At 44.2% G+C, this 71,501-nt stretch overlaps 3 protein-coding genes across 4 annotated transcripts; 2 read left to right on the top strand and 1 right to left on the bottom strand.

The window, feature by feature from the left end:
* Positions 1-31,172: 31,172 nt before the first annotated feature.
* On the top strand, positions 31,173-36,987 carry LOC125513479 (protein arginine N-methyltransferase 5). Of its 2 annotated transcripts, none has more exons than XM_048678606.1 (22): positions 31,173-31,485; positions 31,582-31,788; positions 32,221-32,310; positions 32,417-32,473; positions 32,659-32,747; positions 32,879-32,954; positions 33,062-33,148; positions 33,327-33,408; positions 33,695-33,789; positions 33,885-33,920; positions 34,075-34,143; positions 34,614-34,682; positions 34,995-35,048; positions 35,199-35,273; positions 35,454-35,546; positions 35,640-35,743; positions 35,863-35,911; positions 35,985-36,071; positions 36,174-36,279; positions 36,368-36,455; positions 36,558-36,651; positions 36,716-36,987. In XM_048678606.1, the coding sequence occupies exons 1-22, from the start codon at positions 31,342-31,344 to the stop codon at positions 36,797-36,799; spliced, it is 1,935 nt and encodes a 644-aa protein (XP_048534563.1). In that variant the 5' UTR covers positions 31,173-31,341; the 3' UTR covers positions 36,800-36,987. The 2 variants fall into 2 exon arrangements, with proteins under 2 accessions (XP_048534563.1, XP_048534562.1); XM_048678605.1 differs by having other exon boundaries at positions 31,174-31,485; positions 32,417-32,494.
* Positions 36,988-38,435: 1,448 nt separating this feature from the next.
* On the top strand, positions 38,436-41,565 carry LOC125513590. Its single transcript, XM_048678728.1, has 6 exons — positions 38,436-38,837; positions 40,425-40,478; positions 40,588-40,668; positions 40,805-40,874; positions 40,971-41,059; positions 41,153-41,565. Exons 1-6 carry the CDS (start codon positions 38,634-38,636, stop codon positions 41,279-41,281), a joined length of 627 nt encoding a protein of 208 aa, XP_048534685.1. The 5' UTR covers positions 38,436-38,633; the 3' UTR covers positions 41,282-41,565.
* A 1,411-nt stretch (positions 41,566-42,976) lies between these two features.
* On the bottom strand, positions 42,977-46,924 carry LOC125514021 (IQ domain-containing protein IQM3-like). Its single transcript, XM_048679267.1, has 9 exons — positions 46,491-46,924; positions 46,125-46,239; positions 45,908-45,973; positions 45,610-45,698; positions 45,369-45,456; positions 44,266-44,412; positions 44,066-44,158; positions 43,813-43,914; positions 42,977-43,718 (listed from the first exon to the last, which is right to left on the bottom strand). Exons 1-9 carry the CDS (start codon positions 46,703-46,705, stop codon positions 43,179-43,181), a joined length of 1,455 nt encoding a protein of 484 aa, XP_048535224.1. The 5' UTR covers positions 46,706-46,924; the 3' UTR covers positions 42,977-43,178.
* Positions 46,925-71,501: the final 24,577 nt, after the last annotated feature.

Genomic DNA, 71,501 nt, shown 5'->3' with positions numbered 1-71,501 from the left:
AGGAGCCTCGGGAGGCTCCGGGGGAACAGGTGGGTTTCCGAGGGCCATCTCCATCTCCGACAGGACCGCACAATGCCTGACCTTCTGAGCCTCCAGAATGCTCCTCAGCAGGCGCTGATGAGCGGCGACCGCGTTCGGCAGGCTGAAAGGCATGCGAACGTAGCTGTGAGGTGGACCCTCGCAATGCCCCACGCGCGAAGGCCAGAGGCGCTCCTGAGACGTGGCTCGGTTGAGCCCTGGCACGTCGATGCAGGCGCGCTGCCCACCATCCACGCCTGGGTGTGGGGCTACGGTGGGCAAGCGGCGGCTGCCGCGCATGACTCTTGACTCCTGTAGCTCCTGGGTGTTCCTTGCGATGAACTCCTGTGGGTTTGGTCTTCCTTGCCTTGTACCTTCCTGAGGGAAACGTGCCTAGAAGCACCCCTCCAAGTGGTGCCCGAGCGCCTCCCTCGCGACCTTGGCAAAGTCGGTGGCTCTCCAAGAAAGAGCCCCCGAGCCCCGCCTAAGGAGGGCATCGGGCGCGCCTTCCTATGTGAGAGAGGGTGGCGCTCCCTGATTGGGTGCAGACCCTGGCGCAACACCTCCGGAGGCGACTGCCTCCTTATGGCTTGGGCCAGGCGAAACCTTCTTCTTCTTAAGGGTCGCCTCGGGAAGTCTTCCGTTCCTGTGGTCCGGGTCTTCGATTGCTGCGGCTTGGAACGCGCGCTCAAGTGAACACACTGCGTCCCTTTCTTCACAGGGTACGGTGATGACTCCACCGCTTCCTGGCATCTTGAGGACATTGTATCCATGGTGAGTCACTTCCATGAACTTGGCCAGGGCTGGGTACCCGAGGATGGCGTTGTATGGCAGACGGATGTGGGCGACGTCGAAGTCGATGAGCTCGGTGCGGTAGTTGTTGTGTTGCCCGAAGGTGACTGGAAGGCGAACCTGCCCTATTGGAACAGTGGAACCGTCAGTGACTCCTGAGAAGGGATTGGTCGGTTGAAGCTGATCGTACGACACTTGGAGATTGTCGAACGTCTTGATGGACAGGACGTTGAGTCCTGCTCCGCTGTCAATGAGGGTCCTGGTAACCTGCACGTTGCTGATGACTGGGGAGCAAAGCATCGGGAGGACTCCGGCCGTTGCCGCGCACTTGAGCTGATCCGCTGAGCTGAACGTGATAATGCACGCAGACCACCTGAGAGGGCGCGTGGCCTCAAGCTTGGGGAGGACTACATTCACCTTGCGAGCAAACTGCTTGAAGATGCGCTGTGAGGCTGGGGCCTGCGCTCCACCCAAGATGCAAGCGATTGCGCGCGGCTCCTGGAAGCCCCCAGCCTCCTCGTCTTGATGCTGGCCTTCGTTCCTCCTTGGCGGCAGCGGCAGAGGAGGAAGGCATGTGTTGCCGTGCGGGCGATCCTCACGAGGCTGATCTCTCCAGCCTCCCTCGCGAGGCTGGTCCTGCCAGCGATCCTCGCGAGGTCGGTCACGCCACCCTTGGCGAGGGCCATGGTCTTCCCATCGTCCTCCACCTCTTCCTCCTCCTCGGCCATAGCCCTTGTCGTTGCGCTCGGGGTGTCGGCTGACACGTCCATCTCTCACGGCCCTGAGCTCTTGACATTCGTTGGTGTTGTGGGTGTGTAGGTCGTGGTACACGCAGTACCGGCTGCCCTTGGATGACTCAGGCTGATCCCTGCCTCGCTTGGTGTCTGGTTCCACTACAAGCACGGCAGCCCCCTTGCGCTTCACGTCCTTGGCCTTGGGCTTCTTCTCTTCTGGGTCGGCAGCCGGGAGTTCGAGGAGGGAAAGGCGCCCTTCCTCAGCCCTGGCGCATTTGGTCGCCAGGTTGAATAGCTCCAGGGATGTGCACATGTCTTCATGGATTGCTAGCTCCTCCTTCATCTTGATGTCACGTACGCCATTGGAGAAGGCCGAGATGATGGCTTCTTCAGTCACCTTGGGGATCTTGAGGCGAGCGTTGTTGAAGCGCTGGATGTATTTCTGCAGGGTTTCCCCTTGCTGTTGCTTGATGCGGCGCAGATCGCTCACGGCCGGGGGCCAGTCGTGGGTGCCCTGGAAGTTGGCGATGAAGCGAGTGCGCATCTCGTCCCAGGAGGAGATTGTGCCAGGAGCCAGGTGCGGGCCCCGTTCTTGAGCGCCATGGGAAACCAGTTCGCCATGACCCTTTCGTCTCTGTTGGCGGCTTCGATGCATAGCTCGTAGAGCTATAGGAACTCCGCGGGGTCCGCCGTACCATCGTAGCGAGGGGGCAGGTCAGACTTGAACTTGCCTGGCCATGCGACGCTGTGTATCTCGGGGGTGAGGGCACGGCAGCCTGCCGTGGCCACCGGCGCCTTTTGCTGGTGCTGGGCTTGTTCCTGGGGATTACCGCGCGCCGCCGCTTGGAGCAGCGCAGGGTCTTGGCATGGAGGTGCAGGGACACGATCTTGGCGCGCCGGCGCTGGGAGCGCGCGAGCACCTTCTTGGGGACGAGGGATCTCTTGGCAGCTCCTTTCTTGCTGCGCAGGCGCCAGACGCGGAGGGTCTCGCCCTGGGGCTGCGTGCCTTGGAGCCAGGGCGCCTTCTTGGGGAGGAGGTGGTGGAGGCACCTCCTGATCCTCGCCTCCTGCATGGAATGGAGGGCGAGGTAGCGAGAGCGACAGCAAGGGGGAGCCCCCTGCGGCATTGACGAGGTCGGTGATGCAGGTGAGCTAGTCCTCGTAGAGGTCGTCGACGGGGCGGTAGTGCAGGAGCTCTCTTGCCAGGAGCAACGCGGCGTGCGCGTCCGTGGGGGCACGACGGGCGTGGGACGACGAAGCAGCTGGAGTTAGCGATGGTGTGGCGGTGCGGCCCTCCCGCCATACCGAAGGATGCTGGGATGAGGCCTGCTGCTCGTTCCCCGCCGGGCCGGTGGCAGCGTTGGCGGCAGGCGACGGGGAACGACGAGGGCGTCCGCCGACGGGCGCCGTCTGGGCGACGCGGGTGGCGAGAGCAGCTCGGCGCTTGGCGCGAGCCTGACGAGCGTCAGCCATGGACACGACGGAAGATCATACACGAACAATGGAAGAAAGATTCCGGCGCACCCCTACCGGCGCGCCAAATGTCGGATTTCGGGTTCCGGCAGACCCTTGAGGTTCGAACACTGGGTGCGCGCGGAGATCTCTCCCCTACCGATCTACGTCCAATCTCCTCGCGTGATCTAAGATGAAAACAACGAACGACACAAGGGACACGAGGTTTATACTGGTTCGGGCCACCGTTGTGGTGTAATACCCTACTCCAGTGTGTGGTGTGGTGGATTGCCTCAGGGGCTGATGATGAACAGTACAAGGGAAGAACAACCTCGCGAGAGGTGTTCTTGAGCTGGTGCGATGAACTGCTTGGGTTAGTTTAGTCGCCCCTCTCTCTCTCTGCTAGGGCTCTATCAGATCTCTAGATGTCTAGGTGTGTCGATCTCTCGATGTCTCTCCTTCCCTTTTTCTCTTTCTGCCTCCCCCTCTTCCCCCTCTGCTCTGTGGTGGCTAGCTCTATTTATAGAGGCCCCAGGCCTCTCCCCAAATAATGAGCGGGAAGGGCGCCAACAATTGGCCATTTTGAAGGGGAACATCTAGTACAAGTTATCCTGACCAAAGGTGGTCTTCGGCTGCCAAAAAGTACTAGTGATGACGCCGTCTTGGGCTCCACGGTGACCTCTGTCCTGCCGCTCTGCTGGTATTGGTCTCGTTGCACCGGAATGGCAACCTTTGCCCGGTGCCTTGGCCTGTGCTTGCCCCCTTTGCACCAAAGGGGAAACAAGGACACTGCGCAGGCCAGCGCCCACATGGTCTCGATCGTCATGGCTTGCGTCATGGGCTCCTCGCGAGGTATCCCTGCCTTGATCTCTCTGCCTCCTCGCGAGCCTGCCTGATGAGGCTGCCTCTGAGGAAGCTTTCTATCGTCCGCCCCGCGAGGCTTGGCCCCTCGCGAGGGTCTTGAGCTTGAGCTGATGAAGATGGGTCGCGCTGGCCCCCCACTTGAGCCACGCCGCAGGCCGCAGGCAGGCAAGTCTGGGGACCCCCGTTCCCAGAACACCGACACCGTTGTAGATAGAGGGGGGAAAGTGATGGAGATGTTGGTGAAGATGGCGGAGGTATTGGTGTAGATCGTGGTGATGATGATGGCCCTCGGTGGCACTCCGGTGCCACCAGAAGCGAGGGGGAGAGAGCTCCCCTCCTTCTTATTCTTCCTTGACCTCCTCCCTAGATGGGAGAAGGGTTTCCCCTCTGGTCCATGGCCTTTGATAACCCACAAGTATAGGGGATCGCAACAGTTTTTGATAAGTAAGAGTGTCGAACCCAACGAGGAGCTAAACGTAGAACAAATATTCCCTCAAGTTCTATCGACCACCGATACAACTCTACGCACGCTTGACGTTCGCTTTACCTAGAACAAGTATGAAACTAGAAGTACTTTGTAGGTGTTGTTGGATAGGTTTGCAAGATAATAAAGATTACGTAAATAAAAAGTAGGGGCTGTTTATAACTTTAGATAAGGAAACAATAAAGTAAATATAGCGAGTGCGGAAAAGTGGTGGTAGGAGTTGCGAAATTGCCCCTTAAGCAATTGACTACTTTACTAGACCGATGGCAAGTATTATGTGGGAGAGGCCACTGCTAGCATGTCATCCCTGACTTGGAATTCTATGCACTTATTATTGGAATTATTAGCAAGCATCCGCAACTACTAACATTCATTAAGGTAAAACCCGACCATAGCATTAAGATATATTGGTCCCCCTTCAATCCCGTATGCATCAATTTCTATGCTAGGTTGAAGCTTCTGTCACTCTTGCCCTCCAATACATAGTCGTGTCAACATACAACTAACCCTATGGTGTGATCCACACACGCGCTCATATGATGGGCACCAAAGGACAGCAACATAACCACAAGCAAATTAAATCAATCATAGCAATTCATCAACCACCGATAGGACAACGAAAATCTACTCAGACATCATAGGATGGCAACACATCATTGGATAATAATATGAAGCATAAAGCACCATGTTCAAGTAGAGGGTACAACGGGTTGCGGGAGAGTGGACCGCTGTAGATAGAGGGGGGAAGGTGATGGAGATGTTGGTGAAGATGGCGGAGGTGTTGGTGAAGATCGCGGTGATGATGATGGTGGCCACGGCGGCGTTCCGGCGCCACCGGAGGAGAGGGGGAGAGGGGCCCCCTTCTTCCTCTTCTTCCTTGACCTCCTCCCTAGATGGGAGAAGGATTTCCCCTCTGGTCCTTGGCCTCCATGGCATGGGAGGGGCGAGAGCCCCTCCGAGATTGGTTCTATCTCTCTGTTTCTCTCTGGTTCTACGTTCTGTTCTGGCTTTGTTTCACCGTTTCGTATATATATGGAGATCCGTAACTCCGATTGGCCTGAAACCTTCGCCGTGATTTTTTTCCCCGAATATTAGCTTTCTTGCGGCAAAAGAAGAGCGTCAACCGCCTTACAGTGGGCTCACGAGGGTAGGGGGCGCGCCCTAGGGGGGGCGCCCCCCTGCCTCGTGACCACCTCGGGCACTGGTTTGCTTTGATTTTCCTTTCGAATTTTCCATATTTTCCAAAAATAAGCTCCGTCCGTTTTTATCCCGTTTGGACTCCGTTTGATATGGATATTCCGCGAAACCAAAAACAAGCAACAGACAAGAACTGGCACTGGGCACTGGATCAATATGTTAGTCCCAAAAATAATATAAAAAGTTGCCAAAAAGTATATGAAAGTTGAATAATATTGGCATGGAACAATCAAAAATTATAGATACGACGGAGACGTATCAGCATCCCCAAGCTTAATTCCTGCTCGTCCTCGAGTAGGTAAATGATAAAAAAGATAATTTTTGATGTGGAATGCTACCTAGCATAATCTTGATCATATGTCTAATCATGGCATGAATATTAAGACATGAGTGATTCAAAGCAATAATCTATCCTTTGACATAAAGACAATAATATTTCAAGCATACTAATAAAGCAATCATGTCTTTTCAAAATAACATGGCCAAAGAAAGCTATCCCTACAAAATCATATAGTCTGGCTATGCTCCATCTTCACCACACAAAATATTCACATCATGCACAACCCCGATGACAAGCCAAGCAATTGTTTCATACTTTTGACGTTCTCAAACCTTTTCAACTTTCACGCAATACATGAGTGTGAGCCATGGACATAGCACTATAGGTGGAATAGAATATGATGGTGGAGAGGACAAAAAGGAGAAGATAGTCTCACATCAACTAGGCGTATCAACGGGCTATGGAGATGCCCATCAATAGATATCAATGTGAGTGAGTAGGGATTGCCATGCAACGGATGCACTAGAGCTATAAGTTTATGAAGCTCAAACTGGAAACTAAGTGGGTGTGCATCCAACTTGCTTGCTCATGAAGACCTCGGGCATTTGAGGAAGCCCGTCATCGGAATATACAAGCCAAGTTCTATAATGAAAATTCCCACTAGTATATGAAAGTGATAACTTAAGAGACTCTCTATATGAAGAACATGGTGCTATTTTGAAGCACAAGTGTGGAAAAAGGATAGTAGCACTGCCCCTTCTCTCTTTTTCTCTCATTTTTTTGTTTTTTTATTATTTTTTGGGTGGGCTTCTTTGGCCTCTTTTTTTATTTGGGCTTCTTTGGCCTCTTTTATTTTTTTTGTAAAGTCCGAAGTCTCATCCCGACTTATGGGGGAATCATAGTCTCCGTCATCCTTTCCTCACTGGGGCAATGCTCTAATAATGATGATCATCACACTTTTATTTACTTACAACTCGATATGTAGAACAAAGTATGACTCTATATGGATGCCTCCGGCGGTGTACCAGGATGTGCAATGATCTAGCGTAGCAATGACATCAAAAAACGGGCAAGCCATGAAAACATCATGCTAGCTATCTTACGATCATGCAAAGCAATATGACAATGAATGCTCAAGTCATGTATATGATGATGATAGAAGTTGCATGGCAATATATCTCGGAATGGCTATGGAAATGCCATGATAGGTAGGTATGGTGGCTGTTTTGAGGAAGGTATATGGTGGGTTTATGGTACCGGCGAAAGTTGCGCAGTACTAGAGAGGCTAGCAATGGTGGAAGGGTGAGAGTGCGTATAATCCATGGACTCAACATTAGTCATAAAGAACTCGCATACTTATTGCAAAAATCTATTAGTTATCGAAACAAAGTACTACGCGCATGCTCCTAGGGGGATAGATTGGTAGGAAAAGACCATCGCTCGTCCCCGGCCGCCACTCATAAGGAAGACAATCAATAAATAAATCATGCTCCGACTTCGTTACATAACGATTCACCATACATGCATGCTACGGGAATCACAAACCTCAACACAAGTATTTCTACAATCCACAACTACCCACTAGCATGACTCTAATATCACCATCTTTATATCGCAAAACTATTGAAAGGAATCAAACATATCATATTCAGCGATCTACAAGTTTATGTAGGATTTTATGACTAACCATGTGAATGACCAGTTCCTGTCATCTCTCTAAATAGATATAAGTGAAGCAAGAGAGTTTTAATTCTTTCTACAAAAGATATGCCCAGGCTCTAAAAAATATAAGTGAAGCAAAAGAACATTCTGCAAATGGCGGTTGCTAAGTAAAGAGAAACAAGCAATCCAAACTTCAAATGGTATAAGTGAAGCACATGAAGCATTCTATAAAGCCATACTCAAAAAAATATAAGTGAAGTGCAAAGAGCATTCTATAAATCAACCAAGGACTATCTCATACCAGCATGGTGCATAAAAACAAAAAAGAAAAACCAAATGCAAAAGACGCTCCAAGATTGCACATATCGCATGAACGAAACGAATCCGAAAACATACCGATACTTGTTGAAGAAAGAGGGGATGCCTTCCCAGCATCCCCAAGCTTAGAAGCTTGAGTCTCCTTGAATATTTACTTGGGGTGCCTCGGGCATCCCCAAGCTTGAGCTCTTGCCTCTCTTCCTTCTTCTCACATCGAAACCTTCTCGATCATCGAACACTTCATCCACACAAAACTTCAACAGAAAACTCGGTAAGATCCGTTAGTATAATAAAGCAAATCACTAGTCTAAGTACTGTTGCAAACCAATTCATATTTTGTTTTTTCATTGTGTCTACTGTAATATAACTTTTTCATGGCTTAATCCACTGATATAAATTGATAGTTTCATCAAAACAAGCAAACTATGCATCAAAAAACAGAATCTGTCTAAAACAGAACAGTCTGTAATAATCTGAACATTCACCATACTTCTGATACTTGAAAAATTCTACCACAATTAGGAAAAATAAAAAATTTGTATAGGAAGACAGTGCAAAAAGAATCAGAACCATTTGACGTTCCAGCTAAAAATGTAAAATCGCGCACTACAGCCAAAGTTTCTGTCCTGCACCGTACAAACCATCAAGCAAATGTAAACATCCTAAAGGCAAACCTTGGCACATTATTTTTATAATACAATGGAATTATACAAGGGGATAATTATTTTTGTTGAAAAGTTTCTGTAATCAAGATTCACAAAGTTGCCGTGAGCATGAACAAAGTTCAAGGAGCTCTCCCACTTCAACAGTGCTTGTCTTTCTCACTTTCACTTTCCTTTTTGAAAAGTTTTGGGTTCCCCTCTTTATTTTTGTTGTTTTTAAACTATATGAAAGCACTCAACAGAAATAAATGACTCTCTAAAACTTGCGGGTTGTCTCCCTGGCAGCGCTTTCTTTAAAGCCATTAAGCTAGGCATATAGTGCTCAAGTATTGAATCCACCCGGATCCCAAGGTATATCAAAGCCAATTTTAATTAACAATGATTTGTAATTTAGTAGTAAGCACAAAGCAACATATATGAAGCAATAACAAAGTCTAACTCTCTTCCTATGCATCGGCATGTCATAAAAGAACAATTCATGCACACCTAGTAAAGGCCAATGCATAGTATAAACAGTTTCTTGCAATTTTATCATGTTGGAAACATAGAGAGGTGGAGATATAGTTCCTCTCTCATAATAATTGCAAGTAGGAGCAGCAAGCACATGCATATTATATTCATCAAAATCATCATGTGCAACGGTAAAAGGCAACCCATCAATATAATCCTTAATAAGTGCAAACTTCTCCGATATAGTATAATCGGGAGAATTCAAAAAGATAATAGGACTATCATGCGTGGGTGCAATAGCAACAATTTCATGTTTAACATAAGGAACTATAGCAAGTTCATCTCCATAAGCATAATTCATATTGGCATCTTGGCCATAAGCATAACAAGCATCATCAAAAAGGGATATTTCAAAAGAACCAAAGGGATCATAACAGTCATCATAGCAATCATCCTTCGGTAAGCACGAAGGGGAATTAAACAATGTATGAGTTGAAGAGTTACTCTCATTAGAAGGTGGGCACGGGTGATCAATCCGCTCTTCCTCTTTTTGTTCTTCGCTCTCCTTCTCATCTTTTTCATCCAATGAGCTCACAGTGTCATCAACTTCTTCTTCCATACACTCCTGTAAAATATTAGTCTCTTCTTGGACAGTGGAGTATTCCTCAATATATTGTTTAACATAGGTATTAGAAGCATAATTATCATAGCAATATTTAAGTATAGCAAATTTTTCAGATTTGTGAAAAGTAGCATCATACTTTTCAATCAAAGAAGCAATTCCATAAGCACCCTCAAAAGCAACAAATTCTTCAATTTGTTGAACATCATAGTAACTATAAACACCTTTAGTATAAGAAGATAAGATTCCATTATCAATAAACTCACATTGGTAGGGAAGGTGTTTCTTAGGGTTTTCAGAACAACAAGTAAAATCATATAATTCACATAAATTCCAAGCTTAGCATTACAAACGTTGAATTTGACTCCATAATAATTTCCCCTTCTCAGATATACGGTGTCGCACATAACAAGCATGCTCATCTAAAGATTTGCCCTCAACTAAGCTAGTTGGGGTTTCAGCACGAGCACATAGGGATCGAAGATGATCCAAGTAATAAGCTTCAGCAGTGTGATAGATTTTGATTGGTTCTTCAACCATTGGCAATAGGTACAACTAATTTTTTGGTATTTTGCGTTTCCTACCCATAACTAAAGATAGGAAACAACTAAGAACAGCAAATAAAAATTACTTAGTGATAAAGCAAACAAGCACACACGAGAAATATTCACCCCACGCTATTGCTCCCCGGCAACGGCGCCAGAAAAAGGTCTTGATAACCCACAAGTATAGGGGATCGCAACAGTTTTTGATAAGTAAGAGTGTCGAACCCAACGAGGAGCTAAACGTAGAACAAATATTCCCTCAAGTTCTATCGACCACCGATACAACTCTACACACGCTTGACGTTCGCCTTACCTAGAACAAGTATGGAACTAGAAGTACTTTGTAGGTGTTGTTGGATAGGTTTGCAAGATAATAAAGATTACGTAAATAAAAAGTAGGGGCTGTTTAGATAAGGAAACAATAAAGTAAATATAGCGAGTGTGGAAAAGTGGTGGTAGGAGTTGCGAAATTTCCCCTTAAGCAATTGACTACTTTACTAGACCGATGGCAAGTATTATGTGGGAGAGGCCACTGCTAGCATGTCATCCCTGACTTGGAATTCTATGCACTTATAATTGGAACTATTAGCAAGCATCCGCAACTACTAATGTTCATTAAGGTAAAACCCAACCATAGCATTAAGATATATTGGTCCCCCTTCAATCCCGTATGCATCAATTTCTATGCTAGGTTGAAGCTTCTGTCACTCTTGCCCTCCAATACATAGTCCTATCAACATACAACTAATCCTATGGTGTGATCCACACGCGCGCTCATATGACGGGCACCAAAGGACAGCAACATAACCACAAGCAAATTAAATCAATCATAGCAATTCATCAACCACCGATAGGACAACGAAAATCTACTCAGACATCATAGGATGGCAACACATCATTGGATAATAATATGAAGCATAAAGCACCATGTTCAAGTAGAGGGTATAGCGGGTTGCGGGAGAGTGGACCGCTGTAGATAGAGGGGGGGAGGTGATGGAGATGTTGGTGAAGATGGCGGAGGTGTTGGTGAAGATCGCGGTGATGATGATGATGGCCACGGCGGCGTTCCGGCGCCACCGGAGGAGAGGGGGAGAGGGGCCCCCTTCTTCCTTGACCTCCTCCCTAGATGGGAGAAGGGTTTCCCCTCTTGTCCTTGGCCTCCATGGCATGGGAGGGGCGAGAGCCCCTCCGAGATTGGATCTATCTCTTCGTTTCTCTCTGGTTCTGCGTTTTGTTCTGGCTTTGTTTCACTGTTTCGTATATATGTGGAGATCCGTAACTCCTATTGGCCTGAAACCTTCGCCGTGATTTTTTTCCGAATATTAGCTTTCTTGCGGCAAAAGAAGAGCGTCAACCGCCTTACGGTGGGCTCACGAGGGTAGGGGCGCGCCCTAGGGGGGCGCGCCCCCCTGCCTCGTGACCACCTCGGGCACTGGTTCGCGTTGATTTTCCTTCCGAATTTTCCATATTTTCCAAAAATAAGCTCCGTCTGTTTTTATCCCGTTTGGACTCCGTTTGATATGGATATTCTGCGAAACCAAAAACATGCAACAGACATGAACTGGCACTGGGCACTGGATCAATATGTTAGTCCCAAAAATAATATAAAAAGTTGCCAAAAAAGTATATGAAAGTTGAATAATATTGGCATGGAACATCAAAAATTATAGATACGACGGAGATGTATCAGCCTCCATGGCACGGGAGGGGCGAGTGCCCCTCCGAGATTGGATCTGTCTCTATGTCTCTCTCTGTTTCTGCGTTCTCCCATGGCTCTGTTTCACTGTTTCGTGTATATATGGAGATCCGTAACTCCGATTGGCCTGAAACCTTCGCTGTGATTTTTTTTCTTCCGAAAATTAGCTTTCTTGCGGCAAAAGAAGAGCGTCAACCGCCTTGCGGGTGGCTCACGAGGGTAGGGGGCGCGCCCCCCTGCCTCGTGACACCCTCGGGCACCGTCTCGCGTGGATTTTTCTTCCGGAATTTTCCAAATATTCCAAAAAGTATCTCCGTCCGTTTTTATCCCGTTTGGACTCCGTTTGATATGGATATTCTGCGAAACCAAAAACATGCAACAGACAGGAACTGGCACTGGGCACTGGATCAATATGTTAGTCCGAAAAATAGTATAAAAAGTTGCCAAAAGTATATGAAAGTTGTAGAATATTGGCATGGAACAATCAAAAATTATAGATACGACGGAGACGTATCAGAGAGCTTGTGAGGTTTACATGATTTTCTTCCAACATCCCATAATTGCTAGATAGCAACTCAAGTTGAGCCCTTAGCTCAACATTCTCCTTCAATATGGATGCTTCACAAGAAATAGAGTTAGTAGCACAAGCATCATCATTAACGACAAGAGGAGAAGGCAACTTGGCAAGCTCTTTTAAATAAGAAGCTTCAAGTTGAGCATGAGACTCGGTGAGTTTGATGAGCTCACCCTTGATGACCCTTGAGCCATTTTCGAGGTGCTCAAAATCCTCAAGGAGTCCAGCATGAGCAACTTCAAGCTTAGCATTTTTAGTTTCAAAATCATTGGCCACCTCAAGAGCTCTATCACGAGATTCCCTCACTCTAGATAATTCTAGAGAAAAAGTCTCCTCAAGAGATTCCTTGGTGGTTTGTTCAAGTTCAAGAGCTTGAGAGAGGTCCGCAATCTCATTAGCGTAATCACGCTCATGACCTTCCATTTGATCAATGGTGACCTCATGCTCCTCAAGACGAGATTCCAACTCATCAATATATTTCTTGCCCTTAATGGCAATGGACATGATTTCCATGAAGTTGGAACGAGCAATTTTATTTGTATTAAGAAAATTAAAAATCATTTCCCCCTTAATTTTTAAGGAGGCAATGTTATCATTCTCTTCATCATTATCCTCATCATCATTAGCATTAACATCATCATCAAGAGACATGTTGGGGTTCAAAGTAGGAGATACCTTTGAAGACTTAGCCATAAGGCATAAAGCAATAGATGATGATGTAGGATCCCTTGAAGCACCATTTGAGACCACATCTTGTTTCATGGAGTGTTGGGTTTCCTCTACATTGTTAGCACAACAACTTGAGGAAATACATGCATTTTTATCATGGCAACAAGATATAGCAAGCATATCATTATGAGATTTAGTCAAGCAACTTCTACATGATATGCACGGACTATCAACACAAGCATGTGAAACATGTAAGGTGCACGAAGTGTTAAAGTCCCAAGATGGAGCATTGCAACAAGATAGTGATGAAGAGTCATCAACGATAAGCACACTATCATCATTGCAATAACCAACACTAGTCACCATAACATTACCTTGTGGCAACCCACATGTAGGTGAAGTAGAAGAAGTTGAGAAGGCAACACGGCCGGAGGTGGAGGGAGAAAAATCATCCCCACAAATCTTGGACACACCATATTTATCTTGAAGCTTTGTCCGCAACTCATGAGCATCCCGGAACGGCATGAGTTGAAATATAACTACATTGCTCAAAGCATCGAAAAGCACATTATAAGCTTGAGCATTGAGATAAGAGTTTTTCTCATCCTCTAAAGATAATCTTTGGGGATCCTTTGGAGGAGAAAAACCCATATCTACAATTCGCTCTAAATTTGGGTCCATGACCCTAAAGAGATTAAGCATGCGAACTACCCAAACATCAAAATTTGTGCCATCGAAACTAAGAGTGTCAGATAATCCTAAACCCCTAGTAGACATCCTTACTCTCTAGGCGGTTAAGCCCTAAAAGGAGAGACGAGGCTCTGATACCAATTGAAAGATCGTGGATGTCGCCTAGAGGGGGGTGAATAGGCGCTTTACAATAATTACGGTTTAGGCTTGAACAAATGCGGAATAAACCTAGTGGTTAATTTGTTAAGCACAAAACCTACAACAACTAGGCTCACCTATGTGCACCAACAACTTATGCTAAGCAAGATAAACAACTAAGTGATAGCAAGATATATGACAAGAAACAATATGGCTATCACAAAGTAAAGTGCATAAGTAAAGGGCTCAGGTAAGAGATAACCGAGGCACGTGGAGACAATGATGTATCCCGAAGTTCACACCCTTGCAGATGCTAATCTCCGTTTGGAGCGGTGTGGAGGCACAATGCTCCCCAAGAAGCCACTAGGGCCACCGTAATCTCCTCACGCCCTCGCACAATGCAAGATGCCGTGATTCCACTAAAGGACCCTTGAGGGCGGTCACCGAACCCGTACACTTTGACAACCCTTGGGGGTGGTCACCGGTACCCGTCAAATTGCTCGGGGCGATCTCCACAACCTAATTGGAGACCCCGACGCTTGCCCGGAGCTTTACACCACAATGATTGAGCTCCAAACAACACCAGCCGTCTAGGGCGCCAAGGCACCCAAGAGGAACAAGCTCTAGGGTGCCCAAACACCCAAGAGTAATAAGCTTCTCAAACTTCACTTCCACGTATCACCGTGGAGAACTCAAACCGATGCACCAAATGCAATGGCAAGGGCACACAGAGTGCCCAAGTCCTTCTCTCTCAAATCCCACCGGGCAACTAATGCTAGGAGGAAAATGAGAGGAAGAACAAGACGGAGAACACCAAGAACTCCAAGATCTAGATCCAAGGGGTTCCCCTCACATAGAGGAGAAAGTGATTGGAGGAAATGTGGATCTAGATCTCCTTTCTCTTTTCCCTCAAAAACTAGCAAGAAACCATGGAGGGATTTGAGAGTTAGCAAGCTCAAAGAAGGTCAACAATGGGGGCAAAAATGAGCTCAAGAGATAGGGAACCATTGGGGAAGAAGACACCCTTAAATAGGTCCCCACGAATCTGCCCGTTATGTGCGGAAAAACATAGGAGCGGTACAACCGCTACGAGCACCGGTACAACCGGTAACAGGCAATAAGCGGTACAACCGGCCCACGGCCGCCCACGGCCGCCCAACAACCGCACCACAACAGAGACCAGTCCGGTGGTAGAGCGGTACATGACCGGTACAACCTCCGGACCAATTCTGGAGCGGTACAACCGCTCCGAACACCGATTGTACAACCTCTCTATGGGGCGGTACAACCTCTCTATGTAAAATAGACAATATCAAAACAGCCACAACTTTCGCATACGAGCTCCGAATTCGACGAAATCAAGTTTGTTGGAAAGCTAGCGACAAGGGCTAACACAATCTTGATAGAAATATCAAGAAAAAGCAAATTAGAAAAGGCCCATAAGAAAATGGTGAGAACCCTTCATCGGATAAGACCGGTAAAACCTCCAACACCGAAAACACAAAAGAAGATGCAAATGAAATCGGTTTTCGATGAACTCGAGCTTGTCAAGAAGATGACCATGAGATCCAAATCTCACAAGGAGAAGAACCAAACAAGAACCAAGAGAGATGATGCAAGGATGCAATGGTTTGAACTCTCGACGAACGATACGATCAAGCTACTCACTAGAGAGCCCCCCCCCCTTGATAGTACGGCAATCGATCCTACAACCCGGTCTCCCAACTACCATCATGAGACCGGTAAAATAGAAAACCTATCAAGGGCAAACCTTTGTCTTGCACATAGTCCACTTGAGCTAGATGATGGCGATCTTGACTTCCTCAAGTTGGACCATCTTTCTTGATTGTGTTGGCTCGATGAAGACTAGTTGATTGCTCCCCCATACTCCACTATGGGTGAGTCACTCTTCGGCACATATTCACAATTCCATTGACACCACAATGGACTGCAAGCTTCAAGCTTGATTGCTCCCCCATACTCCATTATGGGTGAGCCACTCTTCATGTTGCTTCACTTGAACTTGCACACTACAAACTTGATGACGATCACCACTTGATGTCATCCTCCATGGGTTGTATGAGATCTTCCACTTGACGCAAGACCATGGAAACATACCTAACCCTACAAAGAACTCTCACGTAGACCATTGGTTAGTACACAAAGCGTAATGGACAATGCTTACCATACCATGGGATCACTTGATCCCTCTCGGTACTTCTTCTACGCTATGTGAGTTGATCAACTTGATTCACTCTTGACTTAGTCTTGATCAACCTTGAATCTTTCCAACTCTCTTCATTTGGATGATGTCTTGAAGGTAAACACGAATGATCACACAACCTTCTTCTTCAAGACATGCTTGCAATAAGCTCAACTCACACATGACCAATCTTTGGATAATTCCTTGGAACGCACTTTGGCCATCTCATAAACTCCTTGAAACCAACACATGGACTTCAAGACAATCCTATGGACAAATCCTTCAAATATATCTCAAGGCAACCGTTAGTCCATAGAGATTGTCATCAATTACCAAAACCACACATGGGGGCACCGCATGTCCTTTCGCCGTGCGTTCGGTACTTGGATCGGTCGGATCGTGAAGACGTTCGACTACATCAACCGTGTTCTCATAACGCTCCCGCTTACGGTCTATGAGGGTACGTGGACGATACTCTTCCCTCTCATTGCTATGCATCACCATGATCTTGCATGTGCGTAGGAAATTTTTGAAATTACTACGTTCCCCAACACCTAGAAGGCAGACGCAACAGGATCTCCATGATGAAGTCGTCGGTGAGGCCGGTCACCGGGTTCCTCCTCCTCGCCCGCTTCCTGGATCTCTTCTTCACCATGTCCACTGACAAGACCTACTAGCCGTGGAGCATTTCGTCAGGGGGGGGAGGGGGTAGAACGAGAAATCAGCCGCAACCTCCAAAATCGGTACGAGGATGCGGGAGGCCTTGGCTTGAGGATGATTAAAGTGGGTCGGGCCGTGTCGTGCCATGCCGGCCCGTCTGGCCAGCTTTGAGTTGGAGGAGACGTGTCAGACTTAGTGCGCCAAAGACCGAGCATGTGTGTGTGTAAAGTCATCATATGAATGAAATGGAAAATAAGAACTTTTCTTTTGATTGTTGTTTTTGCAAGAATCTTTGGATTACCAAAGTCCATGTTATATTAGACTAGCACTATACATGAGCGGTTGTCTATCTCAAAATCCAACAAATTATTTTAAACATTGGGAAAGTTCAAGTCAATTGTGTTCTCTTTTCCCCGCGAAATAGAAAAAAATCGGTACCCTTAACCTATGAAACTATCTACATCTCTTCCACCACTCAAAGCAATTTTAATCATCTCTACTATTAAAGGGACATTTGTCGATTTTGCTTCCATCGCTTTCACCCCTCCCATCGATACATTCCCTCTCCCACCATTTTTTTCAAGCCACGCGATAACCACATTGTTTTTCCGTGAACCGACACCGACCTCCTTGTTTATGGGGATAGAAATCTCTTGCAAATAAATTAATACTAATCAAATAAAGTGCCGATAGCAAGAAGTCCCTTACAAGCAATCAATAAAATCAACTCACATAGTTGTGCGTACACAATCTCAAACACAACATATATTTCCTTACATTTTGCATATGAATTCCCTTCCCACAACATATCTCAATCTCAAACTAATCAAATTTTTCTATGATGAACCACTAGAATAAAGTTTGTCCCCGTTACAACGCACGAGTATTTAGCTAGCCACCAATGAATTTGCACTGATGATACTTAATCACAAAGAACTAAAAAATGATGAGAAATATAACATTAAAACACAATTTTAAGCCTATAAAACACATAAAAATCAAAATAAGGGAGATAATAATTTCATAAAAAAACAGAAGAAATACCACCTAGTGCATGAAGCTGTCCTAAGAACTGGAAATACGAACGAAATAAAACTTGGTTTTCTAGGAAACCAATTATTATTAAAACCAATGTTTCTAATTTCTTAAAATAGTTCTAAAAAGGAAATTAATGTAAATAAACTAGGGAAGCAAGATACATTAGAAATCAGCAATTTCCTAGGGAAGTTAGGGAAAACCTTCACTGAAATCCATGGTTTTCTTGCGAGAAAATGTGGTAGTATTTCAGAAATATTTATGTTATTTTTTTAGTCTATTGCTTGATCTCTTTTAAAGTTTCATATATTTAGTTAAGGTTTCATTTGTCCACCGGATGCCATTTGGCAAACCATAACCACGTCATAATCAACATTATCCTTTACATATATAAAACTAGATCTGCAAAGAACTAAGATTTGAGAGAGCAAGATATTCACTTTGGAGTCATATAATAAAGTTAAATGAGTTGTGCTCAGATGTTCAGACACAGGGTAATTGCACCTTTACCCACTAGAATCAAAACCAATGCAACGGCGAAAATGCTACACTTACAGAACTCTAGTACGGACTGGGTTTACGGATTGCTCTCTCGCCAAACAGCCCCTCTTGATTTTCGCTGGTGGGACCTCTTCTCCCTAATCTTCTCCAACCACAGCTCTTTTGTGAGTCCATAACAGAAATCCTGCTAGAATACGTCCGTAAGTCTAGCATTCTCAACGCAACGGTGTGTTTCTATGCTTACATTGACCGTATAACATGCAAAGAAAAATGTAAACTATTCCGTTTCAGAGTTAACTGGTTAATTTATACTTCACTAGTATTTGAGAGACCAAAACTAAACCAGTGTTTCTATTTCTTTTCATCTTGTGAAAACTTTATGTAAAATGCAACTACGTACTAAACTTCACATAACCAATATTTCCAGACACAACTGGCGAACAAATAAGTACTACTCTTTTGTCAATTAATTCTGATCAGAGGGAGTACATTCTATATTGGAAAATGTTTGTGGCCGGGGCATCGACCGAACGTTGCGCCTGACGCGTCCACGCGTGGACGCTTCTAGCGAAGCAACTGACGACATGCGTACTATGCGGGGCCCATCTACGTTGCCTATATTCTCTTTCTTCCACCTCTCGCATATTCTCTCTCTCTCTCTTCCTGTCGCACATGCTGCCCTCGTGTGCCTGCTGCTCCTCCGCTTCTTCCTCCCCCTTATATCCAGCATGCGGCCGCACATCCCAGGCTCTCGCCCGCGTGCTCCCCTTCCCCTGCTACAACCAAGTGCCAAGGGCCAGCTGTGGTCCAAGCTTCCTTTGTCGGGCTTCTGTAGCTGGCGGCGGCGCTCTAGCGACGACCTTTTTTTGCCTCAACCGAAACGGTGCTGTGAAACAAAGATGAGGGCAATGCTACAACCGGCTTTGACGAAAGCTACAACCGAAGAGTAGAAAAAGCTACAATCGACCACGGTGCACCGGCAAAAGCTGGAACCAGAGACAAAAAAGGCTACAACCACCGATACAAGTGTTGCAACCGTTGACAAAAATGCTTCAACCATCAACGGGGAAGCTTCAACCAGCCACTGTTTAATTGAAAACTGAAAGGACATGTCGTGCCCCCATGTGTGGTTTTGGTAATTGATGACAATCTCTATGGACTAACGGTTGCCTTGAGTTATATTTGAAGGATTTGTCCATAGGATTGTCTTGAAGTCCATGTGTTGGTTTCAAGGAGTTTATGAGATGGCCAAAGTGCTTTTCAAGGAATTATCCAAAGATTGGTCATGTGTGAGTTGAGATGGCCAAAGTGCTTTTCAAGGAATTATCCAAAGATTGGTCATGTGTGAGTTGAGATGGCCAAAGTGCTTTTCAAGAAATTATCCAAAGATTGGTCATGTGTGAGTTGAGCTTATTGCAAGCATGTCTTGAAGAAGAAGATTGTGTGATCATTCATGGTTACCTTCAAGACATCATCCAAATGAGAGTTGGAAAGATTCAATGTTGATCAAGACTAAGTCAAGAGTGAATCAAGTTGATCAACTCACAAAGCGTAGAAGAAGTACCGAGAGGGATCAAGTGATCCCATGGTACGGTAAGCATTGTCCATTACGCTTTGTGTACTAACCCATGGTCTACGTGAGAGTTCTTTGTGGGGTTAGGTATGTTTCCGTGGTCTTGCGTCAAGAGGAAGATCTCATACAACCCATGGAGGATGACATCAAGTGGTGGATCGTCATCAAGTTTGCAGTGTGCAAGTTCAAGTGGAGCAACTCGAAGAGTGGCTCACCCATAATGGATTATGGGCGAGCAATCAAGCTTGAAGCTTGCTGTCCATTGTGGTGTCAATGGAATTGTGAAGATGTGCCAAAGAGTGGCTCACCCATAGTGGAGTATGGGGGAGCAATCAACTAGTCTTCATCGAGCCAACACAATCAAGAAAGGTGGTCCAACTTGAGGAAGTCAAGATCGTCATCATCTAGCTCAAGTGGACTATGTGCAAGGCAAAGGTTTGCCCTTGATAGGTTTTCTATTTTACCGGTCTCATAGTGGTAGTTGGGAGACCGGGTTGTAGGATCGATTGCCGTACTATCAAGGGGGGCTCTCTAGGGAGTAGCTTGATCGTATCATTAGTCGAGAGCTCAAACCATTGCATCCTTTCATCATCTTTCTTGGTTCTTGTTTGGTTTCATTTGTGAGTCTTAGAGCTTATGGTCATCTTTATGACAAGCTTGAGTTCATCGAAAACGGAGTTCGCATGCATCTTCTATGATGTTTTCGGTGTTGGAGGTTTTACCGGTCTTATCCGAGGAAGGGTTCTCACCATTTTATTATGGTCCTTTTCTCATTTGCTTCTTATTGATATTTCTCTCAAGATTGTGTTAGCCCTTGTCATTAGCTTTCCAACAAACTTGGTTTCGTTGAATTCGGAGCTCGTATGCGAAAGTTGTGGCTGTTTTGATATTGCCTGTTTTACACAGAGAGGTTGTACCGCCCCATGGAGAGGTTGTACCGCTTGACCGGTACAACCGGTGTTTGGAGCGGTTGTACCGGTCATGTACCGCTCTACCACCGGACTGGCCTCTGTTGTGGTGCGGTTGTTGGGCGGTTGTGGGCCGGTTGTACCGCTTATTGCCTGTTACCGGTTGTACCGGTGCTCATAGAGGTTGTACCGCTCCTATGTTGTTCTGTACATAACGGGCAGATTCGTGGGGACCTATTTAAGGGGGTCTTCTTCCCCAATGGTTCTCTATCTCTTGAGCTCGTTTTTGCCCCCATTGTTGACCTTCTTTGAGCTTGCTAACTCTCATTCCCTCCATGGATTCTTGCTAGTTTTTGAGGGAAAAGAGAGAGGAGATCTAGATCCACATTTCCACCAATCACTTTCTCCTCTATGTGAGGGGAACCCCTTGGATCTAGATCTTGGAGTTCTTGGTGTTCTCCTTCTTGTTCTTCCTCTCATTTTCCTCCCTAGCATTAGTTGCTCCGGTGGGATTTGAGAGAGAAGGACTTGGGCACTCCGTGTGCCCTTGCCATTGCATTTGGTGCATCGGTTTGAGTTCTCCATGGTGATACGTGGAAGTGAAGTTTGAGAAGCTTATTACTCTTGGGTGTTTGGGCACCCTGGAGCTTGTTCCTCTTGGGTGCCTTGGCTCCCTAGACGGTTGGTGTTGTTCGGAGCTCAATCATTGTGGTGTAAAGCTCCGGGCAAGCGTCGGGGTCTCCAATTAGGTTGTGGAGATCGCACCGAGCAATTTGACGGGTACCGGTGACCGCCCCCAAGGGTTGCCAAAGTGTACGGGTTCGGTGACCGCCCCCAAGGGTTGCCATTTGTACGGGTTCGGTGACCGCCCTCAAGGGTCCCTTAGTGGAATCACGGCATCTTGCATTGTGCGAGGGCGTGAGGAGATTACGGTGGCCCTAGTGGCTTCTTGGGGAGCATTGTGCCTCCACACCGCTCCAAACGGAGATTAGCATCCGCAAGGGTGTGAACTTCGGGATACATCATCGTCTCCGCGTGCCTCGGTTATCTCTTACCGGAGCTCTTTACTTATGCACTTTACTTTGTGATAGCCATATTGTTTCTTGTCATATATCTTGCTATCACATAGTTGCTATTCTTGCTTAGCATAAGTTGTTGGTGCACATAGGTGAGCCTTGTTGTTTTAGGTTTTGTGCTTGACAAATTAACCGCTAGGTTTATTCCACATTTGTTCAAGCCTAAATCGTAATTATTTTAAAACGCCTATTCACCCCCCCTCTAGGCGACATCCACGATCTTTCAATTGGTATCAGAGCCTCGTCTCTCTTTATAGGGCTTAACCGCCTAGAGAGTAAGGATGTCGACTAGGGGATTAGGATTCTCTGACACTCTTAGTTTCGATGGCACAAATTTTGATGTTTGGGTAATTCGCATGCTTAATCTCTTTAGGGTCATGGACCCAAATTTAGAGCGAATTGTAGATATGGGTTTTTCTCCTCCAAAGGATCCCCAAAGATTATCTTTAGAGGATGAGAAAAACTCTTATCTCAATGCTCAAGCTTCTAATGTGCTTTTCGATGCTTTGAGCAATGTAGTTATATTTCAACTCATGCCGTTCCGGGATGCTCATGAGTTGTGGACGAAGCTTCAAGATAAATATGGTGTGTCCAAGATTTGTGGGGATGATTGTTCTCCCTCCACCTCCGGTCGTATAGTCTTCTCAACTTCTTCTACTTCACCTACATGTGGTTTGCCACAAGGTAATGATATGGTGAGTAGTGTTGGTCATTGCAATGATGATAGTATGCTTATTGTGGATGATCCTTCATCACTATCTTATTGCAATGCTCCTTCTTTGGGCTTTAACACTTCGAGCACTCAAATGTTTCACATGCTTGTGTTGATAGTCTCTTGCATATCATGTAGAAATTGCTTGACTAAATCTCATGATGATATGCTTGCTATGTCTTGTTGCCATGATAAAAATGTATCTATTTCCTCGAGTTGTTGTGCTAACAATGTAGAGGAAACCCAACACTCCATGGAACAAGATGTGGTCTTGAACGGTGCTTCAAGGGATCCTACATCATCATCTTGCTTTTTGCCTTATGGCCAAGGCTTCAAAGGTATCTCCCACTTTGAATCCCAATATATCTTGTGATATATTGATGATGGCAAGAGTGATGATGATGTCGATTATGATGAAGAGAATGATGATGTTGCCTCCTTAAAAATTAAGGGGGAAATATTTTTAAAGCTCTTCTTAAGAATAAAATTGCTCGTTCCAACTTCATGGAAATCATGTCTATTGCTATTGAGGGCAAGAAATATATTGATGAGTTGGAATCTCGTCTTGAGGAGCATGAGGTCACCATTGATAAAATGGAAGGTCATGAGCGTGATTACGCTAATGAGATTGCGGACCTCTCTCAAGCTCTTGAACTTGAACAAACCACCAAGGAATCTCTTGAGGAGACTTTTGCTCTAGAATTATCTAGAGTGAAGGAATCTCATGATAGAGCTCTTGAGGTGGCCAATGATTTTGAAACTAAAAATGCTAAGCTTGAAGTTGCTCATGCTAGACTCCTTGAGGATTTTGAGCACCTCGAAAATGGCTCAAGGGTCATCAAGGGTGAGCTCATCAAACTCACCGAGTCTCATGCTCAACTTGAAGCTTCTTATTTAAAAGAGCTTGCCAAGTTGCCTTCTCCTCTTTTGTTAATGATGATGCTTGTGCTACTAACTCTATTTCTTGTGAAGCATCCATTTTAAAGGAGAATGTTGAGCTAAGGGCTCAACTTGAGTTGCTATCTAGCAATTATGGGAAATTGGAAGAAAGTCATGAAAAGCTTTCTAGCTCTCATGATGATCTTCTTGTATCCCATAATGTGCTAAAAATAGCTCATGAGGCGCTATGATTTCTAAGGTAACATCTAGTGAGCCTCATGTGGACATTAGCACTACTTTTAGTCAAAATGCTAAATTGCCTTGTGCTAGTCCTCGTAATTCGTCTATGCATAACATTGGTACATCCTGTGATGAATTGCTTTCCTTGCCTTGTTGCTCCAATGATGAAGCTTATACTTCCTCTAGTACTTGTGTTGAGACTAACCATGTAGAGGAAATCAAAGAGCTCAAGGCCCAAGTCACTTCTTTGAAGAAAGACTTGGAAAAGTGTTATGAAGGGAAATCCACACTCAACAATATCTTGAGTGTGAAAAAATCCCCCAATGACAAAGGTGGACTTGGATTCAACTCCAACAAGAAGAAGGGCCAAGAACACATCAAGAATTTGGCCATGATTATTTGCTTCAAGTGCAAAATTGAAGGGCAACATGTTAGATCTTGCCCATTGAAGAAGAAGGCCATTAGTGACAAGCAACAAGGGAAGCGGCTACAAGTGCATTCTCATGCTCAACCTCAAGTTGAAGAAAGGCCTCTTCCCAAGAAGACTCGAGCTAATGCTTCTCAAGTTGAGAAATCAAGTGAGAAGAAAGTGAAGAGTAGACGTTGCTACCTATGTCGTGAAAAAGGTCATGTCGCTTATTCATGCACGAATGGTACCTTATCCAACCCTATTCTAATTGATGATATCTATTCTCTTGGGAAGGATAAGGTCGGCAATGTGTTTGCCAAATTTGTTGGTACTCAAAGTGGTGTCAAGAAAAGAACCATTTGGGTAGCCAAGCCTATTGTTACTAACCTCTTAGGACCCAACTTGGTTGGGGACCAACTAGCTCATACTTGATCAATAGGTGTTGATGGAGGTCATTGGAGACTTGGCTACACTATGAAGAATTAAGGGGACTTCATCATTCTTATTGTCTCAAGCCAAGTCAATTGAATCATCAAGATTATATCTTATATCCAATGTGCCTCCTTGCGGTAACTTGTACCTCAATTGCTTACATTGAAAGTTACTTGCCCCCTTGCATGTTTTGGTTTTGTTCCTTGCATGTGTTTGTATATGTTGTGCTTCCAACTTGATTATCTTGAGCAATCAAGTATGTGTGTGTTGGTTTGCACATCATGTACGTGTGTGTCATGCGTTGAGCCTTTTGCATCTTGTTTATTTCTTACTTAGTAGGCTATTGTGAGAGATTAATGGAATATCCCATTATGGGGGAGTGATGTGCTTTGTGCACCTCACAATCCTATAAATGTGTGTACATGAGTAATACCATCTAGTATTGATATTTCAAGATTATCTAGTCACTATGTGGTATGTCTTCTCATGAGAAATTCACATTCTAAATAGTCCATTAATTATCTCTTGTTGGATCCTTTAATTGCCTCTTGTCTATCTTTAATTGGTATCACATTATGGGGGAGTAATATGCTATGTGTATATTACTAGTCTAGAAAATGTGTAAATTTGAGATATTGTCACCTAGAGTTGATATTGTTAATTATCTTGTTCCTAGGTGGCATTTTAGCTCTACAAGTTGCAATTTGCTTTTTGTTTGGTGTGAAGATGATGTCGGATATCCTTGCTATCTACCACCGGGAATTATTTCCGTTTACTTCTTGTCTTTTGACAATTGGTACTCACTTTTGTGGTAGAATTTATTGATCGTCTTTACATTGGCTTGTGCCTTTATTTGCCTTTCTCTTGCCAAGGATTGTATCAACTCCCTTTGTCTTCCATACCACTTGTGGATCTTGTTTATTTCTTGATCTTGTCTAGTGTTTTCTATATATAGTGAAAGTGGTGATCCCACCTTGTGCATTTTGTATTCAAATGCAAATGCTCTATAATGCACTAGTCGTGGGGGAGCTATCCTATTTTCTCTAAAACACTCATCTTGCGATCCTTATCAAGCATGTGTTGGTGGAAGGCAAGCCATTTTCGTTTTGGTACTTTGTGCCATCATGAAACTTTGTGGATAGCTTGGTTTGTTTGGAACCATCCTCTCTTTTGGGGGTTTGATATCCTTTATTTAGTGGGTATCAATGGATATCTCATTCCTTGATGTATCTTTTATTGATATCCTCCAAGTGATGATTTATTTATTTGGTATCTTTTCTTCACCTGGTTTTTCTTTGTCATTTGGTATCGGTTCTTGAAAATCTTGAGCATGCATATTAACTTCGTGTAGTATCTTTGGCATTCTTTCTTTCTTTGACCCAATATATAGGGGAAACTCCACCAAGTCTCAAATTGGATGAGATGTGCATGAAATTCATTTTCGTATCTATATGCACATTTTATGTGGAGTTTGTCCTATGTATTGTTGGTTCTCTAACTCTTTGGTCCCAATGAGTTTGGGTACCATTTTGTTTGTGTTGTTGTTCTAGGAACAATTGGAGATACATTGGATGCTCGGCTCACTCACAAGGAAGGTGTTGTCATCATGTGCTTATTGGAGTCGAGCTAGGATGATCAATGAACTACTATCTACCTTCAATTGGTATCTACTATATCCTTCCAATGTTAACTCGGTAACAAGTATCTTCATATTCTTCATGCACACATTTCTTGCATCAACCTTGTGTAGGTTGTATCATGTCATGTTATTCATTCATTCTTGTGATACTTGTTCCCTTTCTCAAAGCATCCCAACAATGATCTCTTGTTGCTAGTTGTGATGTCTTTGATGGGTGTGTGGTAGGAATTCATTTATATACAATAAGACCATATCTAGCCATGTGCTATGCTTCCAAGCAAATATCTTATTGGTATATGTATGACCTCCCTTTGGATATCTTGTTCCTCGTGTTGTAACTATTTCGGGTGTACATCCTTCTTTGTAGATATATATCATCATGATTTCGTCTACCTAGAATCTTATACACTTGAGATAAGTTGCATATCTAATTGATATATGTTCTTTCACGTCCACCTTGTCTTTCTTATGTTATTTCTTTGGTGGCTTCGTGAAAGCTTTTGCCTTGAGTGCGTGTCTTCTATCGTTGCATCTTGATGCACTCTTGTGTGTGGTGAGGATTATTTTCCTCATGCTTATCTTTACGAGGCTTTTGCCATCTTAATTGGTATCCCTCGTCTTGATGAGGCTTTCATCTTCTATCTTCACCACGGGTTGTCACAAGCATAGGTTCTTAATATGCTTATTAGTAAGCTTGTGAACCCATTTGCTAGTTGTGTGTGGGAATGATAGGCCTTGCACCGTGTGCCTCATTCTTTCAAGACTTTATTGATGCCTAATGCTCATCCATACTTTAGTCTTCTCAAGTGCATTGCCTTGACTCACACACATCATTTCGGTTGAGCCCATTCTTAAGTTGCCTCTTTTATTACTTGTTGCTCAACCATGTGTGTGTTGCAAGTACTAGGCTTTGTTTCCTATATGCTCACTTGCACTTTTTGTAAGTTTCTATTGATTTTGGGGGAGCTATGATCCTATTTTGTGCACTTTGTATCCAAATACAAATATTCTTATGTGTGCACAAATCGTGGGGAGCTTCTCTAGTTTCTTTAGAACACTCCTTTGCTCATATCATAATATCCTTTATTCACGTGGCTCGTAGGATCTTTGGTCTAGTTGGTTCAATTGGTATCTTTTGACAGCTTGCTTCAATTGGTATCTTTTGGTTGCTTGATTGCTTGTGTCTCTCTCGGTTATGTCTTTGTGGCATATCTTCCTTTAGCAATCTTGGTGCCTCAATATAGTTGGTCTTCCTCCAAGTATTACCGTTGGATATGTGTATTGCATTCCACTCTCTTGTTGAGAAATACACAACTTATGGAGGAACACAATTTATATTGGCCTTCTAAGCTTTTCGCCCATTTTGGCAATCGATGCCAATGGGGGAGAAGTTTCAGAGAGTTTTGTGGATAAGTTTAGAGAGTTTTTTTTCTTCTTGCTTTGGTTTCGTACCTAAGCATTTGCATCTCATACACATGCATTATTGGTTGTTGCATTGCATGGTGATAAATAATTCCTTATATAAACTCTCTTGAAAATGATTGTCCATCAATTACCAAAATGGGGGAGATTGAAAGGACATGCGGTGCCCCCATGTGTGGTTTTGGTAATTGATGACAATCTCTATGGACTAACGGTTGCCTTGAGTTATATTTGAAGGCATTTGTCCATAGGATTGTCTTGAAGTCCATGTGTTGGTTTCAAGGAGTTTATTTTCAAGGAATTATCCAAAGATTGGTCATGTGTGAGTTGAGATGGCCAAAGTGCTTTTCAAGGAATTATCCAAAGATTGGTCATGTGTGAGTTGAGCTTATTGCAAGCATGTCTTGAAGAAGAAGATTGTGTGATCATTCATGGTTACCTTCAAGACATCATCCAAATGAGAGTTGGAAAGATTCAATGTTGATCAAGACTAAGTCAAGAGTGAATCAAGTTGATCAACTCACAAAGCGTAGAAGAAGTACCGAGAGGGATCAAGTGATCCCATGGTATGGTAAGCATTGTCCATTACGCTTTGTGTACTAACCCATGGTCTACGTGAGAGTTCTTTGTGGGGTTAGGTATGTTTCCATGGTCTTGCGTCAAGAGGAAGATCTCATACAACCCATGGAGGATGACATCAAGTGGTGATCGTCATCAAGTTTGCAGTGTGCAAGTTCAAGTGGAGCAACTCGAAGAGTGGCTCACCCATAATGGAGTATGGGGGAGCAATCAAGCTTGAAGCTTGTCCATTGTGGTGTCAATGGAATTGTGAAGATGTGCCAAAGAGTGGCTCACCCATAGTGGAGTATGGGGGAGCAATCAACTAGTCTTCATCGAGCCAACACAATCAAGAAAGGTGGTCCAACTTGAGGAAGTCAAGATCGTCATCATCTAGCTCAAGTGGACTATGTGCAAGGCAAAGGTTTGCCCTTGATAGGTTTTCTATTTTACCGGTCTCATAGTGGTAGTTGGGAGACCGGGTTGTAGGATCGATTGTCGTACTATCAAGGGGGGCTCTCTAGGGAGTAGCTTGATCGTATCATTAGTCGAGAGCTCAAACCATTGCATCCTTGCATCATCTTTCTTGGTTCTTGTTTGGTTCCATTTGTGAGTCTTAGAGCTTATGGTCATCTTGATGACAAGCTTGAGTTCATCGAAAACGGAGTTCGCATGCATCTTCTATGATGTTTTCGGTGTTGGAGGTTTTACCGGTCTTATCCGAGGAAGGGTTCTCACCATTTTATTATGGTCCTTTTCTCATTTGCTTCTTATTGATATTTCTCTCAAGATTGTGTTAGCCCTTGTCATTAGCTTTCCAACAAACTTGGTTTCGTTGAATTCGGAGCTCGTATGCGAAAGTTGTGGCTGCTTTGATATTGCCTGTTTTACACAGAGAGGTTGTACCGCCCCATGGAGAGGTTGTACCGCTTGACCGCTACAACCGGTGTTTGGAGGGGTTGTACCGCTCCAGAATTGGTCCGGAGGTTGTACCGGTCATGTACTGCTCTACCACCGGACTGGTCTCTGTTGTGGTGCGGTTGTTGGGCGGTTGTGGGCCGGTTGTACCGCTTATTGCCTGTTACCGGTTGTACCGGTGCTCATAGAGGTTGTACCGCTCCTATGTTATTCTATACATAACGGGCAGATTCGTGGGGACCTATTTAAGGGGGTCTTCTTCCCCAATGGTTCTCTATCTCTTGAGCTCGTTTTTGCCCCCATTGTTGACCTTCTTTGAGCTTGCTAACTCTCACTCCCTCCATGGATTCTTGCTAGTTTTTGAGGGAAAAGAGAGAGGAGATCTAGATCCACATTTCCACCAATCACTTTTCTCCTCTATGTGAGGGGAACCCCTTGGATCTAGATCTTGGAGTTCTTGGTGTTCTCCGTCTTGTTCTTCCTCTCATTTCCCTCCCTAGCATTAGTTGCTCCGGTGGGATTTGAGAGAGAAGGACTTGGGCACTCCGTGTGCCCTTGCCATTGCATTTGGTGCATCGATTTGAGTTCTCCACGGTGATATGTGGAAGTGAAGTTTGAGAAGCTTATTACTCTTGGGTGTTTGGGCACCCTAGAGCTTGTTCCTCTTGGGTGCCTTGGCGCCCTAGACGGTTGGTGTTGTTCGGAGCTCAATCATTATGGTGTAAAGTTCCGGGCAAGCGTCGGGGTCTCCAATTAGGTTGTGGAGATCGCCCCGAGCAATTTGACGGGTACCGGTGACCGCCCCCAAGGGTTGCCAAAGTGTACGGGTTCGGTGACCGCCCCCAAGGGTTGCCATTTGTACGGGTTCGGTGACCGCCCTCAAGGGTCCCTTAGTGGAATTACGGCATCTTGCATTGTGCGAGGGCGTGAGGAGATTACGGTGGCCCTAGTGGCTTCTTGGGGAGCATTGTGCCTCCACACCGCTCCAAACGGAGATTAGCATCCGCAAGGGTGTGAACTTCGGGATACATCGTCATCTCCGCGTGCCTCGGTTATCTCTTACCCGAACTCTTTACTTATGCACTTTACTTTGTGATAGCCATATTGTTTCTTGTCATATATCTTGCTATCACATAGTTGCTTATCTTGATTAGCATAAGTTGTTGGTGCACATAGGTGAGCCTAGTTGTTTTAGGTTTTGTGCTTGACAAATTAACCGCTAGGTTTATTCCGCATTTGTTCAAGCCTAAATCGTAATTATTTTAAAACGCCTATTCACCCCCCCTCTAGGCGACATCCACGATCTTTCAAAAAGTTGCAACCGTTACAAAAAAAGCTTCAACCAAAAGATATACAAAGTTTCAACCGAGCACTGCAAGACGAAAAAAGTTGCAACCGTTTACAAAACAAGCTTCGATCGTAGATGAAAAAAGCTTCAATCAACATGGTGGAAAGCTTCAAACGACATGGGAAAAGTTTCGGTCAGTGTGAGAAAAGCTTCAACTAATACGCCAATGGCGCGAGCGGTGACATTGAGAGCTGCGGCCAGCGGCACGACAGTGCAGCGATGGATGTGCTATGACGGCGGCTGCTAGGTGCTGCAACGACAAAGGGTGTTGGCGTGCTACAAGACGACGCCATTTTTGCTACGAGGGGGGGGCGGCTTTCCCGTTGTACCGGCGATGACGGATGATGTGACGGTGACCGACGGTGATGAGGATAGCGAGCGCATCCAGCAGCGCGGGGCGATGGAGGAAGGAGATCCAGGCGAGGGGGTGGTGGGCTGGTGGCTAGCGGGTGGGAGGATGTCCAGGCTAGGGAGGGCAATGCGCGCAGCGTGAGGAAAGAAAATACGAGATGGGGTAAGTCAACGCGAGCAAGATCGGACGGCAGGGCTCGTTGCATCGAGCAGCTGGGGTGCGACCAACCCAACTATTGGACCGGCGGCCGGGGCCTAAGCACTCGCTATTTCAAAATATAAGGTCTTACTAAAAGTCTAATATTTTGTGCTAGCCACATAATGATTCAATAAAATTTCCAAAAATTTGAAACGTTGAGGCTCTCACAATCGAATGAACGAGACTTTCCGCCTGCTAGTATAGAAATCGAACACCATGTGCTCTTCTCATATCCATCCATCCACCCAGAAAAAAAGGAGCGAAAAAAAACAAGAAACAAAAGCGAGGCCAGAGAAAAGAGAGCCGCCAAACGACGGGCGTTCGTCCCTCTTCTCTGCCGACCAAAACCCTAAACCCTAGCCCGACTAACCCCCTCCCCCTCCTCCTCCGGCGGCGGCGCCAGCCACCGGCAGCACACAAACCGGGCGAAGATGCCGCTGGGGCAGCGCGCCGGGGACAAGAGCGACTCCCGCTACTGCGGGGTCGAGGTGCTCGACTTCCCCGCCGGCGACGGCCTCCCCGCCGTCCTCACCCACTCCCTCTCCTCCGCCTTCGACTTCCTCCTCGCCCCGCTCGTGAGTCTCCCTCTCTCCCGCTGCTACCGCCGCCGCCGTTTTCTCGCGTCCTCCCTCTGAAACGGAGGCTTATCTGCCTTGCCCCTCTCTGTGCAGGTCGATCCCGACTACCGGCCCACGCCCGGCGCCGTCCTGCCGGTGGCGGCCTCGGACCTCGTCCTCAGCCCGTCCCAGTGGAGCAGCCACATCGTCGGGAAGATCAGCGAGTGGATTGATTTGGATTCCGAGGACGAGCAGCTCCGGCTCGACTCGGAGCTCACGCTTAAGCAGGAGATCGCCTGGGCGACTCATCTCTCCTTGCAGGTCCATCCACTCGACAACACATTGCTCATTATTTGTTTCTATCAGTCTAATTTCAATCAGTTGGTTTTACAGATTATTTATTAGTATTACACCGAGCACTGTAAATGGTAACTGCAATAACATACTCCCTCCATCCGAAATTACTTGTCACGGCAAATGGATAGAAATGAATGTATTTATAAAACTAAAATACATCTAGATACATCCATTCCTGTGAAAGTAATTCCGGATGGAGGGAGTATGAATTATCTAGTTATGCCGTTCAACATTGTTGGGGTGCCTATCGACTCTGAAGAACTAGAAACATGGATAATTCCTGTCCAGTTGACCGTCCTTGGATTCCTTAACTGCATTACTTTATTAAGCTTCTTATGCATTATTAGAAAACAAGTCTCTACAAAAGATCTGAATTTGTGGCGCATTTCCTTGCAGGCGTGCGTTATTCCTCCTCCCAAGAGATCGACCTGTGCCAATTATGCTAGAGTTGTAAATAATATTTTGCAAGGCCTGACCAATATGCAGGTATCGCCCTCCCTATCCAATTTCATCTTTCAGTTGTTGAATAGGTGCCTTATTTTAAAATACTTTGCCGACATCTAACTTTTATTTGCCCTGTTTCTTTCTTAAGTTGTGGCTTAGGATACCTCTGGAGAAGTCTGAATCTATGGAAGAAGACCGTGACAAAGTAAATAATAATAACCCCACGGTAAATGCTTGTTCTACCAAGCCTAGCAGGGGGTGCCTAGCGCGCATTCAAGGCTAGCAAGCTGGCTAGGCGTTTGTCTGCCAGAGCAAAATGCTGCAGTCTGTTGATGCTAAGTATACACACTGCTGCGTAACTCAATTGTTATTTGTTTTCTTAAATTACAGAGTGAAACAGTAGACTCGTGGGAATGGTGGAATTCATTCAGACTGTTATGCGAGCATAGCAGTCAACTGTATGTAGCACTTGATATCTTGTAAGTGATGATCTTGCATTGTCACACCAAAAAATTTCTTGCAAAATAAAGATTTCACTCTAATTTAGTAATTTCATCTATAATGCTAAAGCTTTGGTATCCCTTAAAAATGTTGTCTATTCACTTATCAGGAGCTCGCTGCCATCAATGAACTCTCTAGGGCGCTGGTTTGGGGAGCCTGTAAGAGCTGCGATTCTTCAAACAGATGTAATCATACAACTTAATCAGTCCATCTTGATGTGCAATCACCTCCCTCCTGGGGTATTACAATAGGCCGTGCATGTTTGCAGCACTAAATAATTTTCCATCTGCAGGCTTTTCTAACAAATGCAAGAGGTTATCCTTGCTTGTCCAAACGCCACCAGACTCTGCTTACTGGTTTTTTTAACCATTCAGTTCAGGTAGGTTCTTTATTATGCTTCTTTATATTAAAGCATTTTTCTTCTTCGCATAACAGCATAGCCTTTTGAATTAATGGCGCAATACAATACGGCAATACCTGCCCTCCTTCTAAGCTCGAGAGGCAATTGATGTGTATGTCGTGTTCTGCCTGAAGCCCTGAATTCTGATTTTGTTTAGGTAATTATCTCTGGGAGATCAAATCATAATGTTTCCCAAGTATCTGAAGGAGTGCTCTCACGTGATGAAAACCACACCGAAGGTAACTCCTGTGAACTTTCAGATTTGTTATAGTTCAGAGGGTCTTTAACTTGCACATGATTATGTAAACAATGTTTTCATTACATACATTTAAAGTGACTGCCGTACTCTAAAAAGTAAACTCTGCGAAGAGATCAAACTTAATTTCTCCTTTTTAATATGAGAAATGTGTCAAGTATTATTTTCCTGCTCTCTGAACTATATGCCTCGACTTGTGATACTTGCTGCAAAAGTGCCATTTATTTCCATTAAAATGTGACTCACTCATGCCTAAATTGTTACTTCAGATACCCCCACTCAGCATGCATTGAGCCCGTACCTTGACTACATGGCCTACCTCTATCAGAGGATGGATCCACTTCCTGAGCAAGAACGCTTTGAGGTATCCACTCTAGTAGACTTCCTCTCTCTCATGACCCATTATTTATCTTATTCACTGGCATCTTCCTTGATCTTATGTTATTTGCCTTGCTCCAGATCAACTATAGGGATTTCTTGCAATCTCCTCTCCAGGTAATTACTGTTTCGCTTATTCTCAAGTTCTAATCACCTGAAAGAAATTATTCTTTCTGGTGAAGTTATGGGGCATGGGTCTCCTTTTTTAACTCCATTACAATGAATGTGGCATTCACTTCCTCATAACTTGTCTATTTATTTATTTTGGCAGCCTCTGATGGATAATTTGGAAGCTCAGACGTATGAGACTTTCGAGAAAGACACTGTGAAGTATACACAGGTTACTGTCATATACTTGGAATCTGTCTATCTTTAATGCTATACATTTTGAAGAAGCAACATTGCCTTCACTTTTGTCAATAGTTTCCGTCAATACATTGTGAGAAGAAAGTTAGCTATTAAATTGAAGTTTCTAAAAATATGTTCTCATTTATTTCTTCCAAACTATTGACTATATCATGGTTCTTCTACTAGTTAGTACACCCTGAAAGTATTTGAGAATTACTATAACTGGCACAAGATCAATCTTGAGATTTATGGATGCATGCTTCAGCTATCACATTTTTAACATTAGCACTTAATAGCTAATGAACCAGGTTTTGTAAATAAATCAAGGATAAAAAATCCAGCCCTTCTTTATAAACTAGGTAGTCTGGAATTCTATTTTTTTGGCTGGTTGGTCAGTCTAACAGCACTCTTCATACCAGTATTGATCTCATTGCTAATTCCTTTTTTACATCATATGAACAGTATCAAAGAGCAATCGCTAAGGCGTTGGTTGATAAGGTCTCAGATGATGAAGTTTCCACAGCTAGGACGGTACGATTGGCCCTGAACTTTGTAATCTTTTTCCTATATAAAATGGTTGCACTCCATACTTGAATCTCTTTAAACAGTGATTCATAGGGCCATGAGTTGGCAAAAGCATGCATTCATATCTTGTTTATGCATTGCCTCTTCTGCATCTGTAGCCAATCCAGCGTTATGCCTGTTTTATTTGTAATATTCCTAGGCTGAAATTGTAAACAGCTCACTGGAGCTTATTTCCTGCACCACTCATATTAAACCTACATTTTTATTTTAATGTTATATTTAGTATTTAATCATCTAATTATTCACTGTTCCACAAAGGTCTTGATGGTTGTTGGAGCAGGCCGAGGGCCTCTCGTAAGAGCATCATTGCAGGTGAGTTCTTTTGCTCCTGACACTTGGGGTGTTACCACAAACTTTGATAAATTTGCTGGTGTTTAAATAACGTGCCTGTATTTTTTGTCGAAGAAAACTTCTTTGTTCACATTGTCCAGGAAGCTAAATAGGCTTTCATATTAAATGCAGGCTGCAGAAGAAACTGGTCGGACGCTAAAAGTATATGCAGTGGAGAAAAATCCTAACGCAGTTATTACTCTTCATGTGAGTTCTTATATTTTCAGTTTTCAAGTTATTCCATTAGACGGGTGTAAGCTTGTCAGTTTAGGGATCATTGATGCATCTCTTTTTCCCTATCATTGTGTTGGTAGTCTGTTTTTGCCTTGCTGCGTTAATAAAAATATATTATATGATGATCTGATTGGTTTTTGGGCACCGGTGCAGAGTTTGATCAAATTGGAAGGGTGGGAAAGCATGGTTACTATTATTTCTAGTGACATGCGGTGCTGGGATGCTCCTGAAAAAGCTGATATTTTGGTATGCTGATACTTTGTTCGAAAGTGACATTTCAAATCTCTTACCAGGCAGTCACAACTATGTCTTAACAATCTCACATGCAATTATGAACAGGTCAGCGAGTTGCTTGGGTCCTTTGGTGATAATGAGTTATCTCCTGAGTGTCTAGATGGTGCCCAAAGATTCTTGAAGCCTGATGGGATTTCTATTCCTTCATCGTACTGACCTTTTTCCCTTTTTGCATTATTATTATATAATTGAACTTCTCTGCATTCTTTCGATCCTAGGTATCCTCATATTTCTTATTATTTGATTGTTTTCATGTGTTCTGCTGCAGTTACACAAGCTTTATCCAACCAGTAACTGCATCGAAACTACACAATGATGTAAGTGCTTATGCCATCTCAGTGTGGTATCTGCAAAGTTTCAATAGAGCTTGAAGCGACTTGGTTTTTGCAGATTAAAGCACACAAAGATATTGCACATTTTGAAACGGCATATGTTGTCAAGCTACACCGAGTAGCAAGACTTGCACCTCCACAAGAGGTGAGAGACTGCACTTTCTGCTCAATATGCCCTTCATTGATCATGCCTTCCTCCAATAACTATTTTCATAACGACATCTGATGATCACCTTTAAATGAGCAGGTTTTCTCTTTCGCACATCCAAACTTCTCACCAAAGGCCACCAACCAAAGGTATACCAAGTTGCAGTTTGAACTACCACAAGACACGGGATCATGCCTTGTGCACGGTATGCAGCTGTACTTGCCATTCAGTTTTCTATTCTGTAAAGCTATTCATATATCACTCTAACTCTACTTATCCAATCATTTTGGCAGGATTCGCTGGATATTTTGATGCCGTACTATATAAAGATGTCCATCTAGGAATTGAGCCGAACACATGTACACCAAACATGTTTAGCTGGTAAGTAGCAAACTGTCAACCCGCTGCTCTTAAAAACCAGCAGCAATATTTTCCAAATCCTGCAATTTAGTCATAATTTTGACATATTATGAACATTGCCAGGTTCCCAATCTTTTTCCCACTGAGGAAGCCCATATACGTGCCGTCAGAGTCGCCCATAGAAGTGCACTTTTGGCGATGCTGTGGTGCCACCAAGGTCAGTGTGGTTTCCATCGCTGTCGATCCTTTGATAAATGAATCCTTATCCGCTGTTATTTCAGGTGTGGTACGAGTGGGCTCTGGTGGCTCCGTCTCCATCCCCGATCCATAACAGCAATGGCCGGTCATATTGGGTCGGTCTATAAGTTGGAAAATCAGAATACTCTGTCGGTTTTTTGAGAGAGAAAAAATTGTCGATCATATGCTTGGTTTTTTAGTGTGTCCAGCTACCTGGGTCAAAGAAACAGATCTTAGAACCTGGATACAGGCACATGCTGTAACTCGCAAGCTTTTGCTTTGTAACATCTTTTACTTATTGTTGTTGCCGCGCTAATCCTTGTGCGTGCTAGGGTTTTAGGTGCTGAGCTCGTCATCAGTTTTGACATTGCCTTTTCTGTTCTTGAGGTGAACATGCGGAGACGCAGATCTAGTTTCGTGCTAGGGTAGTCAAAATGTGTTTCTTTCGTCTGGGATGCATAGGTGAACATGCAAGTGGCTTTACTGTAGAATCACAAACATGCATAGGGTTTGCTACTACTCAAATATATTTCTCGATGCTTGGGAAATAACAATTTAGTTGTTGTCACTCCTATGTGCCCCAGAGGCCAGAGCAGAGCAAAACTGCAAAAGGCATTCTCAAGTGGAGCGGCAGGGTTGCACCGTATTAAGTACTCCGTATACGGTCCTTCTTTCCCTGTTTGCCCTGCATTTTCATACAAAACTCTGAGGATATACGCGAGTAGTTCTTGGAGTTGATTGTTTAGAGGTGTACACCTGCGCTTGTTTTCGTGCTCTCTGATGGCGTCTATTCTTGCTGAGATAGCCTCATCGTTTATTTCTTTTTTAATTAAACATGTATTCTTGCTGGATGGACCCCCCCCCCCCCACCCCCACCCCCCCGCGGCCCATTGCCCATGATAGTTGAATAAAAGCTCTAATTTCCCTGCAAAAAAATCATACGTAAAAAGAATAAGTAGAAAAATTGGTATATTCTCACAACACATTAGTATGTTGGTCATATAAATTAAAAAAATTAGGAAAAAAATATTTCAAAACATGGTCAGTAGTATACTATGTACACACATTTTTACGTCAGAATATCTGCAACTTTGTGTTTTTCAAAAACATACCAAAATTAGAGGAAAACATGTTTGTTTTAGTATTGCAGAAGATCACATGTTCTTGCAACATCCTTGAGGCATTTGCAATTAATCCGAATCAATATATCCAAAAGTTTTTATCCCCCCACCTCCCATCTTACCTTTTTTATAGTATTCAAAATTATACTACAACGATTGATATTTATTCTTTTTTTCCTAATTAGAATTAGCAATTTTATTTACTCCGACTCTGTGTTATGTTCCCCTTAGTGAAATATTAATCCTCAAGTTATTAACAAATAAATTAATAAAGTCTATAATGATAGAATGAAAATACCAATAAATTCTATAGTTTTATTTTAAAACATCCTTTAGCTAAGCATATCAAAGATAACTTTATAACTTAAAACCAACATTCATGTGCATGTGTGATTCCTTTAGATTTTTTTCAAGAATAGAAAGTATTAGAGTAATATTTTGACCGAGCAGATGCCAGGCAGTACCTTATTTCGTCACCCCACTTTTATGTTCTATATCCCTCTTCCTCAAAATAAGGAAAAACCCTCTCCCACACCGACGCTGACACGCGGGCCCACACTAGGGACCAACTGTAGCTAGCGTAGAAAACCGGAAAAGAATCGAGAAGCTTCCCGAGGCACGTGGGCACTCGCCGCGGGGGAGAATAAAAGAGTCAAAATTGGAGCGCCCCCATACCCCATACGACCCGCGACGCGCACAGAAATTTCTGGTGGCAATCCTCTCCTCCCCTCCGCCCGGGGAAGAAGCCTCTCGATCCCCCGAGAAGGGGCGCGCGCCCTCGCCGATCTCCCTCCCCCGCCGAGAGATCTACAGCGAGCGAGGGCCCCAGCTCAATCCGCCGATGGAGGAGACGGCGGCCGTGGCGGCGGCGACAGAGACCGTGACGGCGACGGAGACGGGGACGCCGGAGAAGTCGTCGTACAGGTACTGGGTGCGGCAGGCCACGGGCGAGGCGGCGCCTCCCCCCGTCCCGCGCAAGCTCGACCCCTCCGCCGCCAACGGCGGCGGCGGCAACCCCAACGCCCTCGGCTCCGTCTGGAATCAGGTCAGAGGCCCTTCTCTCCACATTTATGTGCGCTGCCACTAGATAGGTGACTGGCGGCTGCCCGCGTTGCCGGATGGAATACCATGAATTAGCTCTTGTGATTAATGTCTTGTTCTGATTCTATGATCTGATAATTAGCATACGTTTATACATTGGGATATGTCGATTCGCAGCCATAAACCTCCGTCGATCACCATGAACCCGCTCAGTCGATTTGGTATTGGCAAATCTGCAATCTCCAGTTTGCCGCCAGTGGATTGTGGGGGTGCATTCACCCTACGTGCAGGGAATTTGTTTACTGCCGCACATTGCAACACATGAGTATTGCTGTTCAACACTATATATTCTATCTAGATATAGCTAGTGTAACAGTGTTCCTGCTTAAAAAAAATTAAAACTATTGAATATTGATGTAGAGTCACAGAAAAACCAAAATATATTTAAAAAGAGAGGGAATGTTCTTGTGTTCTTGGAAGTTTGGCAACAAAGACTAGCTTTGCAGTACATAAACTTTGGTGCACTCTACAGCTCTGCTCTAGGCATAGTTGCTACTTGACCTCAAGCTCATAGTACTAACTTCACAATTGCATAAATAGAGGAATAAATATGCAAAGTGGAAAGAGATCTGATTACGCTGGGTTTGAACTACTAGAGGATACTTGAGTTACTATACACTGGTGGTCTTGTGCATTTAGAGGAGCTGTGGCCGGCATCTTACTAGTAACAATCTATGGTTCTCTTGATGAGTTAAATAGAGATATGGAGTAGACTTACGGCGGTCTCAAGAAATTTAGGAACAGCCTTATAACTTCTGAGTTTTGAGTTGTTTGGACAAATTTACTTCTATTGCTGACTCATACCATCTGCAAACTGTCCAATTGCTTTAGTTTTATTACCTTTGGCGTTTTTCTGTAGTTGCTGTAGCTGCCTATTTTTTAGATACCGTTATCTTCTAGGATAAATCAAAATGTATTAAAAAAGAGAGGGAATGTTCTTGTGTTCTTTGAAGTTGCGCAACAAAGACTAGCTTTGCAGTGCATTACTTTGGTGTACTCTACAGCTCTGCTCTAGGCATAGTTGCTACTTGACCTCAAGCTCATAGTACTAATTTTACAATTGCATAAATAGAGGAATAAATATGCAAAGGGGAAAGAGATCTGATTATGCTGGGGTTTGAACTAATAGGATGATACTTGAGTTACTACTGGTGGTCTTGTACATTTAGGACAGCTGTGGCCGGCATCTTACTAGTATGATTCTCTTGAGTTAAATAGAGATATATGGAGTACACTTACGTCTCAAGAAATTTAGGAACAGCATTATAACTTCTGAGGTTTGAGTTGTTCGGACAAATTTACTTCTATTGCTGACTCATACCATCTGCAAACTGTCCAGCTTTATTACCTTTGGCGGAATTGCTTCGTGCCACACATGTGACACTTATCAGGGTCCTACTTCTATTACCTTTGGCGTTTTTTGGTAGTTGCTGTAGCTGCCTATTTTTCTGATACCGTTATCTTCTGGGATGGTTATACTGCTAATTGCCAATCTACTATTTTCTGATATTTTTCACGTTTGCACTTGCAGGCTGGAACATGGGAGGAAAAGAACCTCAATTCATGGGCTAATGGCAGGATAAAGGTGCGTGGTTTAGTAGCCAGCTGTTTACGAAATGCTTGTCTAAAATAGTTCACTGATGTTTCCATTGTATTAAATTTCTCTTACAGTTATAAGCTCATATGTGCTGTAGGATTTGCTGGGTTCTTTAGGTTCACTGGATTTCTCCACGGGGAAGGCATCCATTGATGAAGTGTCCAAATGTTCAGGCGATGTAAGCACGATGTCTGATAAGACCGTTCAATTCCATCAATCCATAACTATTTTTCATAACTTATAACCTTTTTGCACGAAGTAATCCTGTCATGTGTGATTTAAACAACTAACCAATATCCTTGGTGGTTACACAGGCATTTCTAGTAACGGTCCGTAATAAGAAGAGAGTAGGTTATAATTATGAGCTGAGCTTGAGATTTAAAGGTAAAGCATATATCATGCCAAACATTGCATCACTTCATTCATTTAAAATATGTATTACTCCAGTGTCGGTAACTCGTTTGTGGTAATGCTGATTAGGTGAATGGTTAGTCAAGGAAGAGAAGAAGAAGGTCACTGGCCATATAGACATCCCCGAGTTTTCATTTGGTGAGCTTGATGACCTCGAGGTACAAATAACCACTACTGTTCTCTGTTGCGCCTGTACCATTATGATCAATTACTGCGTATTGGTCATCTCAAACACTCCCTTCTGATTTCAGGCAGAAGTGAGGTTCACCGATACCCTCGAATGGGAGGACAAGTCGCGGATCTGCAAGGATGTGAAGTTGTTCCTTTCACCTATAAAGGAGAAGCTGCAGACGTTCGAGCTAGAGCTGAAAGATAGGTAGTGAACGTCTGCGAGTGCCGGCAGGTTCTAGGTGCTGTTTTCAGTGTTGTTACCCATTCTTGTAGCTGGGACTCTCTGTGTTGTGTCGGATTAAGCGGTTGCTGTCTAAGACTATCGAGGTCATGTTATTCTTGTTTCTCCAGTCAGTGTAAGATTATACGGTTGCCACTATGTCCGTTGATGGCTTAGATTCTGTGTTGCTGTGCACGTTTAGTGTCATGAACCCAACAGAAACACAGATGATGATGATGATGATGATGATGATGATGATGATTACGATGTTCACCAGAATATGTTGTTATCCGTCCTGTTGGAGATGGTAGTTTGAGCCTTTAGTGAGGAGGTGTTGGTTAGGCTTAACTTTGATTTTGGATTTTGGCTTATGAGCCAAAAAGCATCTATTTATGTGCTTTTGCTTTGGCTTTTGGCATATACCTTCGCTGTAGGACCCTCCGCCCTGCCTCAATGAATGCAAATGCGGGCAAATGGCCACCCCATCTTAAAAATCAACTTCTTCCTACTTCAGATCTCAATGATTAAATTGAGTCCATAAATGTGAAAGAAAACAGAGAAAATTATCCTTCACCCACGGGGTAGTTTGATGAATACTCTCTGAATTGGTTGATAGGGATGAACAGGGGACTACAAATTTTAACGTAGTTGGCAATTTTAGGATATTGATAAAGTTGGTTCTTTAGATATGCAATTAGGAGTACATGTTAAGCAAACAAGCAATAAGGTAAGCAAAGGAACTAGCTAATTAGCAAGCCAACAAACTTACATGCTCCCTCCGTCTTAAAAAACTTGTCCCAAGCTTGTCTCTTAAATGGATGAATCTAGCACTAACTCGATGCTAGATACATTCATTTGAGAGACAAGTTTTCGGAGGGAATAGTAGGTAAAAGATGCGGAAAAGAACTAAACACAAGTGAGTCGACAACACGGAATTTATCCTGATGTTCACTCTTTGGGAGTGCTAATCTTCACTAGAAAGAGACAGTGCTAAATTGCAATCTAATTTATTATATACACTAGACACTAATTGTTTGACAACTTAATGTTGTTTGAGGAGTATTTGCTAGGATTATGATGATATTTAAATTAAATTACACTACTTGGCACCTCCAATGACATGATTTTAGATCTACCACTGGCTAGAAAGGTGTGGAAGCCAAAGCTTTGGAGCACCACCAAGTGGTTCATTTTATCGCGCCTTTAAGTCATCCCTAACAGATGAGACTTAAATCACCCCTGGTTGGTCTAGAGTTTCCGGATCTTGACGCATGTCGCCTAAGAGCCCAAATATCTAAGAATAACAAATCCTCAATGAAATCAACGGGGAACTCAAATCAATTTGGTGATACTATGTTAAAAAAAATAGAGCTTTGGAGCTTTTAAAAATGGAGCAAGAGTAAAGAGCTCAACTCGATATAACGGGGAAGGATACCCTTGGGGAAGATAAAGTTGGCTTTATATAGCCCACATAGAAATCTGGCCGTTGGAGTGTCCCTACACCCCCCGAAAGTTCCAGAGGGAGCGTCCTTAAAACCCATCCTTGATTTTCCTTAAATTCGATCATGGTTTGGAGCTTTTGTCCCTGAATGTTTTCTGATTGTTGTAGGCAAACATACTACAGTACCGTATTATGACCTATGAAACAGAAAACTCTGCTGAAGCTATTTCTGCAAGAGTGACATTTGGTGGGAAAAAGGCACAATCACACATTGTCAGTTCAATTCAACCGAATTCAAACTCATACAATCCTCACAAGATCCATCTGAGCTAGAAATGGATTCCAGCAACATAGGAAAAACAGCAAGCACAAACATCTGACCTTTGCAGCACCCATCAAACATGAAGCAGCAGAACTACACAGCTATTGCCTAAGACACAAGTTACTAACTTGGCTGGGGCAGGGAGGCCTGCGCCTGCATTGGCACAAGCGGCGACGTTGGCGAGGTGGGGGAGAGGCATGACGGCACCCTCCACGAGGCCGGAGGAGTAGATGCTCTCGGTGAGAGCTGCACCATCTCCAGCGCTTGCATTCTGAGCTCTATTGGGTAATCCTTCACACATCCAATTCTTGGACCATTTCCAGTGCTCCATTTCAGGGATAGCCTGTGTCCGAGCTGATAGGATTTTGACTTGCTCTTGGAGTTCACCCTCTCAAGAATTGCATCCTGCGAGACGCCGGCATCTCTAGGGCTTTGCAGGCCACCTGATAAGGTTCTTTGGTAGGCTGGCCTTGCTTTCTCCACATGGAGATTATCGCCCTCGTCAGCTTCAGTCTGAGAAGATGGCTCAGATGCCTTGTCTTCTACCATGTTGGAAGGGAGAATCAACTGCAGAGGATTGGATGGCATGATAGTAGCAGCAGGGTTCTGTTTGCTATTAAGCACTGGATCTTCATAGTAGTCCTCCTTGGTGGATGAGCGCACCTGAATATACAAAAAATAAGTTAATTAAGTGAATCGTCTTACATTTGGTAACATAAGAGCGTGTTTAGATTCAGCTGGACCAGAAACAGTATACCTCAACTTCTTTCAGATCAACTCCATTCTCTTCTAGAAAGCTCATGAAGTTGCTAAGATTCTCCGCACTCGGTTTGTAATGTCCACTATAAGCCCAGATGGACTGAAATGAGAAGAGATTGTCAAAGCATAAGATTAGCATAATGCAGTGAGGAAGCACAAGAACAAAGTGATGAGTATGAAATGGTTAGTAAATCGTTTGGGATATGGATACAATAGTAGCACTTAGATACGATGGTGGTTCACGGTAATACCTTGATAACTCCATTTTCTGCAGTAAACCTTCCAGCAGCTATAGTAGCACCTCCTGCTAAAAAGCTGGAGTGCTGGAACACACCTCTCTCTTTCTGGATATAGAAATAAGCATACAAGTTAAACATTTAGTGAAGCTAACATTCCAAACATGACTTAACAGTGCTCAGCAGCAATAAAATTCTGTGAGTTATCAAACTACCTGCCCAGCATAAAGTTTCTTTGCTGTGCTCATAACAAAAATCCATTTTGTCCCTTTAGGGCCCTGGCTTGTATCAAGTGCCTCTCCAGATATCTTGTGGATAATCTTTCCCTCTTTAATGATGTATTCATAGAATTCGCGCTCTTGCTGCAAAACATCAGACAGCTGTTACAGGAGTTCATGCTCAACGATTTTCTTCTAAACTTTGATGTGGAAATTTGTTACAACTAATCTGAACTTGTTGGGCATGCTGTGGTTAAGATGAACAATTGAAGGGAAGTATTAATGCACAGGCTAGGGAGTTTTATAACCTCATATGTATAAAGTATTAAACATAACTCCAGACTTCTGAAACTTCTTTGACCATGATTTGCCCAACAGTGTGGATTATCTCATACAAATTGATACCATTGAGAAGTGCATTTAGTATGAATCCAACGATATTGATTTTTGTATATAACGTAATCCACATAGATCAATAAATATGAGAAGCGTGTGTGTGCCTTATAATTCTGGACAGAGCGAATATCGATTTATTTACAATAGCATTAAGACATATGTCACGTGCAGCGCACCGCAAAAAGTGCAGAGACCGAGGATAGGGCAGTCGCCCTCATGTAGATGCCAGCAGGGCCTAATCGCTGTCGAAATTAGGCAGGCTCTTTGGCTTAGTTTTGACTTGACATCTGAGATATCCTTACCAGCTAAATAAGCTATCTCTTGCCTAACTAAATCATCATTCCCAGAAAACCATATCAACATCTTCCTATTTTAATCTATCTCTTTCCTAACTCCTTTATCAATTGATCATGTTATTGTTAGGTTCAATAGTGACTCCTGCACGTGACAGCGCTTAGCATGGTGCTGCCCTTCACTGTTGGCCCTTGATTCGGCACCAGTGACAACATGACCCATGTCCTCATTATGAGCAAAACATGTTCTAGAAGGTGAATATGAGAAACACAAAGTCAGTGGGATTTCTTAATCGCAACCGAGGCTTGCTGAAGAAACAATTTAGCACTCTGAAGTTCTAACGCAACTCTCGTTGGAATATTTTCAGTAAGAAAGGATAAAGATAGCATCCATTATGCAAATGATCTTACCGGACCAAGATATCTTATGCATTGCTTCTTCAGCCGAGCCCTTGGACATTCTGGAAGATCTACATCTTTTCCCTCACCAATATCAAGCCTGCATATGCAAAAAGAAAGAGAGTAAAAGACTATCAGTTTCCGTGCAAAATTTATCAGTTATCTTGTAGGAAAATGGGAACTACATATTGATTTGCATGATTTCGCTTGAACAGCAAGATTTGCATACACAGAATGGAAGTCATGTCCTTACCAGTAGAAGAAGGGCTGGCCAGCCAGGGTCTGGCACCAGACATCATAGTAGAAATGGAGGTTATGCCCGTACCTATGTCTTGGATCAATCTGCAAGATGACAGATGAAATTCAAAATTTTGATGTTCAGAGCTGACTGACAGTCTGAGTCAACTGATACTTGGAAGCTTATTCCTTTCACACACACATTTGTAGAGCATAGAAAAGCAGCAAGTACTACAATACTACTGCCGTACAATACTACTGCCAAAATTAGATTAAAAAACAGTAGTAGATGCGTAGGATATTTTTGTACTCACAGCCTCGATCCAGTGCTGGAAAGCCAGCTTGAGAGCCTTGGCGTCCTTGGATAAACCCTGCCCCACCTGCAAGATGCTCATGAACATGATTGGAGTTAAAATTAAGGAGAATTCCAGTAAAAAAAAAGAGAATGTCTTTCTTGTGAGGAAAAGGCCATCATGGTGAGCTGCCTTGTGCTGGCCATTGATGGTGCAGGGGAAGGGAATGTGTCGAGACCTTGGATGCGTTGAGGCTGACGCGGTTCCAGCGCGAGGCGGCGGTCTCCGGCTCCGGGTCGTCGTAGAAGGAGACGGTGCTGTGGTTGAGCCGCGCGAAGTCCAGCGCTTGCCACCTTGACCAATCCAAACCAGAGAACACCGGTGAATTTTCAGCGCCCGTAACCATCAAGACAGAGCAAATCAGGCATCGACGGCACCCAAAATCAGGCTCGCGAGAGGGCAACAGCCAAGAAAAGGGCAGAATCCCAAGAAAGAAAGGGGGATTGGGCGATTTTCTTGACCGAAATTATCAGACCACCAAGTGGAAGAAAAGAAACAGAGCAGTAATGTTTTCCTTTTCTGGAATTGGATAGGATCTGGTTACCAGAGCTCCTCGACGACGACGGCGGAGTCGGCGAGCTTGCGCCTGGTCCGGTAGCTCCGGTAGACCTTCTGCACCTTGGTGGCCGCGCCATTCGCTTCGCCTCCGGCCGCCGGCGACGGCGAGGAGGAGGCCTCCGTGTGGCTCGGCTCCCGCGAGGCGGTCTCCACGCGGTCCGGCCCGGCCGCCGGAGGAGGCATCGCAGTCTCCACCTCCATGTATACTGTCTACCGTCTACCGCCAATGGTGGTGGGCTTCTCGACTGGAGGCGGGCGGGGGATGGCCGTGCTTTTTCTCGGGGGGGGGGGGGGGGGTTGGGCTGGGGAAGAAAGGGGAGGCAGCAGCTGGAATTTATGCCCGCCTGCGCTGCTGTGCGCGAGAGATAATCGGAGAGTAGTTTACTGGTGGAGCAGTGGAGCTGAGCCCATGGTACGCTGGGTCGTCTACCGGACTGTGCGTTTTGTCCCGTCGCAGCTCGTCGTCGTACGCCGCAGTTAGGCGAGGTTTCGTTTTTTTAGTAACACAAATTAATCGCAGGTGCCCATCTATACTCAGTCTTATCATTGTACGGGTGCACATCCCATCTCTATCGGTATCTCTGAGGTATTGAGCCGACGTCACATCTTGAAAGTCAATAGAACGTCTCCTCTCATTAAGCAAAAGCCGTTGAAAGACTAAATAAATCTAAAAAATACGAGCATCGATGTAAGTCTTACAAAAAAGTCGACCAAAGAAGAAAGATATCCCAAAGACACTGCATTATAAGGTGGAAAAAAAGGCCCCGAACGCTGGCTTGTGCGGCGCAAGTATATGCAGCGAACACGCTGGCTTGCACAACACAAGTATACGCTGCGAGGAGCCATTTTTTAAGAACCAGGATTCGAGCCTTGGTCGGTAGCCCTGCTTCAGAAGGTCATGAGAACCATGCTTGACACACGTTCTCATCAGTGTCAGGTCTAATTCTTGAACCTTGATGGGCTGGTTCCACCAAAGAAACGTAACCATCCGAGCTCAGTTTGTCGGTGAGGTTTCATTGGTGTTTTTCACTTTTAATTCCGGGTTCTTACGCGTATGGATTTGGGTGAGTTCACAAAACTTGTTCAACGAGTCGCTTTCTCTCGAAACTACCACCGTTGAGAGTCGTCGTCTCCAAGTTTCTCGAGCCGACCCAAGCCCGGTTCTTCTGCGTCGGCACTACCGGCCGGAGTAGAGATGGGGGAGGCGCTCCGTGCTCTCGTGTGTATAGTAGTTGTAGGGCTTGTTTTTCCTTGGCGAGAAGCCAATGGGGAGCATGCCAACGATGCGAGAGAGCAGCGCTTGGTGGCTAGAGGCCGTGATTTTGCTGGTGGCGGTGGCGTGGCGCCAGTTGCTGTGTGGTGTCATGGTTGTGATGCTCACGGCGCCCCAAGTGGTTTTTCCCCGACGACGGTGAGACTCGTTCTAGATAGAATCTGTTTTGAACGCGATTGTAATTCTATATTTCACTTTGGGATTCTTATAAAAGGCAGGGACTTAGGTGTTAATTGGGGGTGGGAGAGGACTCAACCTTATGCAACATAGTAAAAGCGTACGTCAAGCGTTTTTTCTCTCCTCCCTGGCGGCTGGAACCCTAACCGTCGTCAGGAGAGGCCTTCTTTCAGCGCCGTCCTCCGGCGGCTCCCCTCCGTCGGCGACCTTGGTCGTCCGTGGTGGTGGTGTGTGGGGGGGGGGGGGGGGGGGGGGGGTCGCCGGATTCACGCGCGTGGATCGTTTTTACATTTGTGTAGTCTAGTTTTTTAGGCTGTTCATCATCTTTGCTTCGGCGGCAACGATGACGGCGCTGAATAAAGATTCTTCGGATCCTTCCCTGACGAGGCCATCGGTCCTATGATTGGGGATGGATTTGAAAACAAGTTTGTTCAAGTAAGGATGGCGTGGCGACGGCGGCATCCTCGTAGTGGACCTGTGTCCTCGGGCTCCGTCGGTGCGACGGCGTTTGCTCCAGTGTCAGCGTGAAGCTTGAGAGGTAGTCCAGGAGCGGATGCAGATTGTGGTCTGCATTGACGACAACTGGAAGACAGAATGTGTGCTGAGTTCGTGGTTCGTGGATGGCAGGTATAGTTTCCTCCTTCGGCGTCTTAGTCATGGTGGGGTGCCAGATCTGAAGTACGATGGCGCGTCCGGGTGTTGCCCCGGTCTGACTCGTTCAACGGCAATGGCTTCACTTTTGGTGAGCCACTTTGGAGGTCCGCAAAGCTGCATATCAGCGATGGAGCCTCGTCGAGCTCGGGTGAGGAGGTGATCCGTCATTTTTTTTCTTCGGCGGCTGCTGTGGTGGTGTCGGAGATAAGTGACGGGCGTTGGTGTTAAGCTCAGAGATGTTCTGCTATCTTTTCAGGTTTATTATGTCGCTTCTTACGTGACTTGTATTTTGTTCTATATGATATGAATGAGACATGTATTACCATGCAAAAAAAGGACTTGGACGTTAATTTCTCTGCATGTAAGTCCTTGTATGAGTTTGGTACTGTAACATGTACTCCCTCAGTCTCAAAATGTTTTTTAGATAGATGGAGTATATTTAATTGAAGTTTTCTAGGTCCTTCGGAACATATCCCTGTTCAAACAAGAAAATTTTATTTCCAAGATAGGGCACCAATGTTGGTCACGTTAAGTGAAACATGTCCAGTCTTTGTATGTACTACTACTACTACTACAAGATACCGTGTGTTGACTGAGAATTCCTGTCCATGCACCTCGCAGTCACAGGTCGCCTCGATGGTGGTTGCAAATGCTCGTGCTAGCTTTCGCAGTTTGACGCTGAGTCTCTACCTGCCCATTTGACGGTAGATTTATGTCATTTTAAAGCAGTACATAAAAGGCACATACACCTATGTTCAATCGCGTTATGATCACATCTCTCTCGTCTCCAAACCCTAGTTCCCGTTTCGAGGTTTTTAACCGGGCTACACGATGACGCTTTGTTGGGTGGTGACTTCATCGATGTGGCAAATACATTTTCCTTGAGCCTCTCTCCATTTTGACGACGTCGGTAACCGCGACATCAATATCTCGTTGGGTAGATTTATGCATGGCTAGTGAGGTTGATGTCGCGGTTACCGACGTCGAGCTACCACGGCGACCATGGTGGCTGGGCGTGGTGAGCATGACGCGGCTAGGTGAACGATGCGAGTGCGGCGAGCGCGGCCACGGCGAGCGGTGCGAACGGCGGGAGTACCGGGTGGCTAGCATAGTAGCATCTAGTATGCACGCACACGGTTATGCATCCGACGAGCAGCACCAGAGTGCACGTACTAGCGGCAGCTAGCATGCACGCGCTGGGCATGGTTGTGCATGGACGCACGCACGCGACCACCGGCGAGCTAGCATGCGGTTGTGCATCCGACGAGCAACACGTCGTGCAGGAGCGCGTTGAGCGGCTCCGCGTGGGCACGGCGAGGTGGTCGCGGGCGCGCAGCGGCTGGGCGCGGGGTTGGCGAGGCCGACGCCGACACGTCCGCCTCGTCGGAGCCGTTCGATGTGTGGCGGGAGCTCCAGCTCCTTGGGCGGTGGCATCTGCGGCCTTGGCCACGAGCTTGAGTGGCGGCGGCGCCTGCGGAGTCTCGCCGGAGCAAGGATTTGGCGATGACGTGGCTGTTACAGGGGGCGGCAGAGGCGAGGAGCGAAGAGATAAATAAAAAATAAAAAGGAAGGTGGATGGCAGCTGGCCAGACGAGGCGTGCAGCGGACGCACGCAGACGAATAGTTGACAGAAAACGCCCATTTCGTGTCCGCTTCGGACCTAAATCTGTCTCATATTTAAGACGGAAATGGGTCAATGCGGACACAAAACGGACACAAAATAAAAATGGATATCCGTGTTAGGCTGTCGTTTTTGTCCGCGCAGACCCAAACAAATATGAGCGGATGAAATGGGTCGTTTTATTGGAGTTGCTCTTATTACTCTAGGTATAGATCTTGAATCTGTGGATCATCCCGGGCGCTAATTCGGTAAGTTCACGCCGTTGATGACTTCCTGTTCCGATCAGCGACGGCTGTCTGCCATGGAGACGCAGTAGCGGCGACGCGTAGGAAGACGATTGACCCCAGGGAACTTCATGTATTTTGTTTTCAGGGTGTCATTTTTGGTGAGAAAAAACCCAGTTTAGTACTGTTGGGGAGAAATTGACATTATTGCTTCACCTACTGGGGGCAGCCATGGCAGGTGGCTCCATGACTGCGTCCTGCCGTGGCCCCCGCATCACAGCAAGCCGCCTGGTTTGACGCATGTGCCAGTGGCAGACCAGATCTACGACGGTCCTAACACGGAAGAATTCTGTCATACAGACCGAAGGAATGACGCACGAGGTTTTCTCTAGGGTGACGTACAAGGGTTTGGTTTTGCTTTGTTTCGCTTTCGTCCGTGGACCGTTGATCGCGCTTGGACTCGATCCCGTCTTCCCGTCTCGACAGCAAGAACGACAAGGAGAACCATGCCAGCAGGGCAGGTGGCACACATCGTGTGAACGTTACTGGCAATCACTGGTCCTCGGCCTCGACCGGGGATCGTGATTCACCAACGATTCTTATGTGTGTCGCGCGCGTCGCCGTCGTTGGTTTGGTGGAGCATCGCCCGGCACAAACAGGCTCGATCTTCTTCCTCATGCACCTTTTCCCTTTACTTTTGTTTCGCAGGCGACCTTTTCCCTCTGCTGGTGCAGATAGTTAGGGCAACTCCACCGCACGACTCTAAATCTATACTTATTTTGTTCGGATTTTATCCGTATGAGATAGAAATAGAGAGAACAAACGCCGGACAGAGACCGCACAAACTCGCTGCGCCCAATGCTGCTACCCTAAATCTATACCCATTTTGTCCGGATTTTATCCGTATGATGGGCCAGGTATACAAAAGGAGAGAGTGACAGGTGAGGTCGAGGCGGACACAGACGGACGACGAGGACGCGAAGACGTCCGCTTTTTGTCCGCTTTGGCCCCAAACAGAGAGCAACTTTGGCCTGGAAATGGAGCAAAAGCGGACACAAACCGGACGAAACGTCCATATGCTCTCATGCCTTGGGTCGTTCGGTTTGTTCATTTTACCTCAAACGGACACAAACAGACGTTTTAGCCCTCCTTTGGTTCATAGGATAGAAATGTTGTAGGAATAGGAAAATCATAGGAAGTGAGATGACATGCATCTCAATTTCTATAGAGAAAGAGATGTCATTTGATATATAGGATAGGGATTTTTTCATTGAGTCTTAGCTAATGTTTTTTTTTCCTCCAAAATGTGAAGGATTGCTTCCTATCCTATATAAAAATAGAAATTCATTCCTATAAACCAAATGGCCTTAAAGAAAATTTATCTATGCAAATTTTATCCTTTAGAAATTCTATGAGATTCCTACAAACTAAAGAAGGCCTTAGGATAGAAATAGGTCACGCGCTTAAGTTGGCCTTACTTGACGACCGAGACAGATTTCGGGTTTTGTTCACCGCCGGTGCCCAATCTTTTACAGTAACTTGCACCAACCGGAGAATGCCCCGGGGCCAAGCAATCGATGGGAGGTACGCATGAACTTCATCAGAGATAGGAGTAACCTGCATATCTTTCTTGGTTGCGTACGGGAGGCAAAGTGAAAAAGAACAATTTGGGGCGTGTTTTCGTGCTTGGTCCATGGACTTGTCTGGTTTTACTGCGGAAAACGGATCGTCCTCTTAGTCTTGGTTGATGATATGGATTGGATCATTGCAGCATGGGATGGGTTGTCTGCTGCCTGCTTTCCGGTTTATCAGGTACACACATTATCCCTAGGTCGACGATCTAAAAGCATAGTACGAGTATCTAAAACCAGGTGCTGCCTCTACGCTCCCGTGCCGCTCCCCGCAGCGGCCCGGGAGAATCCTAGATCGCCGCCGCCGCCACCACCCCCTCTCCTCGCTCTCACCTCCTCGCCGCCGCTGGAGGGCGCCGTCGGGCAAAGTCCGCGCGGCGTCGGCAGCGGCGGGGCTAGCTCCATCTTCGCAAGGGCCTCGAGCGGCGCGGGGGCGGCTCGCCTTAGGAGGTGCTGGGCTCGGCTTGGCGCGGTCGTCGGGGGCGCGCTGAGGCGGAGGAGGGAGGTGGCGTCGTCGGCGCGGTGCTGCGCGAGAGCTGGCAAGGCGCTGAGCTACGCGTGCACGGGCGCGGTGCGGAGCTGCGCGGCGCGTGCGTGCGCTGGCGCGAGGCGGGCGAGAGGGAGTCAGGGGTCGGGGCCTGTCGCTGGGCTGCCGACTGGCTTGCTTCTCGGCACGTTGGGGGCTTCCCAGGTGCGGATCTACCGGGGAGGCTAGCCTGCGACCTTAGGGGCGCGGCTCGAGATGCCTCCAGATTTGTCGGGGTAGCTGGCCGGCGACCTCCTGGGCGCGGCCAAGATGTGAACTGTTGTTGTGCGCCTTGGAATTGGTATGTAGGAAGAGCTGGCTGGGCCACAGGTTTGGGCCGGTGTGGCTGCCGGTGAAAGCCGCACTCCGGTTGTGGCCGGAGCAATCGATGGCGGCGCCTATGGGCGTCGTCCCCTTGTTGGAGGCATCGATTGTGCAGTCCCTCCCTCCCCTTGCCTGACATTCTTCAGGGGAAACTCTAGATCCGGTCTACCGGATCGGACGATGACGATGCTATCGGCTTTGCTTGGTGTCGTGTCTCCTCTTGAGGACATCGTCTTGAAGATAGACTCGGTCAGAGGGACTCAGTGCTCGTGTAGGTGGTTGGCGACGGCTCGTGTAGTATCTCCGTGAGAGCAGCAGAAGCACCCTTCACATGCAGAGTGCGTCAGGCGAGTTATGTCAGCCAAGTTCGCGGGATCGAAGCGGCATATGTTTGCTCTATCGGACATAGCGTTCCTCTTAGATATCGTCGAGTTTTGCGGATATGCTAGTGGCAGCCCGGATTGATACAACGGTTTACGGTGTGCACTTTGGTAGCGGCGTGAGCGCTCGAGTGCCGGACCGGGTGTGTTGTGGGCTGTTGGCCTTCTGACGTGTTGTAGGTGTTGTGGTGCTTTAGGCCTAGTCTTATCAGGCGCCGTTTAGGTTTTTGCTCGGTTTTCCTTGATAAACTGAGCAACCCCTTTTCATTTCTTCTTTTTCAGCACTCGTCTTATGCGGTGCATTCCTCCTTGGGGGTGTTACTTGTAATGTCTCTTTCTGATCAATGAATTTGGCAGCTGTCCTGCCAACATTCCAAAAAAAAGCATAGTACGAGTTGTTTACTGCAAAAAGCATACCATTAGAAATTTCAAATGTCTTGTTTTTAAATGGTGTAACTTCTATGATATCTAGTTCATATTATACTGATATTATTGCATCTCCAACGACAAATCATAAATTTTCTCCCGCATCCGTCCATGGACATGGAACCAGTCCGCGGACACACACGCGGGAGGCCGCATACATTTTGACAACAATTCAAACGAACCGGACGAAATTCGATCAAACACGACCATATTTCATATAAACGCGACCGGAATTAATTTAAACATGATGGATATCATCTAAATATGACGGGTTTCATTACATTTACATCAACTAAGCAGAGCTCGTCCGGCTAGGTCTAAATGGTCATCGGCGCCCGTTCCCATGTCTGGCCATGAACCAAGAGAACTGAAACTTCACCGTCTCTAGTTCGGCCTCGTCACTCTCCAACTTAACCATCGTCTCCGGAGGCCCAAGAAGTGAAGCTGTCCACCTCCACATCGCCGCCAAGCGACTAATCGGCCGACGATGTTGAGCCCACCAAGTTTGGCGTCGACCGGAGGGGAGGAGCGGTGGCTTTCCTGGGACCAGAGCAGCGCGACCTACCTTGCACTACTCTTCCTCGCTGCCGGCGGCGTCCGCGAACGTGTCGGCTTCGAGGTCGTTGCGACAGGGCGCGGACTCGGCGATGTCCTCCTCGTCGCCAGTCTCGCCGAACATCGCCTCGCTCGCTTGGTCGTCGCACTCCTTGCCAGCGGCCTCCACCTCTGCCACCCGCTGCTGGTACCGCCAGCAGGTGAGGCGGATCTCGCGGGCTGAGCGGTATGACTCCAACAGCGCCTCCTGCTCCACCATGTCCGCGTCCGGCGCGACCGCTCTATCGGCGCCGAGCTGCTCCTCCGCCTACATATGCTCCTGGAGGTGGTGGTGGTTGTAGGCGGCGTCGGCCTGCGCCTCCTGTTACTACTCCTCCCCCACCATGTCCATGTAATGGGCACGAGCCTTGCCGATGGTCATGGTGCAATGCACCGGCGAGGGTGGCACGGAGGAGGAGGGCGGCATCGGTTCATTGTTGGCAACGTCCTCCATTGAGACGTCATCGTCGTCCTCCGGCTGCCTGCCAGCTAGCCAGCCGGCAGCAATGGCGGCTATCTCCTTCTTCTAGTCTGACGTCAGCCCGTCCCAGAGAGCTTTGGCGGCGAGGGGGGGGGGCCATGGTGGGAGTGGTGTGGAGAGGGATCGAATGTGGATGACTGCGGCTATGGCCAGGGCACCGGCTTTTATAACAATGGTGGACAACAGAGGGACGAATGGGTGGCGCCAGAGGAGACTCCTCGGCAACTGTGTGCCATCAATGTGGGCGACGGGCAGACGGATGGCGACCGTCGTGTCGCTTGAATGCGTGGCAGTCGCCACACCAGGAAGCGACGCGCCTGGCCCGCCTCTTCAAATGTCGGTGCCAGCGAACGGTTGCGTCCACTCTGGTCGGAAAAAAATGAACATAGAGACAAATCACGTTCAGTATAGCGAGATGAAAGCAAACACATTCACAGTACAAAAAGATATGCGAGGATTACGGATGAACAACACAGATAGACAACTAACAGAATTACTGAAAGAAATGTTGTAGATAGAAATGACCAATGTTGCTCGATGGCGACATGCGATTTGGTAGTCCAGATCACTCTTCTGCAAAAGAACTACGTCTAGTTAGAGGGACATGTGATTGAACACAGGAGCAAACCTCTCTCCGTCCTATTCTCCTCGACGTGAAATCCCTCGAATTTCAGTGATCAATGATCGGTTCATTGCTATATCTTTGTGCCTCTCGTCCCGATGTTATGCTAAGTGTGTGCATGTGTGCACGATACGAAGCAGCACCAAAAGAGTGTCACTTAAAGGTCATGAAAAGAATTGTTACATACACCAAACTTTGGCATATGGTACTCCAAAGGATCATCTTTTAATCTTATTGGCTACTCTGATTCGGATTATGTCGGTGATAAGATTGATATAAAGTCCACCTCGGGTACTTTTCAATTTCTTGGGAGATCTCTTGTGTCTTGGTCCTCCAAGAAACAAAACTCGGTATCTCTATCTACCGCCGAAGCGGAATACATTGTCGCCTGATACGTCTCCAATGTATCTATAATTTTTGATTGTTCCATGCTGTTATATTATAAATCTTGAATGTTTCATAACCATTTTATAACATTTTTTGATACTAACCTATTGACATAGTGCCAAGTGCTAGTTGCTGTTTTCTGCATGTTTTTTTACATCCCAGGAAATCAATACCAAATGGATTCCAAATGCAACGAAACTTTACGAAGATTTTTTATGGACTAGAAGACACCCAATGGGCCAAGGCAGTGCCTGGGGGTGCTCCGAGGGGAGCACAACCCACCAGGGCGCCAGGAGGCCCAGGCGCTCCCTGGTGGGTTGTGCCCACCTCGGGTGCCCCCGGGACCGCCTCTTTGCTCTATAAATACCTCAATATTCCAGAAACCTTAGGAGTGATAACCCACAAGTATAGGGGATCACAACAGTTTTCGAGCGTAGAGTATTCAACCCAAATTCATTGATTCGACACAAGGGGAGCCAAAGAATATTCTCAAGTATTAGCAACTGAGCTGTCAATTCAACCACACCTGGAAACTTAATATCTACAGTAAAGTATTTAGTAGCAAAGTAATATGATAGTAGTGATAACGGTAGCAAAAGGTAACAGTAGTAAAAGTAATATTTTTGGTATTTTGTAGTGATGATAGCAATAGCAACGGAAAAGTAAATAAGCGAAGCACAATATATGGAAAGCTTGTAGGCAATGGATCAGTGATGGAGAATTATGCCAGATGCGGTTCATCATGTAACAGTCATAACCTAGGGTGACACAGAACTAGCTCCAGTTCATTGATATAATGTAGGCATGTATTCTGAACATAGTCATACGTGCTTATGGAAAAGAACTTGCATGACATCTTTTGTCCTACCCTCCCGTGGCAGCGGGGTCCTTATGGAAACTAAGGGATATTAAGGCCTCCTTTTAATAGAGAACCAGAACAAAGCATTAACACATAGTGAATACACGAACTCCTCAAACTACGGTCATCACCGGTAAGTCTCCCGATTATTGTCACTTCGGGGTTAACGGATCATAACACATAATAGGTGACTATAGACTTGCAAGATAGGATCAAGAACACTCATATATTGATGAAAACATAATAGGTTCAGATCTGAAATCATGGCACTCGGGCCCTAGTGACAAGCATTAAGCATAGCAAAGTCATAGCAACATCAATCTCAGAACATAGTGGACACTAGGAATCAAACCCTAACAAAACTAACTCGATTACATGATAGATCCCATCCAACCCATCACCGTCCAGCAAGCCTACGATGGAATTACTCACGCACGGCGGTGAGCATCATGAAATTGGTGATGGAGGATGGTTGATGATGACGATGGCGACGGATTCCCCTCTCCGGAGCCCCGATCGGACTCCAGATCAGCCCTCCCGAGAGGTTTTAGGGCTTGGCGGCGGCTTCGTATCATAAAACGCGATGATTTCTTCTCCCTCATTTTTCTCTCATCGAAACTCAATATATGGAGGTGGAGTTGGAGTCGGAGAGGCAACAGGGGGCCCATGAGGTAGGGGGGCGCGCCCTAGGGGGGCAGGCGCGCCCCCACCCTCATGGCAAGGTGGTGGGCCCCCTGGCCTTCATCTTTGGCAGGTATTTTTCTTATTTTCTGAAAAGTGTCTCCGTGAAGTTTCAGGTCATTCCGAGAATGTTTGCTCCTGCACATAAATAACACCATGGTAGTTCTGCTGAAAACAACGTCAGTCCGGGTTAGTTCCATTCAAATCATGCAAGTTAGAGTCCAAAACAAGGGCAAACGTGTTTGGAAAAGTAGATACGTTGGAGACGTATCAACTCCCCCAAGCTTAAACCTTTGCTTGTCCTCAAGCAATTTAGTTGACAAACTGAAAGTGATAAAGAAAAACTTTTACAAACTCTGTTTGCTCTTGTTGTTGTAAATATGTAAAGCCAGCATTCAAGTTTTCAGCAAAGATTATAACTAACCACATTCGCAATAACGCATAGGTCTCAAGTTTACTCATATCAATAGCATAATCAACTAGCGAGCCATAATAATAAAACTTGGATGACAACACTTTCTCAAAACAATCATAATATGATATAACAAGGTGGTATCTCGCTAGCCCTTTCTGAGACCGCAAAACATAAATGCAGAGCACCTTTCAAGACCAAGGACTGACTAGACATTGTAATTCATGGTCAAAGAGATCCAGTCAAGTCATACTCAATGTAAACTAACAGTAATGAATGCAAATGACAGCGGTGCTCTCCAACTGGTGCTTTTTAATAAGAGGATGATGACTCAGTATAAAAGTAAATAGACAGGCCCTTTGCAGAGGGAAGCAGGGATCTGTAGAGGTGCCAGAGCTCGGTTTTGAAACAGAGGTGAATAATATTTTGAGCGGTATACTTTCATTGTCAACATAACAACCAAGAGATGGCGATATCTTCCATGCTACACACATTATAGGCGGTTCCCAAACAGAATGGTAAAGTTTATGCCCCCCTTCCACCACAAGCATCAATCCATGGCTTGCTCGAAACAATGAGTGCCTCCAACTAACAAGAGTCCCAGGGGAGTTTTGTTTGCAATTATTTGATTTAGTTTGCATAAAGCATGGGACTGGGCATCCCGGTGACCATCCATTTATCTCACGAGTGAGGAGCGGAGTCCACTCCTCTTGAGAATAACCCGCCAAACATGGAAGATACAGACAACCCTAGTTGATACATGAGCTATTCGAGCATACAAAACAGGATATTTATTTGAAAGTTTAGAGTTTGGTATATACAAATTTACTTGGAACGGCAAGTAGATACCTTATATAGGTAGGTATAGTGGACTCATGTGGAATAACTTTGGGGTTTAAGGAGTCTGGATGCACAAGCAGTATTCCCGCTTAGTACAGGTGAAGGCTAGCAAAAGACTGGGAAGCGACCAGCTAGAGAGCGACAACAGTCATGAACATGCATTAAAATTAATCAACACTGAATGCAAGCATGAGTAGGATATAATCCACCATGAACATGAATATCGTGAAGGCTATGTTGATTTTGTTTCAACTACATGCGTGAACATGCGCCAAGTCAAGTCACTTAAATTATTCAGAGGAGGATACCACCCTATCATACCACATCATAACCATTTTAATAGCATGTTGGCACACAAGGTAAACCATTATAACTCATAGCTAATCAAGCATGGCACAAGAAACTATGATCTCTAGTTGTCATTGCAAACATGTTTATTCATAATAGGCTGAATCAGGAACGATGAACTAATCATATTTACAAAAACAAAAGAGGTTGAGTTCATACCATCTTTTCTCATCTCAGTCAGTCCATCATATATCATCATAATTGCCCTTCACTTGCACTACCGAACGATGTGAATAATAATAATAGTGCACGTGTATTGGACTAAGCTAGAATCTGCAAGCATTCAATAAACAGGAGAAGACAAGGCAATATGGGCTCTTTTGTTAGATCAACAATAATGCATATAAGAGTCACCTCAACAATTTAATTATGGTCTTCTCCTATCGACCCCTAAAGAAAAGAAATAAAACTATTTACACGGGAAAGCTCCCAACAAGCAAAAAAAGAACATGAAATATTTTTGGGTTTTCTTTTTAGTTCCTACTACAAGCATGGAAATTAGACTGATTAAAAGCTACAACTATTTTTTTGGTTTTCTCTTAAGGTTTATTAAACACACAAGAAGAAAGAATAAAAAAGGAAATTAAACTAGCATGGATGATACAATGAAAAAGTATGAGCACCGACATTTAGCAATGAGTGTATGAGCATAAATGTAATGTCGGTGGGAAATACGTACTCCCCCAAGCTTAGGCTTTTGGCCTAAGTTGGTCTATGGCCACGGCTGGCCTGGCTGATATCCATAATAATAGTTGTTGGGGTCGTACTGTGATGCAGCAGCTATCGCCTGCTGAGCTGCAGCATGGCGACGAGCGGCCTCCTCTCTCCTCTCGTACTCATCTGCCTCCTCTCTGGTAATAATATATCCTCCTCTTGCCTGATAATCAAGGAAAGCAGGAGCAGGGAGAGTAATACGGACAACACGGCGTCTGTCAAAGATTAGTCGATACTGGAGGGGTGATTCGTTCCTCTCGACAAACTGGTGGTGAACCATAGCATTAAAATCTAGATAGGCAGGAGGTAATTCAATATCATCTTTGCACACATCTATACCAAGAAAATTAGCTACGCGGGTTGCATAAATTCCAGCAAAGAAATCTCTATTACGTATATTAAGATGCAACCTACGTGCAACAATGGATCCCAAATTATATGATTTGTCTCCTAACACAGCACTCCTAAGAATACTGAGGTCAGGGACACACACGTGACATGCTTCATCTTTACCATTTATGCATCTGCCTATGAAGAGAGCAAAATAATGTATGGCAGGAAAGTGAATGCTCCCTATGGTAGCTTGTGTAACATCTCTAGATTCTCCCACAGTTATATCAGCAAGAAAATCTCTAAATTCAGATTTGCGAGGATCCCTTATACTACCCCATTGTGGAAGTTTGCATGCAGTGGTAAAATCCTCTAAGTCCATGGTATAAGATTTATCATAAAGATCAAACAAGACAGTTGGAGAATTACGTGAAGTGGAAAATTCAAACCTCCTCACAAAGGAGCTAGTGAGCTCATGATACTGACTGCACTTCTCTTCCTCGAAGCTCACGAGATCAGCGTTGCACAAATATGTGTTGAATTCTTCTTTTATTCCCGCTTGATCCATAAAATTTTCAGAAGGCCACTCACAAGGACGCACTGGAGTGTCTCTCGGTGGCTCTTCGTCAGCATCACGCACTGCAAGCCTGGGTCCTTGCTTCTTTGAAGAACCACCTTGGAACATTTTCCTAAGCATTTTTCTTCCTCTGAAAAATTCTGAAATTCTTTAGTAACTTCAAAATAAAAGTAAACCAAACTCAATAATATTGATAGTAACTACTCCTACAAGTGCCTAGGGCCTATATCATGCATCAAAACTACTTTTGACCATATAAATTTGACATGCAAGCTCAAGAACAGGGTCACCTAAGCAGCAAAAATTTGCAATGAATAAAGCACTAGAACAAAAACTAATTGGACCAATGGAGGAGTCACATACCAAGGAACAATCTGCCCAAGCAGTTTTGTGAGAGGTGCTTTGAGCAAGGAGATCGAAAATGGCAGGAAAATGAGCTAGAACTTGTGCTTGAGCTGGTTATTCATGTTTGTGGGAGGAAGATGAAGTGGGTGGGTGCAGGAATAAGTGGAGGAGGGCCACCATGGGCCCACGAGGCAGGGGGCGCGCCCTCCACCCTCGTGGCAAGGTGGTTGGCCCCCCTGGTGTGTTCTTTGTTCCATAAATCCTCAAATATTCTAGAAAAAATCATATTTAATTTTCAGGGCATTTGGAGAACTTTTATTTTCGAGGTATTTTTATATTGCATGGATAATCAGATAACAGACAGAAAAATATTTATTTTGTTTTATTTAATATAAATATCAGAGAGTAAAAGTGGGGTACAGAAGGTTGTGCCTTCTAGTTTCATCCATCTCATGATCATCAAAAGGAATCCACTAACAAGGTTGATCAAGTCTTGTTAACAAACTCATTCCGAATGACATGGAGCCGGAGAAATTTTGAATAACACTATGTTACCTCAACGGGGATATGCATATCCCCAATAATAAGAATATCATATTTCTTCTTGACAGTAGGAAGAGGAAATTCAAAACCTCCAAATATAATCGATGGAATTTTTCCAATAGAGTTGATACTATGAATTTAAGGTTGTTTCCTCAGAAAGTGTACCATATGCTCATTACCATTAACATGAAAAGTGACATTGCCTTTAGTGCAATCAATAACAGCCCCTGCAGTATTCAAAAAGGGTCTTCCAAGAATAATAGACATACTATCGTCCTCGGGAATATCAATAATAACAAAGTCCGTTAAAATAGTAACGTTTGCAACTACAACAGGCACATCCTCACAAATACCGACATGTATAGCAGTTGATTTATCAGACATTTGCAAAGATATTTCAGTAGGTGTCAACGTATTCAAATCAAGTCTACGATATAAAGAGAGATGCATAACACTAACACCGGCTCCAAGATCACATAAAGCAGTTTTAACATAGTTTCTTTTAATAGAGCATGGTATAGTGGGTACTCCTGGATCTCCAAGTTTCTTTGGTATTCCACCCTTAAAAGTGTAATTAGCAAGCATGGTGGAAATTTCAGCTTGCGGTATCTTTCTTTTATTTGTAATAATATCTTTCATGTACTTATCATAAGGATTGGTTTTAAGCATATCAGTTAATCGCATACGCAAAAAGATAGGTCTAATCATTTCAGCAAAGCGCTCAAAATCCTCATCATCCTTTTTCTTGGATGGTTTGGGAGGAAAAGGCATGGGTTTCTGAACCCAAGGCTCTCTTTCTTTACCATGTTTCCTAGCAACAAAGTCTTTCTTATCATAACGTTGATTCTTTGATTGTGGGTTATCAAGATCAACAACAGGTTCAATTTCTATGTCATTATCATTACTAGGTTGAGCATCATTATGAACATTATCATTAACATTATTACTAGTTTCAGGTTCATTACCAAATTGTGTTTCAGCATCAGAAATAGAGATATCATTTGGATTCTCAGGTGTTTCAACAATAGGATCACTAGAAGCATGCAAAGTCCTATCATTTTTCTTTTTCTTCTTTTTAGAAGAGCTAGGTGCATCTATATTATTTCTCTGAGAATCTTGCTCAATTCTTTTAGGATGGCCTTCATGATACAAAGGTTCCCGAGTCATTCTACCACCTCTAGTCATAACTCTAACAACATTATCATTATTCTTATTATTCAATTCATTGAGCAAATCATTTTGAGCTTGAAGTACTTGTTCTACTTGAGTGGTAACCATAGAAGCATGTTTACTAATAAGTTTAAGTTCACCTTTAACATTAGCCATATAATCACCCAAGTGTCCAAGCATATTTGAATTGTATTTTAATTGTCTACCAAAATAAGCATTAAAGTCTTCTTGCTTAGCCATAAATTTATCAAACTCATCTAAGCATGGGCTAGCAAACTTAGTAAACGGGGTTACAGCTTTATCATATCTATAGAGAGAATTTACCTTTACTACCTGTGTCGGGTTATCAATACCATGAGTTTCTTCAACAGGTAAAGGATTAAGATTATATGTTTCTTCAACAGGCGGTAAATTAAGACCATGTATTTCTTCAATAGGAGGTAAATTCTTAACATCTTCAGCTTTAATACCCTTTTCTTTCATAGATTTCTTTGCCTCTTGCATATCTTCAGGACTGAGAAATAGAATACCCCTCTTCTTCGGAGTTGGTTTAGGAATAGGCTCAAGAATTGGCTCCGGAGGTGTCCAATTATTTTCATTTGTCAACATATTATTCAATAGAATTTCAGCTTCATCCGGTGTTCTTTCCCTGAAAACAGAACCAGCACAACTATCCAGGTAATCTCTGGAGCCATCAGTTAGTCCATTATACAAGATATCAAGTATTTCATTTTTCTTAAGAGGATGATCAGGCAAAGCATTAAGTAATTGGAGAAGCCTCCCCCAAGCTTGTGGGAGACTCTCTTCTTCAATTTGCACAAAATTATATATATATATATATCCCTTAAAGTAGCTTGTTGCTTATGAGCAGGGAAATATTTAGCAGAGAAGTAGTAGATCATATCCTGTGGACTACACACACAACCAGGATCAAGAGAATTAAACCATATCTTAGCATCACCCTTTAATGAGAACGGAAATATTTTAAGAATGTAAAAGTAGCGAGTTCTCTCATCTTTAGTGAACAGGGTAGCTATATCATTCAGTTTAGTAAGATGTGCCACAACAGTTTCAGATTCATAACCATGAAAAGGATCAGTCAACCAAAGTAATTATATCAAGATCAACAGAGAATTCATAATCCTTATCAGCAACAAAGATAGGTGAAGTAGCAAAAGCAGGGTCAGGTTTCATGCTAGCATTTAGAGATTGCTTACTCCATTTAGCTAATAATTTTTTAAGTTCATTTCTATTTCTGCAAGCTAAAATAGCTAAAGAAGCATCTTGGTCAAATACATAACCCTTAGGAATAGCAAGTGGTTCTTCATGATCACTTTCATCAGATTCAATATTTTCAATTTCTCTAGCCCTAGCAAGTTGTTCATCAAGAAAAGCACTAAGTGGCATAGTAGTATCAGGCATAGAGGTAGTTTCATCATAAGTATCATGCATAGCAGAAGTGGCATCATCAATAACATGCGACATATCAGAACGAATAGCAGAAGCAGGTGTAGGTGTCGCAAGCTTACTCAAAACAGAAGGTGAATCAAGTGTAGAGCTAGATGGCAGTTCCTTACCTCCCCTCGTAGTTGAGGGATAGATCTTGGTTTTTGGATCTCTCAAGTTCTCCATAATGATAAGCAGATATATATCCCAAGTGACTCAAAGAATAGAGCTATGCTCCCCGGCAACGGCACCAGAAAATGGTCTTGATAACCCACAAGTATAGGGGATTGCAACAGTTTTTGAGGGTAGAGTATTCAACCCAAATTCATTGATTCGACACAAGGGGAGCCAAAGAATATTCTCAAGTATTAGCAGCTGAGTTGTCAATTCAACCACACCTGGAAACTTAATATCTGCAGCAAAGTATTTAGTAGCAAAGTAATATGATAGTAGTGATAACGGTAGCAAAAGGTAACAGTAGTAAAAGTAATGTTTTTGGTATTTTGTAGTGATGATAGCAATAGCAATGGAAAAGTAAATAAGCGAAGCACAATATATGGAAAGCTCGTAGGCAATGGATCAGTGATGGAGAATTATGCCAGATACGGTTCATCATGTAACAGTCATAACCTAGGGTGACACAGAACTAGCTCTAGTTCATTGATATAATGTAGGCATGTATTCCGAACATAGTCATACGTGCTTATGGAAAAGAACTTGCATGACATCTTTTGTCCTACCCTCCCGTGGCAGCGGGGTCCTTACGGAAACTAAGGGATATTAAGGCCTCCTTTTAATAGAGAACCGGAACAAAGCATTAACACATAGTGAATACATGAACTCCTCAAACTACGGTCATCACCGGTAAGTATCCTGATTATTGTCACTTCGGGGTTAATGGATCATAACACATAATAAGTGACTATAGACTTGCAAGATAGGATCAAGAACACTCATATATTGATGAAAACATAATAGGTTCAGATCTGAAATCGTGGCACTCGGGCTCTAGTGACAAGCATTAAGCATAGCAAAGTCATAGCAACATCAATCTCAGAACATAGTGGACACTAGGGATCAAACTCTAACAAAACTAACTCGATTACATGATAGATCCCATCCAACCCATCACCGTCCAGCAAGCCTACGATGGAATTACTCACGCACGGCAGTGAGCATCATGAAATTGGTGATGGAGGATGGTTGATGATGACGATGGCGACGGATTCCCCTCTACGGAGCCCTGATCGGACTCCAGATCAGGCCTCTCGAGAGGTTTTAGGGCTTGGCGGTGGCTCTGTATCGTAAAACGCGATGATTTCTTCTCCCTCATTTTTTTCTCATCGAAACTCAATATATGGAGGCGGAGTTGGAGTCGGAGAGGCAACAGGGGGCCCACGAGGTAGGAGGACGCGCCCTAGGGGGGCAGGCGCGCCCCCACCGTCGTGGCAAGGTGGTGGGCCCCCTGGCCTTCATCTTTGGCAGGTATTTTTCTTATTTTTTGAAAAGTGTCCTCGTGAAGTTTTAGGTCATTCCGAGAACGTTTGCTCCTGCACATAAATAACACCATGGTAGTTCTGCTGAAAACAGCGTCAGTCCGGGTTAGTTCCATTCAAATAATGCAAGTTAGAGTCAAAACAAGGGCAAAAGTGTTTGGAAAAGTAGATACGTTGGAGACGTATCAAGGGGAGCCGACGAAAATCAATTCCAGCCGCCGCAGAGTCCAGAACCACCAGATCCAATCTAGACACCATCACGGAGGGGTTCACCACTTCCATAGGTGCCTCTCCGATGATTCGTGAGTAGTTCTTTGTAGACCTTCGGGTCCGTAGTTAGTAGCTAGATGGCTTCCTATCTCTCGTTTGATTCTCAATACAATGGTCTCTTGGTGATCCATATGATGTAACTCTTTTTGCGGTGTGTTTGTTGGGATCAGATGAACTTTGAGTTTATGATCAGATCTATCTTTTTATATCCATGAAAGTTATTTGAGTTTCTTTGATCTCTTATATGCATGATTGCTTATAGGCTCGTATTTCTTGTCTGATATTTGGGTTTTTGTTTGGCCTATTTATCTTGCAATGGGAAGAGGTGCTTTGTAGTGGGTTCAATCTTACGGTGCTTGATCCCGTGACAGAAGGGGAACCGACACATATGTATCATTGCTACTAAGGATAAAATGATGGTGTCTATCTCTACATAGATAGATCTTGTCTAGATCATGTCATCATTCTTATTGCATTACTCCGTTTCCCCATGAACTTAGTACACTAGATGCATACTGGATAGTGGTCGATGTGTGGAGTAATAGTAGTAGATGCAGGCAGGAGTCGGTCTACTAATTTTGGATGTGATGCCTATATAATGATCATTGCCTGGATATCATCATGATTATTTGAAGTTCTATCAATTGCCCAACAGTAATTTGTTTACCCACCGTTTGCTAGTTTTCTCGAGAGAAGCCACTAGTGAAACCTACGGCCCCCGGGTCTCTTCCTCATAATATTTGCCTTTGCGATCTACTTTTCCTTTGCTTTTATTTTCAGATCTATTAGACCAAAAATACAAAAATACCTTGCTGCATTTTATTCTTATTTATTTTATTTGATGTTCGATCTATCAATCCACTACATTTTATTTCACGTCCGTTTGCCTATCTTGGGGCGCCGCTACCCGAAAGGGATTGACAACCCCTTTTACACGTAGGGTTGCGAGTATTTGTTATTTGTTTGCAGGATCTATTTATGTTGTGTTGCTTCGTTCTCCTACTGGTTCGATAACCTTGGTTTCATATCTAAGGGAAATACCTACCATAGCTGTGCTGCATCATCCCTTCGTCTTTAGGGAATTACCGACGTAGCTTCAAGCTACTATCAAAGGAATTTTTGGCGCCGTTGCCGGGGAGGATCATCTACATATACCAGGTTCCTAATCACAAATCTCATCTCCTCGCAATTTACATTATTTGCCATTTGCCTCTCGTTTTCCTCTCCCCCACTTCACAAAAAAATGTCGTTTTATTCGCCCTCTTTTTCGTTCGCCGTTTTCTTGCCGGATCTATTTTTGAGTGCAATCTTGTTGTGTAGTCATCATGACTCAAGAGAACACCAAGTTGTGTGATTTCTCAAATACCAACAACAATGACTTTATCGGCACTCCGATTGCTACTCCCGCCACTAGTGTGGAGTCTTGTGATATTAATACCACTTTGTTGAATCTTGTTATGAAAGATCAATTTTCCAATACTCCTAATGAGGATGCCGCGTCCCATCTTAATACCTTCGTGGAATTATACGATATGCAAAAGAAAAAATATGTGGATAATGATGTTATGAAGATGAAGTTATTTCCGTTTTCTTTGCGTGATTCTACAAAATTTTGGTCTTCCTCTTTGCCTCGCAATAGTATCGATTCTTGGAATAAGTGCAAAGATGCTTTTATCACTAAGTATTTTCCGCTCGCCAAAGTTATTTCCCTTAGAACCTAGATCATGAATTTCAAGAAACTTGAACATGAGCATGCTGCACAATATTGGGAAAGGATGAAAATGATTCTAAGGAATTGCCCAACTCATGGGTTAAATCTTTGGATGATCATACAATTTTTTTATGCGGGATTGAATTTTTTTCTCGTAATATTTTATATTCCACCGCGGGTGGTACTTTTATGGAAATTACTTTGGGTGAAGCTATCAAATTGCTTGATAATATTATGGCAAATTATTCACAATGGCGTACCGAAAGAACTCCTACTAGTAAAAAAGTTAATTTGGTTGAAGAAATTTTTTCTTTGAGTGAAAAAGTTGATGCTCTTATGAAAATGGTTGCTAGTAGAAGTGCTCCTATTGATTTCAATGATATGCCTTTGTCTACTTTGATTGAACAAAATAGTGATGTCGTAGATGTGAATTTTATCTCTCGAAATAATTTCAATAACAATGCTTATAGAGGTAATTTTAATCCTAGGCCTTTTCCTAGTAATTCCTCTAATAATTATGGCAATTCCCATGTAAATCAATCTTATAATAATAGGAACACCTCTGATCTTGAGAATAATATTAAATAATTTATCAATACGCAAAAAGTTTTCAACACTACCATAGAAGAAAAGTTGAATAAGATCGATGTTTTTTCTAGAAGTATTGGTAGAATTTCTCATGATGTGGAAAATCTCAAGATGAAAATTTTTGCGCCTAAAGTTGAGGAATCAATTAAAGCTCTTTATGTTTCTATGGATGAAAATAAGAAAAGAACCGCTATGCTAAAAGCTAAAAGAGAATTTTTAGAAAAAGCGTTCTCTAGTGATTACTTTCGCAAAAGTGATAAAGATCTTAAAATGATTGGTGTTCTTCTATTGATTCCTTGTTTAGTAAATTTAAGATTTATGAAAAAGGGACCGGAGAAGATTCAACTTTAGTTAGAAGGCGTCCCGATAATTCGGAGGGTGAAAATCTTGCTGAGAAAATTGATAAAAGTGGGTTTGAAGAGGTCAAGACTTTAGCTAGTGATGTGCCCACTCTTTTGGATTAAAAAGACTTTAATTATGATAGTTTCACTTTGATTGATTGTATTTCTTTGTTGCAATCCATGATAAATTCACCCCATGCTTATGAACAAAATAAAGCTCTTACTAAACATATTGTTGATGCTATGATGAAAACTTTAGAAGAAAAGTTAGAATTAGAAGTTTCAATTCCTAGAAAATTGCATGATGAATGGGAACCTACTATCAAAGTCAAGATTAAAAATTATGAGTGTTTTGGTTTGTGTGACTTGGGTGCTAGTGTTTCTACAATTCCGAAATCTTTATGTGATGTGCTTGGTCTTACCGATCTTGAATCATGCTCCTTAAATTTGCACTTAGCGGATTCTACTATTAAAAAGCCTGTGGGAAGAATTAATGATGTTCTTATTCTTGCAAATAGGAATTATGTGCCCATTGATTTTATTGTTCTTGATATTGATTGCAATCCATCTTGCCCAATTATTCTTGGTAGACCATTTTTACGCACTATCGGTGTCGTGATTGATATGAAAGAAGGCAATATTAAGTTCCAATTTCCTTTGAGGAAGGGTATTGAACACTTCCCTAGAACAAGAATTAGGCCACCATATGAATCAATCATGAGGGCATCTTATGGATCTCGAACCAAAGATGACAAAACTTAGATCCTTGCTTTATGCCTAGCTAAGGACGTAAAACTATAACGCTTGTTGGGAGGCAACCCAATGAATAAAATTTATTTTTGCTTTTTTGCTTCCTGTTTTTTAGTGTTAGCACAATTATGCTACTGTTATGATTGTGTTTTTTATGTTTTAATTAGTGTTTGTGCCAAGTAAAGCCTTTAGGATCTTCTTGGGTGATATTTGTTTGATCTTGTTGAAAAAACAAAAACTTTTATGCTCAAGAAAATAATTTTCATTTTTTACCAGAGAGAGATAAAATACCCATTTCACTTGCAGTGGATCAATATAAAAATTGCTTAGGTCGTCCTAAGTTTTCAGAATGTTTGGAGTTACAGAAGTATTCGAAATAGTCAGATTGCTACAGACTGTTCTTTTTTGACAGATTCCGTTTTCTTTGTGTTGTGTGCTTATTTTGATGGCTCTATGGTTTTTTATGAGTTTTTGCCATAGAAAAGTTGGAATACAGTAGATATAATACAAAAACAAAATATGAATTGGTTTGATACAGTACTTATAGTAGTGATTTATTATTCTTAGGCCATGTTTGGTTCGGCTGTGGATTTCTAAAAGCAGCTGTGAAAAATCTGCTGTGGAAAAACTGCTTTGGAAAATCTGATGTGAAAAAGATGTAGGTCATTTGGCAAACCAACTGATACAGATTTTTCAGATTTTGGCCCGCAGCGGAATCAGATTTTGAAAAGCATGTCCTGGGCTGCTTCCGCTTTTGGTTCAGATTTTGGCAGCGGATTTCTGGAATCGGATTCTGCTGTGTTCGCCCTTTGGTTTAGATTCTGCTGCGCGGCAGCGGAATCCATCGATAAAAGCTGAACCAAATAGGGCCTTATACTAATGGATCTCACGAAGGTTTTGTTGAGTTTTGTGTGATTGAAGTTTTCAAGTTTTGGGTTATCTTATGATGGATGAAGGAATAAAGAATAGAAGAGCCTAAGCTTGGGGATGCCCCGGCGTCCCAAGCTATTATACAAAAATTACGAGTGCTTTGCTTTGTGTGACTTGGTTGCTAGTGTTTCTACAATTCCGAAATCTTTATGTGATGTGCTTGGTCTTACCGATATTGAAGAATGCTCTTTAAATTTGCACTTGGAGGATTCTACTATTAAAAAGCCTATGGAAAGAATTAATGATGTTCTTATTCTTGAAAATAGGAATTATGTGCCCATAGATTTTATTGTTCTTGATATTGATTGCAGTCCGTCTTGTCCAATTATTCTTGGTAGACCGTTTTTACGCACTATCGGTGCCGTGATTGATATGAAGGAAGGCAATATTAAGTTCCAATTTCCCTTGAGGAAGGGTATGGAACACTTCCCTAGAACAAGAATTAGGCCACCATATGAATCAATCATGAGGGCATCTTATGGATCTCGAACCAAAGATGACAAAACTTAGATCTTTGCTTTATGCCTAGCTAAGGGCGTAAAACTATAGCACTTGTTGGGAGGCAACCCAATGAATAAAATTTATTTTTGCTTTTTCGTGCTTGGTCCATGGACTTGTCTAGTTTTACTGCCGCTGGTGGAGCTATATTCTTGGTTGCGTACCGGAGGCAAAGTAAGAGAAGAACAAATTTGGGGCATGTTTTCGTGCTTGGTCCATGGACTTGTCTAGTTTTACTGCCGCGATGTATCAACGCAGAAAACAGATCATCCTCTTGGTCTTGGTTAATGATATGGATTGGATCATTGGAGCATGGGATGGTTGTCTGCTACCTGCCTTCCGGTTTATCAGGTCCACACATTATCCCTAGGTCGACGATCTATCAGCATAGCACGAGTTGTTTACTGCAGAAAGCATACCATTAGAATTTTCAAATGTTCTGTTTTTAAATGGTATAACTTCTATGATATGTAACTCATATTATACTGATATTATGGCATCTCTGTGACGCCCCCGATTCGACCGTACACTAATCATACATGCAAACGTGTACGATCAAGATCAGGGACTCATGGGAAGATATCACAACACAACTCTACAAATAAAATAAGTCATACAAGCATCATATTACAAGCCAGGGGCCTCGAGGACTCGAATACAAGAGCTCGATCATAGACGAGTCAGCGGAAGCAACAATATCTGAGTACAAACATAAGTTAAACAAGTTTGCCTTAAGAAGGCTAGCACAAACTGGGATACAGATCGAAAGAGGCGCATGCCTCCTGCCTGGGATCCTCCTAAACTACTCCTGGTCGTCGTCAGCGGGCT

The sequence above is a fragment of the Triticum urartu genome, chromosome 6 (genome assembly GCF_003073215.2).
Source record: "Triticum urartu cultivar G1812 chromosome 6, Tu2.1, whole genome shotgun sequence".
Lineage (NCBI taxonomy): Eukaryota > Viridiplantae > Streptophyta > Magnoliopsida > Poales > Poaceae > Triticum > Triticum urartu.
Note: the sequence above shows the minus strand (reverse complement) of the source record. Positions and strands in the feature narration are given on the sequence as shown.

Excerpts from the sequence above, each read along its gene's own strand:
- LOC125513479 (XM_048678605.1), top strand. The coding sequence starts at position 31,342 with ATGCCGCTGGGGCAGCGCGCCGGGGACAAGAGCGACTCCCGCTACTGC. Across the intron at positions 32,495-32,658 it reads TAAATAATAATAACCCCACG|AGTGAAACAGTAGACTCGTG; the intron begins GTAAATGCTTGT and ends CTTAAATTACAG. Across the intron at positions 32,748-32,878 it reads TATGTAGCACTTGATATCTT|GAGCTCGCTGCCATCAATGA; the intron begins GTAAGTGATGAT and ends TTCACTTATCAG.
- LOC125513590 (XM_048678728.1), top strand. The coding sequence starts at position 38,634 with ATGGAGGAGACGGCGGCCGTGGCGGCGGCGACAGAGACCGTGACGGCG. Across the intron at positions 40,479-40,587 it reads GGGCTAATGGCAGGATAAAG|GATTTGCTGGGTTCTTTAGG; the intron begins GTGCGTGGTTTA and ends TATGTGCTGTAG. Across the intron at positions 40,875-40,970 it reads GCTGAGCTTGAGATTTAAAG|GTGAATGGTTAGTCAAGGAA; the intron begins GTAAAGCATATA and ends AATGCTGATTAG.
- LOC125514021 (XM_048679267.1), bottom strand. The coding sequence starts at position 46,705 with ATGGAGGTGGAGACTGCGATGCCTCCTCCGGCGGCCGGGCCGGACCGC. Across the intron at positions 46,240-46,490 it reads GTCGTCGTCGAGGAGCTCTG|GTGGCAAGCGCTGGACTTCG; the intron begins GTAACCAGATCC and ends GGATTGGTCAAG. Across the intron at positions 45,974-46,124 it reads TCAGCCTCAACGCATCCAAG|GTGGGGCAGGGTTTATCCAA; the intron begins GTCTCGACACAT and ends AGCATCTTGCAG.